The 72089-nt window shown below is 37.4% G+C and overlaps 2 protein-coding genes across 2 annotated transcripts; one reads left to right on the top strand and one right to left on the bottom strand.

Moving 5' to 3' along the window:
* Positions 1–7156: 7156 nt before the first annotated feature.
* On the bottom strand, positions 7157–52164 carry LOC143885305 (agamous-like MADS-box protein MADS3). The gene is made up of 9 exons (XM_077389412.1): positions 51883–52164; positions 51656–51783; positions 20301–20379; positions 16434–16495; positions 16209–16308; positions 10902–10943; positions 7780–7821; positions 7552–7688; positions 7157–7381 (listed from the first exon to the last, which is right to left on the bottom strand). The coding sequence occupies exons 1-9, from the start codon at positions 51934–51936 to the stop codon at positions 7297–7299; spliced, it is 729 nt and encodes a 242-aa protein (XP_077245527.1). The 5' UTR covers positions 51937–52164; the 3' UTR covers positions 7157–7296.
* A 5285-nt stretch (positions 52165–57449) lies between these two features.
* Positions 57450–58377, top strand: LOC143882948 (uncharacterized). The gene is made up of 2 exons (XM_077386325.1): positions 57450–57632; positions 57811–58377. Exons 1-2 carry the CDS (start codon positions 57450–57452, stop codon positions 58375–58377), a joined length of 750 nt encoding a protein of 249 aa, XP_077242440.1.
* Positions 58378–72089: the final 13712 nt, after the last annotated feature.

Genomic DNA, 72089 nt, shown 5'->3' on the forward strand with positions numbered 1-72089 from the left:
TGCTGCTGATCGGTTTTTTGATCTATCAACCAATATGGTTATAGAATCTCGAGATGCAGTTTTCTTTGAGAATACATTTCTTAGAGATCAGGGTTTGACCATATCAGGTGATACAGAGCTGGTTACAGAATTGCCGGTTGAGTCTGAACCAGTTACTTCTAACACTTGTCCCAATCTGATTTCTGAATCAGTTCCTGTAAGAGTTTCTACAAGAGATAGAGCACCCAAAAATTTTAGTGAGGACTTTGTGACCTAGCATTTAGAGAATGATCCACCGTCCTATAAGGAAGCGATGAGATCTAGGGACTCTTTGTTGTGGGCAGAAGCCATTGATGATAAAATGAGCTCTCTGTTGCAAAATCTAACTTGGCAGCTAGTCGATTTGCCAAAAGGGGCTAAGACTGTGGCCTGTAGGTGGATATTGAAGAAGAAACTTAATCCCGACGGATCCATAGCTCGGTATAAAGCACGTTTTAGTAGCTAAGAGCTATACTCAAGTGAGTGGGATAGACTACTTTGATATCTACTCATCGGTTTGTCTTTTGGCCACGATAAGAATTCTTCTTACTTTGGCATCAATTGAGCATTTTGTTGTGCATCAAATGGATGTAGAGACAGCTTTTCTCAATGGAGAACTGTCAAAGAAAATCTACATGAATCAACCTGAAGGGTTTATCAAGAAAGGTTTTGAGAACAAGGTTTGTAAATTAAATAAATCTTTATATGGTCTTCAACAAGCACCTAAATTGTGGCATCAGAAATTTGATAAAGCAGTAAAGAGCTTTGGGTTTCTGACGAGTCACTCGGATAAATGCCTTTATTATCGTTCTGTGTCGAATAAGGTCACAATTATTTGCGTATATGTAGATGACATATTGATTCTTAGTTCCAATCTTTCTGTAGTGAGTGACGTAAAACTAACCTTGGGTAAAGAATTCGACATGAAAGACCTGGGTGTTGTTGACATCATTCTTGGTATGAAATTAAGTTTTGACAGGCAAGGGATTTCCCTTAGCGAAGCCCATTATATTGAAAAACTACTTTCTGTATGGGGATACAGTAAGTGCAAACCGATTGAGACACTATTTGATTATACCAAGAAGCTGATCTCTAATGAAGGAGACAGTGCGATTATTCTAGACTGATTAGTAGTCTCACGTATGCTATGAGTTGCACTAGGCCAGACATAGCCTTTACAGTTGGCACGCTGAGTCGTTTCACTAGTAATCCTGGCCATGAGCACTGGGATGCCCTTATGAGGCTGATGAGATACCTTAAGGGTACTCAAGGTTATGGTCTTTGTTACAATATCCATCATCTTGTACTGGAAGGATATTCTGATGCATCATGGGGCTCAGAATTAAAAGACAGTAAGTCTACCAGTGGTTATGTGTTTACCCTGGGTGGAGCTGCTGTTGTGTGGAAGTCGAAGAGACAGACTTGCACTGCTCTGTCATCTATGGAATCAGAACTTTATGCTCTAGCTTCTGCAGGGGATGAAGCAGAGTGGATAAAAAATTTGATTATCGACATTCCACTAACTCGGTTAAGGATTAATTCCTTACGTGTGTTCTGTGATAATCAAGCTACAATTACGATTGTGATAAACTCACTCTTTAATGGTAAGAGGAGACATCTTAGGCTGAAACATGCCATGCTGAATTATCTCATTGAACACGGGATTATCACTTTGATTGATGTGCGATCGCAGGATAATATGGTTGATGTTCTCACAAAGGGACTGATCACAGATCGAATATTCAAAATTGTGGGCGAGATGGGGTTAAAGTCTGTATAGACAGGACTTAACCAACATCCATGTTATTTTGAATCTTCGAATCTTCCTTTTGGCCAAGATAGGCACTTGATATGTTTCGATGATGTTTACAGTTGCTGTGTGTCATTCCACATTTGATTGTACATTCCAAACTTGATTATACAAATTAACTCAAATATGGATAAGATGACTGTAATATTCCAAAAAGAAACATGAAATGGTTCTTTGTAAAAGAAACTATTTGGTCTTGTTCTTTATTGAAACTTGACAATTAGGAATGGTTCTTTGCAAAAGAAGCTATTTAGGTCTTGCTCTTTATTGAAACTTGACAATGATGCTTATGGAGAGTTATATTTTTAGCCATTATGGAATTGTACTCAGTTCTTTTTCAGGTAGAACTAGATACTTTCGTATTTTACACAAATGATTGGATTTATGTTTCATGAAATTCATATTTGATAATTTACAGGGATTAACGAAAATAGAGGAGCTTGCCTCAATCTGGATTTTGATGAGGATGACTTACTTGATGAGTGAATCCTTATAGAGCTGTGGGGCACTATTATATTCTTTTTAGTTGAATAAATAGTTTACTTACATGTGAAACCTCTTTGTTTGAGTTTAGATTATTTCTAAAACTCTTGGTTATTCTTAGAAGTATTCGTGTTTTCAGTTGGATTATAGATCTTCTTTGATATGGTGATATGGATGATTCAATATTTTGTTTGAACATCACATTATCTATCTATTGGATTGTGCTATATGTAGAACATAGGAGGAGATTGTTGGGTATATGATATAACCCATGAATGTTCTAATATAAGCCCAATAAGATAATGGACCGGTGTAGTGGGCCTACACGGGCTAGAGTCCATTAACTAGTCATTAACCCTAGTGTATCTCTATATATAGGGGTTGGAGGCAACAAGCTTGGTATTCTAAACTAGATACCTTGGGTGTAAAGCTTCAAGCAACTTCTTGCTTGACCTAATTCCTCTAACAGGATGCAAATCTGTAGTAGACCTCTTCTTGTGGATGGGATGTAGTGGTGGTGTAAATACTTCCTACCAAGTATAACTGTCGGCCCAGATTTTTGTTACGGGATTGACAGTAGTAGGACCGTCAAATCTGCTACAATTTCTTCAAAAAGGACTGGATCAAATCAAAGTTAGTATATTACTGAACAGATCTCCAAGGTTTAACAGGGCTGAATAGATCTTATAACGCTTTCTACAACCAATGGAATCAACATTGGCATTTGAAACAGCCACTAGATTCTAAAGAGTTTTCAAGGATGAAACTAGGAGTTTATAGGTTTCAGCTGAATAGAGAATCACAGAGATAGATCTATAGAGAGTTTTCAATTGAGACAGGTCATGATGCTTGGATCTACAACAGGATCCACATCAAAATGAAAAATCTGAAATAGATCTGAACTTAGACACTCGGTTCCAACAAAGTAATGTGTCTGAAGAAAAATATCTGTTGAAAATTCAGATATTGCATTACTCAAACCAGTTTTAAATAATGCCCATGAACTTGATGCCATAAGATCAAGAATTGGCAGCTTCAATTGGTCAATTCACCAGTTCCAGGATTTCATGGATCATGCTTCGTGTAGTTCTTACTTCCGAATTGAATTTACAGTTAGATAATCCAAGGAGACACAGGCGAGCGTCATACATCTCTCATTTTACTAAATAATTTCAACGTCTGTACTTTTCATCAAGAAGACAAACAAAAATCCCTATTTTTATAGTTCCTATGATGCACTTAGAGCTCATCGAGTTATAATCAAATTAAATTATTTAGTCAGTATTTGACATGAAATTTGGATTCTAGCAAATCTTATTTCCTTTGATTTTAATGAATTCCTTCAATGAGAAGAGCAATTTCAAAAATAAAATAAAATAAGAAATAGAAAGGAAAAGAGAAAAAAACAAATCCTAAGTGAGATACGCGTCCACTCCCAAATTTTTTTTTCAAAAGTTATATTCTAAAAACAAATAAAACCAAGTTTCTTACAAAATTCAAGGTTTTTTTTTGAAGTGATGAAATTTTATTAAAAGAATGGACGAACCTAGGTGGTCGAGATGGTCGGTACAACAACATGCAACGTTTTGAAAATCGGAATCGAATCGTAAATCGTAATAGGGGTCGAATCATATCAGATCGCAAATCGTACCGTAAATCATAAGATTCATTCTCTCTCTCTCTCTCTCTCTCTCTCTCTCTCTCTCACACACACACACACACACACATAGAATTTCTCTATTAAAGTTTCCATTTCATTATAATATATATATATATATATATATATATGAGGAAAGTGAAGCTACACCGCCGGCTTAAAATACAATGGGCCCACATTGTTTTGGTGATCCAAAGAATTCATTTGATTGGCCCTCACATAGATAGGGTGTCCACCAAAAATCAGCTCCATAGGATCATCCTAACCCTACGATTTGTGGAGGCAAAAATGCCCTCACATAGATAGGGTGATCCAAACGTTTTGAAAATCTCTCTCTCTCTCTCTCTCTCTCTCTCTCTCTCTCTCTCTCTCACACACACACACACACACACACACACACACACACACCTTCACAAATTTGTCCATTTTTGCCTCCACAGTTTGAAGGGTTGGGATGATCCTATGGAGCTGATTTTTGGTGGACACCCTATCTATGTGAGGGCCAATCAAATGAATGGTTTGGATCACTAAAACAATGTGGGCCCATTGTATTTTAAGCCGGCGGTGTAGCTTCACTTTCCTCTATATATATATATATATATATAGCAGAAGAGAAAAGGGAGAATTATTGTCCATTTAACACGTCAATACCCTTCAGCCATCTAATAACAGTTAGGGAGTCCCCCTCGACTACCAGGTTGTCTAAGGAGCTGCTCATCAATTCAAGAATAGAACTGACAGCAGCCACACCAGCTCACTTTTCAGTAGATTTTGTCTTCATTGATGATGTGGCTGCTTTGAGATGCAACAGGCTATTTGTGAAATTCCTTCTGCGATGGATGCTAGCAAATCCCTTATTTTTTTCCAATCTTCAAATGAGCCCATATATACATATTAAGGGAAGTGATAAATGCACCCCTTTTCATTACATGGGACACCCAACTGCAGTGTACGTGGCAATCAACCGTTGAATCCTTCTGACGTGAAGTACATCAGCCCCTCTGCCGTCATTGATACACTGCTGTTGGTGTCCCAAGTGATGAAAAGGGGCGCATTTATCATTTCCTCATATTAAATGCTTCTTCTATGTCTCACATATTATATGGGAGAAATGATATACTTACCCCTTTTCTTCTAGGAGAAATTATATGGTGGCCGACCGTGTGCAAACAAGGGCGGAGAGAGAAAACTCCCCACTCTTGATTCTGATCCACCAAAAAGTCAAAAAAGGGGGCTTTTGTTGAATAAAAAATCCAGCGTGGGAGGTCTCTCTCTCTCTCTCTCTCTCTCTCTCTCTCTCCTTGTTTCCACGCTGTCAACCACCATATAAAATCTCTTCTTCTAGTATAAAAAAGAGTAGTAAAAAAGGGAGCAAATACATCACTTTCCTTATATGGGCTCTGTTGTATATTTTCAGAGGACTTTCTCCCTACTTAGGCAAGGCTAGGGGTGCAACTCGGTCGGGTTGGGTCGGGTTGAGGCCAACTCGAACCCAACCTGAGCAACCATTTGGTCAACCCGAACCCGAACCTGACCTGAGTTCCAACCCGACAAGCTTCAACCCAACTCGACCCGAGGAACCCTTTTTGCCAACCCGACCCAACCCGAGATTTTTAGCTTAAAAAATTAAAAAAATTATTAAAAAAGTCAGGTTCACTCGGGTCAGATTGCCCAAGCCCTCAACCTGAACCCGACCCAAACTCAACCCGGGTTGAGAAAATCCAACCCGAACCCGACCTGAACTCCACCCAACCCAACTTTTTCCCGAGTTGAACCCGTTGGGTTCCGGTTGAGCCCGCCCAAGTTGCACCCCTAGGCAAGGCCCCTCGAATTCGCATACACAATAGCTCCATTTCTTTCAAATGGGTTCTACATCACGAGAAATGGAGCCAATGGGAATTTATAGTGTATGGGAATCTGAGATGCATCTGCTAAACTTGCTTCTCGGCTAATATTTCTCATATTTTATGAGAATTTTGCGGAAAATCCCTAAGGCACTGTTTGGATTACAAGAAATGTTTGGAAAGAAATTTTTTCAGAATTTCATGTTCTCCATGGTTTGATTTTAGGTTGCAACTTGGGTCTGGCGGATTGGGTTTTCCAAAACCGCACCCTACCCGAGAAATTATCCCAGGTCAAATCTAATTTTTTATGGGAAAACCCAAGATTCATAAATCCGACCCTACCCAAGATAGTTTCCCAGGTTGGGCCGTGTCATGTCGAGTTTTTTATTTTTTTAGCGTAGAATAGTGACTAATTTTAAAGATTGTAGAAAGCAACAAATCTTCATACCAAAAATCACCAAAGATTGGGTAGGGTTTTTCAACCTAAAACCCGACCCAACCCATGACCTATGATTTGTAAACCCACCCAGGTTATTTTCAGGTCGGGTAAAAACCGACCCAATTTGCAACCTTCGTTTGATTACAAATGAAAAAACTAAACTTGAACCACACCAGTTCAAGATTTACTGGCCATTGAATGTTTAGTGATATCCCTCTAAAAAGCCATAATCATCTTACTTTCTTCAAAAACAAAAAGCTTCCTAAAAAAATTATTTCTTTTGCAATCCAAATAGAGTCTAAGCCAGTGTTATGATCTTTCATAAAGGAAATTATGAAAAATAATATTTTTCATGGAAATATATTCCACAGAAAATGAATTTTAAGCGTCTATTAGTTTGCAATTTTCCTTGAAATAAAAATCAATTATGGAAAAAATCATGAAAATGCGTTTAACACACACTTTGGAAAAAATCTCATGAATAAAAAATCTGAAAAAATCCCTACATCTAAAACATTATAATGTTTTTATGTACATTATAATGTTTTCATGTAGAAATAAAAAATTAAATATACTTAATCTATTTAAATTTTCAATATATTAATTGTTATAGCTATACTAATATTAAAAAATATTTAAAATTTGAGAATTGATTAAACTATTTCGACGAATCCGCAAATCTCTCTTTTTCATGTTTGTCAAATTTAACACTTGATATCTCCTAAAATCACCACGCTAATCGTCCACGTTATCTCGCGACAAAGCAAGAAACACCTAGATTGGAAAACTGGGGCATTGGGGATCAATCTGAACTGCCATTATTAGCCCAATGGATGGTCTGTTCTAGTGTGACATGTAATTTTACACCAACAGTAACAGATAATTTTATGAGAGGTTTTCAACAGTATGGAAATAACAATATATATTATCAAAAGGAAGGAGCAAATCCATGGATATATTATAGAAAGTATGCAAATAACTATACATATTCTACTTTTTAAAGTTCAAATCGATCATATAATTTATGTCTATCTGTTTAAAAGGTTCAAAGGACCCAACCCTGAATGAAGTTACTCTCGCCAGCTGTGCTCTTAGGAATGGCCGCTTCCTGAGGAACAAAGTGGTGGTACCTGTTTCAAGATATTTCATATTAGAACTGCCAATGTATGCCTTTTTTTTATTTGATGATATAAGCAAAAAAAAATAAAGATATATATATATATATATATATATATACGTTCATTTAATGTTCTGCTAGGATATGCCATAAAAACAATAGAACAGAAACAAAGAACAATACCCTATTTGTAAGGTGGGTTCACAGTTCATGGCATTGGACTGAGAAGCATGCAGAGAAAATGTGTTGTTTCCAACTACTGCGCCAGGGTCCCATGACCCTTGGATGGATGTAAATGCACCTTGCCCTGCAGCTTCAAGCTGAAATACCAACATGGGTTTGGAGGGAATTTTCATCATTATTGGAAAGAAAAGATAATTGTTTCATGAATGAGTGCAAATGTTTTGAAACCTTATTTTTGAGCTGCTGGTTTATATCTCCAAGCTGACGCTCCTGCCAATTAACCCAAAAGAATGGATATTTTTTGTTAGAATCATTTAGGAGATACAGACAGAAAGGAAAAGGAAAAGAAGAAACATAAGAGAACAATATTTCGTTAAGTCAGAAATTTAGTAAAGCTGAAAACACATGAAATAAGTCACATAACCAAACATTGTACATTTTCCAAGTCCGATAAGAAGAAAGATATCCATATTTCAAAAAAAAAAAGAAAAGAAGAAGAAGGATATCCATTTCCTATGTTTGAGATGGGCTAATATTGTTCAGAACTGGGGAATTTTGCATCTTCCAAACCTTCTGCAGTCTTCTGCTACCATGTGCAAATTAAAACAAAATAGGAAGACTCAATAGTGAGTTCAAAATAATTGTACTGGTTTCAAGTTACGTTACTGAAACACAAGTGTAAGTCTAGTCAAGTGTTTGGCATTGCTACCTACAGGAATCTATATGTGCAACATTTTCATGCACAATATGAATAAACTACTATAATAAATTGACATTAGAAAATAGCCTAAAGAAAATACATAGAAAAAAACACCAATATAGTTCCAATCAAGCTCAACAATAAAGAATTTAAAGTAGCAAATAATCAATTTAGAAAAACAATTGAAAAATATGGGTAAAATATTTCAGGAAGTCATAACCTACAAGAACATTATGCAATGAAAATTAATTGATTCCCCCAAAAAAGTTTAGAAAACCGCACAAAACAAAGAACGAAAAACAGCATGAATTGTGATTCTTGAATGTATGGAAGTTGTCTCCCAAGATAAAACTAGCAAAGTGACCCTAGAGCATAAAATGTGGGCCTTTTCCATATCTATCTTGTAGTGTCTAGTCGTCTCTATGCGTGGGCAAGTGCTGGCACAGAAAAATCACAAAAAGAAGTATCCATGTAACAGAGCAAAGTTCTAATGAAAGATGCATATTCAACTAATATAAGAAATACACAAATCAATGCAGAATAGTGCTTTTGTCTTTTATGTATCGAGAGGTGAGTTTGTCTTTTATGTATTGAGAGGTGAGTGGTTTTATGAACTAATTAAGAATATAGCTTTGGTAAGTATTAATAATCATAAATAACAATCATAAACCATGTAGTTCCCATGGTAAAAATTTTACTGGACAAAAACATTGTTACCATTATTGGTTCTTTTATGATGAAATTTGTAGCCAAGGATGTTAAATTTCATTGATTACCCTCTCCTACTGTCCCAAATAGGGTTTTCAATTTTCACCAATATGTATAAAACAGTGCCTAGTCAGTTGTTGAATTGGCTGGTTCCTCTTGGGTTTAGCCTAATAGATTCGACCAAAAGCATGAAACTCATTGAGTAAACAAAAACCTCAACCTGATCAAATAACAACTCATTCGACTTGAGTGGTGAGTCCATATCTGAGTCCAAGATTTTGATTAATTTGACCTCAACTTGGTCAAATAGCTACTCCTTCGACTTTGAGTGGTGAGTCCATATCTGAGTCCTAGATTTTTTAACATTAACTTGTAGGTTAGAAAGTATCAGCATACAATCTCATATCTTTTCAGTGTATTTTGGTAACTCATGGTGATTAGTCATAAGAAATACTACAAAAGCAAGTTATAAATGAAAATACTTACTTAGAGCTAATTTGTATATTGATCTTTGGCAAATAGAATAAAATACACATAGCAGATGTTAATAGCTTAGGCCCAGAGTGCATCATGATGATGGGGGCAAAATTTTACCTCGTACATTCAACCTAGAGGGGTTAGGTAGGGTTTAACATCAAATGATAGTAGCATAGGCCCAGAGTACATCGAGAATATAAATTTCATTTCCCAATAATGGAAGAACTCTGCACTAGAAGTAAAGTCCCAAGTAACTAAATTGTTACAAGACACATGGAAATTTTACAGCCTATGTACTAGAAACTCTCTTAAAGGATGTGGGAACTCTCTTAAAGGATGTGGGCTTTACTCCTTTATAGTTCTCTGTTCCGTCAAGTACTGTCAAGTGTAGTTCCGTGTAGTCATGATCGCTCTTTGTCTTCTCTGATCTTCTCTTCTCTCTCCTTCGTGCCTATCCACTAGAAACTCTCTTAAAGGATGTGGGCGATCTCTAAAAATGCAAACTCATGTTCCATTTCTCTCAAGACAAGAGACACCAAAATAAAGGACTCTTTCTCAGCCCACGATATAGCCTTTAGTGTCTTATGCCTATTTGATGGAAGGGTTCAGATAAGGCAGGAATCTAGTGCCATTTTATAGGGCTAACAAAGTAACTAATCACTTCTCAATAGCATGAGCTGAGGCTACTAGGCTTGCACAGTGTAGGATGGCTACACCTTCATCATTTGCCAAATGGATAGTTATGTGAGTTGTATTCTGCAAAGGTTCACTGCATTGGAACCAAGTGTTACTTTTCTCCATGCATTGTAGATTGTTCCTAGGTTGAATAACTTAGTATTTCAATTGCCCATGCATTGCAGGTTGTTCCTATGTTGCATTAACTTGTCCTAAGTCTTTAATGCTTGCCTATATAAGCTAAAGGGGCTGGTTCATGTAGGGCACCTTTGATTTAGACGATATTTTATATTTGTAAGCTTTGAAGGTTGTACTTTGAAGGAATATGGAGGGGACATCCATCATATCTTCCATTCAAATTTTTAGGCAGTGTCAAATGTTTTTTTTTAATGGTTAAATGTTGTTTCATCTTTAACATTGCGATTCTTTTTATCCCCTTCACCTCTTGTTTGATATTTTTAACCCAAGTTCTAGTTATAAGTGTCAAACTTGCATCACTATATCAGTTCATTTGAATATTAAACAATCAATTCACAATCTTTGGTTTTAAAGTTTCCATATGTATGGAAAGACAATGCCAACATGTAAATTCCACATAAGTTGTTTTTAGTCATTTCATAGACATTTAAAAAACCACCTACGATCCTCATTGCCACAAGTTGTTGACGACATAAAAGAGGCGTTGAATTGATATATGACAACATAAATGTCATAAATGGGATGCACTTGCATGTTAAAATTGGTAATGCAATGCCAAATGTTAGATTCAGTTTCCAACTAAAATACATACCTTTTTGCGGAGTTCTTCCATCTGCTCTATCATTATTTGTGTCTGCATTAAGAACAATATATACAAATTATCATCTTCCCTACATTTTTCAAGTATTTGAGAATATGCAGAACAATATATACACATTATCATCTAGCCTACATTTTTCAAGTATTGGAGAAATCTTTTATGCATTGCTGTTCATAGAAATGGTATTGTCCTTCAAGAAAATGCTACATTGCATGTGAAAAGGATGAAAAAAAATTAGATCTGAATGATAATTACAAATGCATAAAGCCCCTTTCAGTCGGCAGTTTCAGGCCGCATGGTGATCTCCACATTCGAACACATGTACTTATGCAATTAGGGCTCCTCTATAACCAAAACCATATCGTAAATATTAGATTCATGCAAACATAAAATGTTCACATTTGCGGGATGCTTTCATTCATTTTTCTAGACACGAAAAGTGATACTTGTCAGATTATGCAAATACCTCATCAAATTTGAGACTTATTGATGGAGGACTGAACAGGGAAAGAGAAATTGAGGAAAGAGGAGAAGAGAAGAAGAGGAGAAGAATAGAGGACGAATAGGAGAAGAAAGAAATCTGAGGGAGAAGCTCTCAATTCAATTAATCATCCAAAAGTTAATAGACCCTAATACATTGAGGCCTGTATATAGGCAATGGGATAGAAATAAAATTCAATGGAAAATAAAAGCCCGAAAACTAAAAATATGGAAATAAAATCCTAGAAACTAAATAACATGGAAAACTAAAACATGTAAATAAATATTAATGGGCAAATATGCTTCTTATTGGGCCTACTATCCGCATCACTTATTCACTTAGTTAAAAGCTTTTTAGAAGTATGGAGTGGCAATATAGAACGACCAAAGCAAAGAGAAACTGTAATACACATATAAGGATCATGTGTTATGAATGTATATACGTATATCTGTCTCTCTCTCTATATATGTGTGTGTGTGTGTGTGTGTGTCTATATCCTCATTAGTAGGAAATTTGTTGCATCTATAATTTTTCTTTACATACATGTAAGCACAACCACATATATTTCTAGGGATCATAGGCCGTAGCAACTAGCAAGAAACCCTTAGTTTGAATCATTATGAAATGAGCTTAATCTCTGCCACATCATATGAAAAAATATTGATTACATCTTCCAAACGTAAACAATAAAATTCGTTCTATTGAATTAAAAAACTCACCAATTAAGCATTTAAGACGTGTTGCTCCAACTTAAGTAGAAAAAACCAATCAGCTGGTAAAATAACTATGGTATTTCTTCAAAGTCCATGCTAATGAATCTTGTTTAACCTTTTGAACGCTCTTCCGTGAAGATGTTAAAAGGCTTAAAGCTGTTCATGTGTTTTTGTGAATAAAGATCCTATCAAAATGTCCAGGTGAATCTAAGGGCACATAACATTCAATTGGTGTGATAGAAAAGTTTAAAAAACAAGCCTTTCATCTAAACTATCCACACAATTCCTTTCTGTTTATATTCATAGGCTTTTGACCTTAACTTTACTGCATCAATGTTATCTTCTAATTGGTTACTCAACAATCACTGCAATGCAAACACAAAAACTTCTTTAAATGCATAGCCTTTATTCAATTTTTTATACTATTTATAGATGCACAATGACATTATTCGGCATATTAACTAATAGCACTGTTAAGACATGCCCAGGGCAAATGTATTATTAAACTTAAAGCAGCTATAGAACTTATATTTCAAATATTCAATATGATATGCAATTGATTCTCAAAACTCTATCAATATAGAGTAACATAAAACTTCATATACAAATATAGCATATGAAATACAATATTACATGTTTTATATAAACATTTGCAAGAATATGATAGGAATACATAAAATTAGGAGGAAGAGAAGCACGTAATCAATATTTGAGATTCTAACATGTCAAGGTCAGTGTGACGTTGATATAGAATCTCGGGAATCTGACATAAACACATCTACAATTTTTTTGCATGTAAAACACGATTGACAATAACTTTCCCACATAATGCCATCATTGGGATCACAAGAACATGCATTCTAAGAAACAAATCTCACAACGAGGTTGCAGCAATTTGTAGGCTACTTATTCATGAAATTTTAATTACCAGATAATGAGCTTCTTCAAAAACCCTAGATTTTTCCCTCTTAAAAACCACCAGAATTCTCTTCAAGGAATTCAAATCATTTCAATGGTCTTTTTCATAGCTTGCAAATTGCAATCCAAATACAAGATAAGGATGTGAAGGCCATGAACATGTGGAAATGTTCTAAATAAATTTAGACGGTTTGAAGGGTGAAACCTGAAAGGGTTAAGATTGCCAACAGCACAGGATTTCCGGGTAATGGCCCATCCATAGTGGGTCAAATAGCTGAATGTTTTGGATCATCAAACAAGAGCCCCCTACTTCTATGTTATGCCCACAAATATATTTTCATGTGAGGTTACCATATAATAGCTCGAGGAAGGTTTCCAAAAAAACTCATAAAAGGCAAGGAATACTATTAGGATAGGTTTTCTAATGACATTGCCCAGCATTCACAAACAGTCCCTCTGTCCTCCCTTTCTTGGCCCTCCTTAATCCTACACTACCTTGCTGCGTATCTTGCTGTCTAGATAGTATCCTGCTGACTTTCTATCCACTCACACCACTTTGCCGGAGATTCATATTTCTAATTGGTTATTTTACTGCCTGAGTTGCACCCACTCTTATTCCATCCATATTTTAGCCTCCGGATCTACATGGTTGTGAAGTCGACTTCACTTGACCGTGTCTGCTTTAACTTCACGCTAGACTCGTGTCCTGTAGTGTAGCAAGACTAACAAGTCGTCGAGTGAATTTATGAACGAGCAACTATTATAAGCATTTCTCTCTTTTTTTATGCTGATATCTTGAACTGTCCGGAGCATTCTGGCTTCTCCATGTCTCTTGGGTCTATGACACGAAAGATCTTCGATGATGTGCTTCCTTATCAGGTGAGATCTTAACCGTACTACTTACAACCTCTCTAGACTTGATTTTGATCCATCGAGACCCTTTGGCCAGCTAATTTCCCCACATGTTTTATTCTTGAGACCAATTACCCAAGATCGGTGGTTATATGCACCCTGTACTTTACATTTAATTTGCTTTTCGTTTGTAGACAGACCATTGATATTTGCTGCCCATATCTATGAATTGTTTTCTTTTGGTGTAAATCATAGTTGCCAGAGTGGGAAACAGATTCGGGAAGTGAAACGGGAAGCGAAACAGGAAACCCAAGAAAAAAAATAGAGGGGAAACGAGAAATGCGAAATCAATAAAAATTGTACGAGAAACGTCTTAGGAAGCACATTAAAAACTTTTCCGAAACGATAGAGAAACGTTAATGAAAACGCATGTGAAACAAAAGCAAAACATGAAATATATGGTTTTGTAGACTTAAATTTTGTTAAGTTCAAATTTCTATTTGGATATTTCTTACTTTTAGTTTTTATTACTGTATACGCTGTTGTTTACCTTTTTAATATCTATTCCACAATTTTTTATGTGTTTTTTTAAAAATGATTTTCGAAAGTTTTACACATTTCCCACACGTTTCACACACATTTTCTACTGGTTTTCCATACGCTTCTCACGTGTTTCATATCTGTTTCTTATATGTTTCTCATGCATTTCGGAAACGAGTTCCCCACCTTTTAGGGGAAATGATTTCCCTACCTTTCCGAAACACATTTTAGGAGAAACAAGTTTCCCGCTGCCCAAGGAGTTTCCGGCTACTATGTGTGAGTTGTTATTGCAAAAGCATGTTTGAGATAGATTTTTAAGTTTATTGATAAATTATCTCCAACTTTAAATTAAAGTAAACTTTCTAACGAGACTTGATTAAAGTTTTATGAACACCTGATCAGAAATTGGGATTGCTTGTGCTATTTCATGTGAAGATTAACCCATTAAGCTCCAAAACGTTCTCCGAAATAATCTGTGAACCCTGGGTTTGCACTAGTAGTGTTGTACACGATGAGTAGAAAAAAGATCCAAACCTTCTACAAGGAACAAAAGAAGATGATCTTAGTTCCTTCCAAAGGGGAACACCATGTGTCAGCACCTGATGAGAAGACCGCTAGCTTATCTAGGCAAGACTTTTGAGTAAGAAGTAAACATTGTATTTGCCTTCGCAGCTAATTTAGCAACAGCTGAGCTGAGCCAGAGACACACGAGTTGCCTGAACATGCAAAGGCGGTAGTGGAAGAGTTTGTTGATGTGTTTCCAGAAGATCTCCCACCTGGGTTGCCTCCCATGAGAGATATCTAATTGTCGAAGGCAATTTTACAAAACAAGGACGAATACCATATGTCTCCAAAAGAACATGAGGAGCTTATTAGGCATGCTGAGGAGTCAATCAAGTGCGCCTTTATTAGAGACAGCATTAGCTCTTGTGCGGTTCCAGGCCCTCTTAGTGCCTGAGAAGGACGGATCTTAGAGGATGAATGTCGATAGTCAAGCCATCGGCCGAATCAACATCAAAAATTAGTTCCCTATTCCAATGCACATAGCAAGTTTGATAGGTACTTTTGACAAGAACGAGGCACAACATTGTACAGTTCCTCTTTAAGAAAACAACACTGGTAGAATAATTGGAAAAGGTTAAGGTCCAACTTTACTTGTGACTAAGAAGTTAAAACAATATGTAAGGGCCCTAATATTAATTGTAAGATAATTTTGGGCAAGGAAAATCAAGTCGAGAAAATTCTTATGAAGCGCAAAGTTTATTTAGAAAGTAGAGGATTATGTTCCAGCATATTGAAGAAAAATTCAATCACTTTCATTTTCTTGAGAAATGGACACTCAGCTTGTTTAATACTAGAATCAGAATTGAGAGAAATTTGTACAAGGGCCCAAATGAAAATGTAACTCTTGTACTTCATAATTTTAGGGCTTCCTGGCCCAAACGTCCTATTTTATTGGAATACTACTTGAAAATATCGAAGTGAGATGACATAATAAATCCAGAGGAAGTGCTACATTCACATCCACAAGTATAGGAAAATATCAGAATGTACACCCTATGTTGTATGATGAGAAGCATTTCCAATCCTTGCATAAAGTGACGACATTAGAAAAAATATATTCTCAACCAAGAAAAAAGACGTGAAGAATTTAACCAAGTTTATGCAAAAAAAGAAAAAAGGGAAAAGAGCCTAGCTGAAAGCTATACACTCTTACCATTAATCAATAAGTCAAAACTCTAAAGTACAGAAAATAATGAAAATACCACCCTTCAAAAAAAAAAATGAAAATACCTTTCTTTGACTTGCTTGAGAGAGAGCTATTTCAAGTTGTTTTTCAAGTTGTTGCAGCTCTTTCAAACTTAACGGTCCAAGATCTTCTCCAAGCAGATGCCTTGACATAAATTACAAATTATTATTTTCCATAATACTGGTAGTAAATAGCAACAATTCCTGCAAAGGAGTACAACTAACTACAGCCAAGATAGATTGTAATGTCCATAAATTTCGGAGTATAACCTTTGTGATCGTTGTAAGGATTCATATTTTGCCTTTAACTTGGACACCTCCTGGTACCAGCCCTGCATTTCCAAATCAAATAGAGAACAAATAAAAAGGATCTTCAGAATTTTACACCACAATATTTAGGTTTAATTCTCTAGCACCTGTTCAACCATCAATAAGATTAATCAACAAATAATATAGAAGTCAAGACAAGAATAACACACACACACACACACACACACACACACACAAATAGTATATACACACAAATAATATATGCATAGACACATACACACACACACATAGAGAGAGAGAGAGAGGAATGATCCAATGCTTCTAACCATTCTTCCTAGCTATAGTATGCACACTGAGTTCACGTTCACTGATAGAAACTGCTTGCATCGTGTGGCTCGCCTTAGATTGTCCATTGTCAGAAAATCAACCATTTTAACTTTTCTCTCGTTTTTTCGATGACTGAATCTGGATCATTGAGAGCTTCTATTTTTAACTGTAGTTCTTTTTTACAGATCTAGATCAAATAATAGGCATCATCTGATCATAACAAGTTTTTGGTATTAACATGACGTCTATCACATGAATGGTTTATATAAATTGTGGTCGGCCACATATGAACTCCAGAAACCAAGAAGCATGATAATACAATGCATCCAGGATGCATGTGTTGTTTTTTTAATCAAACCTAGAATATGCTGGTGTACATTTAGTAAGGAATTTGCTGGGCAATTTCCAGGAAAGCCATTTTGTGGCTCACTTTTGCAGGAGAGAATAGCCACCTCGGATGAATGAAGAACATAAAATCTGCTAAAAAGTGAGCATGTGTGGCTATGCGTGTCATCTTTCCTATATAACCTAAACCTCCACAAATCATAACCCTAACCTTAATCATAACCAATAAAATGAATGGGTTGGATCAATCAAACAAGTATGGGACTGGTGGTTTCTGAGCTCTAGCTCAGGCTGAGCACGAGCTCAGAAACCTTTCCTAATATATATATATATATGAGAAAAGTGTAGCTACACATACATGTAGCTAACTTAGCTACACCGACGGCTTAAAATACAGTGGGCCCACATTGTTTGGGTGACCTAAACCATTCATTTGATAGGCCCTCACATTGATAGCGTGTGCCCAAAAAATCAGCTCCATTGGATGATCCCAACCCTTCAAACTGTGGAGGAAAAAATGGACAGATTTGTGAAGGTTTTTACACGTCCAATTTTTGCCTCCACAAATCGTAGGGTTGGGATGATCCTATGGAGCTGATTTTTTGGGCACACCCTATCTATGTGAGGGCCCATCAAATGAATGGTTTGCATCACCCAAACAATGTGGGGCCCACTGTATTTTAAGCCGTCGGTGTAGCTAAGTTAGCTACACGTATGTGTAGCTACACTTTTCTCATATATATATATATATATATATATATATATATATATATATAGTGATAGGAGGACACTCCTCCATGACTAATGTGTTGAATGGCCAAGTCCTATGCGCATTCTGTTCGGTCACTTTAATGAGCAGCTGGGTGAACCAGTTGCCCATTAAGCAACAGGACACGCACACAACTCTCCTGTTGCGTGTATCATATTGCTTGCAACAGGACATGCACACGCGCACAAACCTCATATTGCCTGTATCCTATTGCTTGCAACAGGGGACACAGTGTGTCCTGTTGAAATTCAGCTAAAGTCTCATTTTGGCCAACTTGAGTACCAATTTCTGGAAACAACTGACAGGATTCCTAAATAGTTTGCTGGCTCTTGAACACTAATTACTAGACACAAATAGCAACAAACAGAACTACGAAAAATTTAGCTATAAAACATTTGTGTGAACAAAAAGTATGTTATTCTTAGAGATAAATAAAGCCAGAGAGATTTCTAAAACTTTTTAAGTAACTCGAAAAAGAATGATATTATTATTGAAAAAATAGAGGAACTTTTAAAAATATTGAATCTTTAAGGAATTGTATTTATGGATGAACAAAACTTTAAGAAAAAAACTAACCTAACTTCAAGAGGGTCAAAATTTATGGCTTCAAACTTTAAATAGTATTCATCACTTTTTTTTAGGATCGTGCAGTTGCAAATTAAAGCAACTGGACATGTGGAGCAATGACGGTTGGCCATTCATGATGAGAGTCATGGAGGAGTATCTTCTTATAATTTTTTGCATACATAAATATATGTTCACAACAAATTTTATGCATTAGAAACTTACCTATAAAAATATTGAGATCAAATTTTCTTCTATCAAGACTAGGTTTTACTTTAATGAAAATAGTGGGAGACTACACTTCAAGATCTAATGGCCGTTAAATACATTTCTTGAAGAAAGAAATATATTTGATTATTCATGAATAGATAAATTAACTAAAACAACTATGTGTCTTGATGCTTCTTTTGAGTCCTTAGAGTGGGACTGTAGATACGTGTCTCATAAATCCTTAAGGAGTGAGTTTTTTAGAATTTTCTTGGATTTCGATATCTTGGGCAAACAACTTTGAATTGTATAGATCAACCAAACTTTAGGAAAACAGAGGGATTTTCAAAAATACCATTCACAAGGAGAAATATTATTGTTCGAAAACAGAGGGAGGGCTTTTCAGGAAGATATAAATATTCAAGGGACTGTATATATGGATCAACTAAACTTTAGGAATAAAACCCCAAACGTCAAGAGTGGCAAAAGATGAAGGCTTGATTGCGTTCTATACTATAATCAAATAATGTTCTTAGTTTTCCTATCTGTTTTACATTATTTAAACAAACTGAAAGCAAGATTGAGTTCTATACTAGAATCATCTTGTAATCAGCTCATTCATATAATTATTATATCCATATGCAAGTATATACCAACTATAATGTTGTGGGCAAGAGTTGAGCGCAACTTCCACATACCATTCCTGTTTTTACGAAGAACACATTTGGAATATTCAATGAGATCTCTAAAATTTCCCATTTTCCTCAAAATAATAACTTTCTTTTTACTTTGACCTAGAGTTTATAAATGATAATGCTTGAATTTATCTCATATATTTGCAAATGGTAAAGCATAACATTACTGATAAACATATCGAATGTAGTCATGAAAAGTACTCCATCTTCAGTGCACAAGACAAAAATAACCCAACAAAGTTAAGGTGACATTGTTTCTCCCTAGGTCTTTTAAATGGTTTGATTTTTCAACAAAAACTTCCGTGTTCCATGATGAAGGGCTAAAACTTGCTCAAATGTACATTTGTGTATTTGATAAATTTAACTGTCAGATTCATCTGGATTCAATGAGTGTATTTGATAAATTTAACTGTCGAATTCATCTAGATTCAATAAGTATGATCAACTGTGTTCTACTTCGAAATTTAATGAAATTGCCAGCGTCTTTCTCTCTCATAATGTTATGTTTATTGCAATGAGACCACATCCTGAATTTCAAATTGCTTTCTATGCTGGTCGGTCCTCTGCGATAGTAGGTCATTATGTTCCCATGTCTTACCTTAGGGCGAGAATTATGGAGTTTATGTGAGACAACATCTGAAATTCTCAGATTCATTAGGCCATTAAGCAAGGCCGGGTGACTCGAGTTATCAGTACGTTGCCCAGCTTAAGGGGCATGTATATTCAACCTCACTACAATACTTACTAAAAATCCAACTACCTTCTACTTCCAAATTTAGTAGTGGTCCAGAGTGAATTGGAAGTTTGATTCATTTAAAGTTGAAACAAAAACAATCAAAACAGGATATTGTACCATTTTAATTCATCACATGGAGAAATCAAACACTACATGGAAGGGCTCTTTCTTCTTGTAAACTATAAATGAAACCTACATAAAAAGTAAATACGCAAAAAACAAACCTGAGTCTCACGATCACAGATATTAGTGTCTTGAGGATTGTAACAACATCGTTGGTAGCGCTCAAGGGTTTTGTTAATACTGAAAAAGAAAACAAATCATTATTGAAATGCTAAACTAATGATAAGATGGCATATTGAAACAGAGAAATCCTCTTAGTACTCATTAAAATGAAGCATCTAGAAAGCCCATATAACAAAGAATAAAAGATAATAATCCTTTAGAGATGTTGTTTATCAGTCTCAAATATGTATGAGAACTATGAACCTGCAATAAACACACCATACTCTGCAATAACAACCAATCAGAAAAAAATATCATGTATCTACTATTGATTTTTTTTAATAGGTAAGGATGAAGTTTGAACCCATGACACACACGCTTGATGATATCGGCGTATCGCCACTGGAGCCAAGAGCTCGACTTTAACTACTCAATTGTTAATAAGAAGATATGAGAACTTCCTTGAGAATTAGATTAATATTTCCTTGCTCATTTTTTATGCGTGAAACATTGGTTTATTTCAAAAAAAAAATAAAAATAAAAATATATATATATATATATATATCAATTAGTGTCATACACGTGATCCGCTCATGGGCATAAAAAACAAATGATGGAATCTGACTCATGCTTTCATTAGCACAATAGAGTGAAGAACCATGACAATAAATAGAAAGATTAGATAAGAACAGTGTGGACAAACTATCTCAGCAACAGCTTAAGCCATGGCACGATTCTGCACCTCAACACTTGATCAAGAAATAATTTCCTACTTACTTTTCTAGAAGAGGTGAGAATCCCCTAGAAACACATAAGGCCTAGCATTAAGAATGTTGATCATAAGAATATTCTATGGACCCACATCTATAAAAGCCTCCAATTGAAGTGGTGATGAAGAAGCATAACCAGAAAATCTTTCCACCTTTATAACAAAAAATTAGATGAACCGTGGTTAAGTGAACAATCCATGCCCTATCAAAAACTAAATATATGTATAAAGTAGTAGAGGAATGATAGAATGAAGGGCCCCCTTGCAAAAATCAACTCCAAGGGTACCCCTATTGGTTGATTTTTGCAAAGTTAACACGTTTTCCACATTTTTAGACGCATTTCCACATTTTTAGGCGCATTCCACTTTGTTCAGCGCTACACGCAAAACTCAACCAATAGGGGGGCCCTTGGAGCTGATTTTTGCAAGGGCAGCCTTCATTCCAATCATTCCTCAAAGTAGTAATTGCTTGAGTAAGAGAACTTAAGATTTCTGAAGTAATGCAGAAGTTGTGAATAATAATATATTGGAACACAGGCTCTCTCTTGATAGGGCAAAGCTTAACAATAAGCTCAAAGGAGTAGGGAAAGCCTTAACTATCTGGTTATCTTTTTCATCTTTCCTGAAACCATCATTTTATCAAATGGCATTTTCCCTCCGTTCTTTAATCATCATCATCCTCTTTGTTACCTCATCTATCCCAACCAGTTACTATTAAGCTTTCTCACGATAATGTCTCCTTTGGAAAGGGACATTTTACCTACACAGGGTACCATTTATTGTCTTGAGGGCTTGGTGATACCCCCTAGTGATCTTGTGAAGGTAGAGAGGGAATGATGATTGTATCAGAGAAGATCCTGCTCTAGTTCGGAACGAAATCCAAAACATTATTCTTGGTATGCCAAGCATCAATTGATTATAGCATGGAATAGCTCTACTTCTCTCCCAATATACTTGCTCAGTCTTCGATTTGATTTTTGTTCATGACTTGTGCAAGGTCATCAAGAATTCTAGACAGAGCAACATGAAGCTCATACTATCCAACTGCGTATTGAGATATGGAACACTACATATTGAGATGCAGAATAGCCAAAAAGAGAAATCATATCAACAATATCAGTAACAACCACATTATCAAGGTGCACGTTTAGGCACCTATCCAGCGAGATCAGCACAAGGTAGGTCACAACATGCCCAAGGAGGCCTTGCATAGCCCTGGTATTTTCCTCAAGCCCCATACACTCCTCCATTTCATGCTACCCCCTAGCTTAAAGACTATATGCCTGGTGGATTTCTTGAAGTCATAATCGTACAACAACAGTGTTAGAAATGAGCTAGATTTAGAAGAGAGGAAGAAGAAGAGTGAAGGATTGAGAGTTTCCACTAGGGAACTCTACATATATACGATGTATATCCCAAATACGGCAAGTGAGTACAAAGACTACAATACCCTCTATACTAGAGGTAATGACTAACTACCCTACAACATGCTATTCAACAAATAGATTGCTACTATCGAGATGATTCCCATCATTCGAAAGCCTCCCCTACCGCATTGGCACATCACATAGGTGACCTTTCAGTCACTACCATGGTTTGAAATTTTGGTTTCGGTTTTGGCCTCAGCTGAAACCGTCGGTGGAAATTTCGGCTTTGGTAGAAATTGCGGTGTATATCTTATAATTTCGGCCAAAATTTTAAAATTTTGGTTTCGGTTTCAAATTTCGGTCCCTGCCAAAATCTGGAATTTCGGACTGAAATTTCAGATTTTGGCCGAAATTTAAAACCATGGTCACAACACCTAATGAAGCTTCATGGGTTAGAGATATGGGTGCAACCCAATATATTACTTAGGTAACATGACCTCCATTCACCCTTACTCAGGTTCTATTAATATTATGGATGATGGGTCTTCCCTTTTGATCACCCATATTAGCTCTACCTTTGTTTCCCCTTCTTTTGGTTGTTCTAGTGTTCAAGATTTATATGTTGTTATTTTGTTTTCATCTACCTTGTATTCTTGTGAATAATATGTGAAAGGGGAAGTTCCTTGCTATAGGCACATAACTCATGGCAACTTATATTTTTTCATGGAGCGATCAAATTCATTGCCTTCACATTCTCCTTCCAATGCAGTCTTTTCAACATGTTTGTCTTCTGAATGGGTGCCAACTTGAGAGACATTGTGATCACCCTTTTCTTCTAGTAACAATATTAAGACAGCATTTCTATCCGAGCTTATTCATTCTAATGTTTGGGGCCCTACCCCTGTTTCTCCTTGTTTCGACTCTCATTTCCATATTATATTTTAAAGATTCTTCTCGTTTTAAGTGTATTTATTTTCAGAGACAGTCAGATCTTGTTCTCTATATTTCTTGATTTCTACACTTGTTATGGAGATTAAAGTTCATGAATCCATGGCTAGGATGTGATGGAGGTAAGGAATTGATTTATAAACAATCTCTATTATCGATTTACAGATTTTTGAATTTGTTGTGGCCTTCATAAGTATCGTTGCATTGCAAAGGCAGCCGTATCCATGTCATTTCACTTTAGGGCTACTGAGAACATATGATGTGAGGCATTCCACACAGAAATCCAGGTTAATACACGCTCCCATTGACTACTATTGGTTACGCTTGTCCCACTCGGGTACTAAATAATGTGGAGTGAGATTATTTTTCACTTAGACTGTGAGATGTGCATGTTAAGTGCCTGTTACTTCATATACTCGTTCAGAAATTCTCTCCTAATAAACACTTGCGTGTGTGGACTTAAGAAAGGTTATATATTGTCTAAAGCAAGCTTCTAAAGCATTGTTTGAAAGGTTAAATCAACATCTTCATGACAGAGAGTACAAGAGAAGTGTTTTGCGGCAGTTCATTGTTTTATAAAGATACTAGATAAGGCATAGTTCTCATACTAGTAGTTTATGCTGATGATATCATAATCACGGAAGGAGTTAATGTAGAAATTGATACGCTCAATGCATAGTAGAAAAATTGATTAAAGACCTGGAGTGATGGATGGAGAAGGGAAGAAGAGAAGGGGGAGTGTCGTGGGGAGAGAGACAGGACATGTCACTAATAAGAGAGAATGCCACTAATAAGTGAGAAACAGGGAAAATTCAATTTTTTTTTTTTGTTGTTTTATAGGTGAGGGAAAATACAATTTTACCCATGTAGACATGCATAAATACTGTAAACTCATATATCTGAATGCTCCCCCTCAAGTTAGTGCAAAGATACCACTCATGTCTTACTTTCCACTGATATGAGATAGTTTGTAGTAACTGCTTTTGTGAGGATATCTGCCAACTATGCTCGGGTAGAAATATATGAGATACATATTAGTCACTAATTGAGCTTCTCTTGTATTAAGTTACGAACAACTTAAGATACCATTTTTTAAAAGGCTATCTCAATCCCAAGAAAGTAATGCAACTTTCCTAAATTTTTTATCTAAAATTCAGATCATAGATGACTTTTCAACCAGTGAATTTCCTCGCAGTCATCACCAGCAACAACAATATCATCAACATACATGATCAGTGCAATTGTACCTCAATTTGTCAGGGTAATGAACAGGGCAAGATCAACTTGGGATTCTGAATATTCATCTTTGTTTACCACATTAACCTCTCAAATCATCATGCCCGTGGGGACTTTTTGAGACCATAATGTACTTGCTTTAATCCAGATACCTTTCCTTGTGCACTTGGAAACTGAAAACCAGGTGGTGACTGCATATAGGCCTCTTTTGCTAGATCCCCATGAAGGAAGGCATTTGTGACGTCTAGTTGGTGAAGAGACCAATCGAGGTTAATTGTGACAGAAAATAATACTCCGATAGAATTCATTTTGGGAACCGAGGCAAATGTCTCTCGGTAATCAACACCATGGGTCTGTGTAGATCCTTTGGCCACAAAACAACCTTTGAACTTATCGATAATCCATCATGCTTATATTTTACAGTATACACCCACTTACATCCCACTGGTGTCTGTCCTCTATTAAGGTCCACTAATTCCCCAGTTCCATTTTTTCCTTGAGCCTCATATCCTCGTACATAGCATCCCTCTATTTAGAATGAGATAGAGCATCCACAACACTAAAAGACACATACAAAAGACAAAATATATAGAAAGGAGCAGAAAGGAGACATAAACTGATATGAAATAAAATTAGCTATAGGATAATAGTATACAAGCACGCTTTCCTTCGCAGATAGCAATAGGAAGAACAGGGTCAGTAGAATATACATCAACTGATAAAAAATTAGTAGGATCAAGAGTTGAAGGAGAAAATCTAAGATCAATCATACTTGTATCCAAAGATAGATTCCCAAGAGGTAACCGGTCCTCTTTTGACTTTCTCATTGTATAAACCTGCAAATCCTTAAGCACATTTTTTCGAATGAGAGAGATTTAAATTAAGGAAAGAAAAGAGGAGAACCACATGACCGAGATGGTCAGTTCAAAGAAAACAAGAGTAGAAAAGAAAAACAAAATACGCTAAAGAAACAAGGCCCCTAAAGGAGGAAGAAAATAAAAAATCTCCAAGCGATCTCTCCAGACCCCTGCTAACCTATAAGCTCACTATTGGCCGGTCTCTTAAGATGATGAAAAGTATATCTGCCACTCAGTCTAGTATCTCATCGATCCTACGTACAAATCTTTAAGGATGTGGGTGACTCACATCCATCCACCAAATAACATTGAGGGAATCTCCCTCAACAATGAAACTGCCCATATCTCTGTTATCTGTGATCCTGATGCCCTGTAAGACCACCCTCATTTAAGCTTTCATTGGAGTCTGTGATCCTGATGGGGCCTGAGAAATCTCAACATATCCTTCTCGTTCCTAAGAACTTTGCCAACATCGTCCTGTCCTGGATTGCCCAAACTAGATCCATCAGATTTAAACTTCAAGTGTCCAGGCCTAGAAGGGTCCCACCTAGGTGTATGGACCTCAACCCGAACACCCTGCTAGAGCAGATATCTCTCCAACCACACCAAAGGTCGTAACTAGAGATAAGTCTGAAGCAAGGAAGGATCTTTGCCGAGGAGCACACCTCAGTAAGCTCATTATCATGCAAATTAGTATCATCCCTTCTGTCCCTTTATGTTCCTTCTGTTAAGTGAAGAGGGCAGCACAGAAGTATAAAAAGGGTTGATAACTCTTCATTAGCACTAGAACAATATGGTCTATGTAATATAATCAATATCCAAGGCAAAGTTTCATAGAACAATAAAAATAAGTATGGGGCCTATAACACCATATGTCTTGACCAGCTGAATGATGGCAATGACTGGTTGGTTTAGACTTCTAAGATCTAGTGTTTAAGGATGATGACATCAACTACGAAGACATCGATGCTGATTTGGTGGCCTTGCAAGTTAAGAGCACACAAAGGCCATTAAGTATAATGTATAGGACATAAGAAATGTGCAGGACAATGAGGAAGAAGAGGCGAATTTTAAAGAGAGGAGGTTGGGGTCTATGTTGAGTAAGGAGATGATGAAAAAAATCACAACCGTGATATATAAGATTGGACAAATAAGCAGACATTGATACGAATTTAGCAGATTTCCATTATATATATATATATATATATATATATATATATATATATATATATATATATATATATATATATATATATATGAGGAAAATGATTGTACGCTCGAGTGTACCTAACCTTAGGTACGCTCGAGTGCCAAATCACATGGGTCCCACATTTTTTTGGTCATCTAAACCATTCATTTGCAACGCCCCATCATAGATAGGGTGTGTACCAAAAATCAGCACCATTGAATCATCCTAACCCCTCCAAAACTGGAAGGCAAAATGGGCAGATTTGTGGACAAACAGTGTCTGTCCATTTTGACCTCCACAAATGGATGGGTTAGGATGATTCTATGGAGCTGATTTTTGGTATGCACCCTATCTATGATGGGGCCTTGCAAATGAATGGTTTAGATGACCAAAAACAATTGTGGGAACCATGTGATTTGGCACTCGAGCGTACCTAAGGTTAGGTACACTCGAGCATACAATCCTTTTCCTCTATATATATATATATATATATATATATATATATATATATATATATAGAGAGAGAGAGAGAGAGAGAGATGGGTGGTGGGGGGGGGGGGGGGGGGGGGGGGAAGTGTTCCTGAGCTCGAGCTCAGTTAAGCTTATCTGCGCTCGAGCTAAAAAACATATGTGGCCCCAAATTTTTGGGAGCATCCAAAGCATTCATTTGGAAGGCCCTTCCATGGATAGAGTGTGTACCAAAAATCAGATCAATAGGATCATCCTAACCCAATCAAAGGTGGAGGGGAAAATGGACAGACACTGTGTGTCCATGTTTCTGCCCATTTTTTCCCTCCACAAATGGCAGGGTTAGGATGATCCTATAGGGCTGATTTTTTGGTACACACCCTATCCATGGAATGCCCTTCCAAATGAATGCTTTGGATCACGCCAAAAATGTGGGGCCACACGTGTTATTAAGCTCAAGCTCAGATAAGCTTATCTGAGCTTGAGCTCAAGAACGCTTTTCTCATATTGCAACTTTGCATTTAACAAAAGCCCCTCTTTTATGGATTATATAGATGGTATTTAAATTATGTTGATTTTAGATAGATGTTAACTTGATATAATAAATGGTAGGTCTAATAAAGTATGAAGTTATGAGTTCCTTTAGTTTTTGCTATCTTATCTTTCTTTCTATATGTTGTTCTAATTTTAAACTATTCAACTTCCTAAATTTTTAGCACAACTTTTCCACAATGCAACACCGAAGCATTCCATTCCAGAAGAAAAATCTATTCTCAAACTGAATATATGACTGTTGTGCTTGCTACATTTGGTTTAACTTGGCTCAAGTCATTTGGAGCATGTTCACACACCAATGGGCCCTATAGTGATCAAGGCTTTCCACAAAAGTTATCACCAAACTACATAGGTTGCACCATCAGCTTTACCTCAAGCCCTTGTCACAGTCGTAGTTTTGAAAGATGGGTTAAGCAATCCCTAAACATTGTACCCCAAAGTTGCAATGGTATGGAGTCTTGGCAGAAACACCTCCAAATTTGGAGGATTTCGAAAAGCGCTAGAGACCCACATCTCAGTAGCGATTTTTATAGCAAAGTACCATCAAAAGAAGAACAAGCAATACAACAGAACCATGGATCCAAGAAGAACTTCGAGTTGAAGACAAATGGAATTAGAGTAAACCATAATAGGTGTGAGTAGACAAGAAAGCAACCGCAAAGAAAATTCCCTTTCTTTCTCTTTCACTTTCTTTTATATATGAAAATTCACAGCAGTTTGATGCCTATGCTAGTATTGTCTTGAATTTGAATTTTTGAAGCACCAGATATCCCTCTTAAGTTCAAGAAGCATATAAGCCCAAAAATCAATCCCACAGAAACAGAGAAAATCTGACATCAAAATTACAAATCCTATCTTAACATAGAGAAACTTATGAACTATAATCCGATCAGCCAGGTAGAGAATGGTTTTTATAAGTGAAGGATTGTCTTACTTGAATACAGTTGCCTAACCCTTATCTTCTCCACTTGAAAAACCATCATCTCTCTTTCACATTTTTTTCTTCTCCCCAATTCGCTAGAAACCCTTTTTATCTCCAAATCATTTTTTTTCCTCTGGAGAGACCCACGACTGCCCCAGTAGTTTCCGGAATCCCAACTTTCATGGGAAAATTTTCGGAATGAAATTTGTGAAATTACGGGGAGATGGTCATTGAAGTTCGTTGCATAAACGTATGGCGCTGTACATTCCGAAAGACTTTTTTACCCTCAAGTGCATAGAAACCGTATGAATGATATCTTTTCTTCTTCACCACCACCGAAGAGAAATTGTGGGTTGTCCATATGAATGCGCGGAAAAAATGGAAAGAGAAAGGAATGACGAGGCAGCAAAAAATAGGAATGTGTTGAGAAAATCCGTCGGGCAAATCTGATCCAATCGTTCAAATCGAATGGCTATCGGAGCTCGGCAAAATGGGAGGCTATGGAATTTGATGACGGCAATGGTGGATCTGGTGGTGGTGGACAAGGGAGTTACGGTGTTGGCGCTGTATTATGGTCCTTAATGGACCTGCCTAGGTATGGGACTAGGTACCAGCCTGGTATGGGACAGGTTTAATGAGTCTAGCCTAACATGTTTCATGAGCTTTTGGCATATTGGTTACCTACCTAACACGGTGGACCGTACCCTTTGGGCCATCAAGCAAAAGAACAACTCCCCTCTCCGCTACTATATAAGTAGCCAACTCCTGCCTCCCTTCCTGCGGAAGAAGGGTCCTCTCAAAACAAATAACAAAGGAAAAAGTGCTTCCAAGAGGTTTCGGTTCCCTTTTGAATTCATCCTGTTTGCTCAACATATTGAGCAAGGGTGGACACTTCGTGATATTGTGCCAATTCCAGTTTTGAACTACTACGCCGCCAAAGGAAATGCAACACGATAGAAGAGTTCGCTCCGCCGCGTAAGATCCTCGAACCTACCACGGCCACCATCTGCGGCCTATTTTCGTTCTCTTCTCTGCCCAGGAAAGTGGATCAAAGAATCTTGGGTCGAGTTTCACCAGACCAGCACTAACACGACCCGAAAACAACCTGGGTTGGGTTTAGAAATCATGGGTCTTGGGTTGGGTCAGGTCTTGGGTTGAAAAGTCCGATCTAACCTCGGGCCCGGTCAGGTTTAAAGGGAAAAAAACCCCTGAAACCCAATCAGACTCCTATGGGCATATCATAATATTCTTAAAAATTTCTTAAATAACATAACAAAATATTTTCCAAAATATTGATATAATTGTTTTCACTAAAGTGATCAAGTTTGTTCCATGAAAAATAGTATACTTCTTAAAGTTATGCAATTTATGACTTAGCATTAAGTCAGTTAAATTTTGTGTGTGAAGATTTGTTTTCTTCTACAACCTTGAAAATTAGTCACTCTCCTCAGCCAAACATTGCAAATCCGGCCCGACTCGAGAAACTATCTCAGCTAGGATCAGGTTTATGAATATCGGGTTTTCCAATAAAAAAACCTCACCCAACTCGATCCGAGATAATTTCTTGAGTAGAGTAGGGCTCTGGAAAACTCAGGTTTTCTCATAATTAAAAAACCTCACCCAAGCCAACCCGAGTTAATTTCTAGCATAGGGTTGGGCACCGAAAACCCGACCCACCGGAGTTGAAACCTAGGTAGCGGTCGGTTTGGCGGTGGTGTACGTGTTAGGTGTTGGGGGGGTCGGGGAGGGGGTATCGCAGCGGAAAAAGATAGGGTGGAAGAGGAGGCAACTGTCTAAGAAGCGAAAGAGGAGAGATTGTAATAAAAAAAAGGGAATCCATGCTAAGTGTAGATAGCTGGATGAGATCTCTATTGACTTGGAACAAGAAGTTTTCCTCATGTTGGTCCCTATGATCAATGATTTCAACCACCAAACATGTGAGCCACTTGTGTAATCTGCCATGCCTATCCAATAAGAAGCACTTAATTGTAACCATAAAAGGTCCAAGAGGGTGACTACAAGGCAAACTATATATATATATATATATATATATATATATATATATATATATATATATATATATATTTGATAGGTTAGGCATTCATGATGATGAATTAGATGAGGTAACAAGAAATAACTATAGAGAAGTCTTGATCATTCTACATAAAATAAACACATCGTGTGTTTTGGATACAACTAAGTGGTTGTAAAACAATATCTTTCATCAAAGATGCATGTGGTTTTACAAGATAGAGAAGATCGACTCCAACCTGATTATCAATGAGGGAAATTGGGAGAATGTGGTTTTACAAGATATAATCGAAAATTTAAATATCTCACCGAAAAAGTCCAATCTCCTGTAAGATTGTACGGTTCATAAATGAAGATAAGGTAATAGTCAACAAATGCTTATTGAAAAATCAGATAAGGATACCCTATGCTGTGAATCTCTGATGTTATTCTAATCATTGCTTTCCATCTTTTATTCAATAAACCTTAGTGATATGACCAAGAGGCTATTTACAAGGGCAAAAAAAAGAGGCTATTTACATTAACATTAGGTTAAAAACATACGTAAACTTTTGGAATGGGGACACATGGGCAATTCTTGTTGAATTATAAATGATTAAACAAACACGAGCTCCAACAGCTTAAGCTTTTGGAGTAATTGCTTGCTTCACATGGTTTTATGGCAAAGGTCTTGAGTTCAAAACTCAAACTCCTTGCTATTAAAAATTCACATGTAATGACCAACCCAGAAGAGGGGCCACATGTGCCACGTGTGGGCCAACCCTAAAATAGAGGGGCCACGCGTGAGAGGGGTTGTGTTGAAGTATAAATGATTAAACAACACCAACTCCAACGGCTTAAGATTTTGGAGTAATTGGTTGTTTCACAATTTCAGGCCTTCAAAATCAGACTGTACCTAGGCCCATTAAGGTGAAGGATAACAACTTTCTATCTATTGTCGAATTTATGGCTACGCTAAAAGATAAGGGGAAGATTTACACTGGTTGTGAAGAAGCAGAGCAATGAGTTTGGTTCAACCAACAGTTAATCAACTTCGAATAGTTGGAGCCTTTTTAATAATAATAGAAGATATTTCACATGGTCAGGAGAAGGATGAGAATTTTTCTACAAAGTCACACAGTAAAGCTTGGAGCAAAATTAAGGTTGATAACTTCCTAGCTATGCTTAATCGATGTAATCTAGTATGATTCACAACATTCTTTAAGTTTTTTCAAAGATGGTTGCTTATCGTGAAATGTCAAAGGAATGAGGAATTCAATAATGGTAATCTTATATGGATGAATCTTTACAGCAAGAGGATTTTTAAGGAAAAAGATAGAAAATTATAGACTCTGCAGATGTACTAGTTCGAGTGTTAGGGAAGATCAATGACAAACATATGTCAAATCAAGCTACAAGTTGACATGGAGGGTTCAATTGCCTTCAAATTGGCAGATTTATTTTATAGGCTTATCATGGTGGGTAGGATGATGAGAATCTAGTCTCGAGGAGGAGTCTTTTCCAACCAGGACGCAAACAATGCCCATGAGAAACCAAATCGTAGCCCATATCATAGTCCTCACAAATCACACCCAAAATCTTTTTCGAGGATATATCTTGTTTTAGGACTTAGAATTTATGCCGTTTTATTGTTTATTATTTATGTTAACAAGTTACTTGGTGTTGGGTTTTATAAGTTTTAGTATCAATAGTGAATGGTGTAGATTAGATGTTCAAAAGATTTAGCTGATTTAATAGCTAGGTGAAGTTTACTACTTTCTATGACATAAGTCGTTGTAAGAGGACTCTAGTAAGCTTTGTCGAATTGAGGGGCTTGGACTCTAATAAAGTTTTGAATTATTTTAGAGATTTTCTTCGGGAAGAGATATTTATGCCCCGTTTGATCACCAGGGACACCCAGAGCCAATGTATGTGGCAATCAAACCCACTGGATTCTTCTGACGTCAGGTACATTAGTTCCCCTTTAGTCATCGATACACTGGTGCTGGGTGTCCCTAGTGATCAAAAGGGGCGCAAATATCACTTCCCTTTGTTTTCTTAATGCTATGTTTTTTAGTGATCTTGACAAGTTCAGACGTAAAGACTTTCCGCAATTTTATTACCACGTTGAAGGGATCAACTGCGCCGCTGACTCTCAATTTCTTCTTCTCCATCTCAATTTTACATTCTAATAAAATTAAGAGAAAATAATTATGAATTTTAAATTTTACTTCTCCAAAGAAAAGACCTGGCACACTATAGAGCTTTTGAAGAGCTCTCCATTGCTCTCTCGTCTCATAACTCTATTTTTATTTCTATTTGTCACTTTGGTAAAAACAGAAAATAAGGGAGATTTGTTGTGAATTTTTTTCTTTTAGAAAACCCCAAATGAAGCTGAAACGGTAAGGACTGGTTTAATTTACTTGAAAATCTTAGTAAACATTACCAAGATCTTCTTTACTTGAAAAACTTAGTAATGTTTACTAAGATTACTAAGATTTTTTTTAATTGAAAATCATAGATTTACCATGATTTTTTTTACTTGAAAATCATAACTTTACTATGATTTTTTTACTTGAAAATCTTAGTAACCATTACTAAGAAAATCATAGTATAATCTTAGTAAACATTACTAAGATTAGTAATCTTAGTAAATATTACTAAGTTTTTTGTAAAGAAAAACTTAGTTTTACTAAGACTTTCTTTGGGAAATGATTTCAGCACAAACATGTTTGATACATGTGTGCAACTACCTTGTCTTTGAACATTTAAAGAGCTATCAAAAGATTATTATGATTTCCAAAAAACACTTACAAGCCAATTAAATACTAAACGACAAGCTAGTAGTGCGCATGCATCGAAACATGGTTGTGCTAAAATCATTTCCCTTTTCTTTATTTGAAAATCATTTTACTTGATACATACACGCACCTAGCTTGTCTTTTGGCATTTAAAGAGCTGTAAAAAGATTCTTACGATTCCCAAAAGGCACTTACAAGCCAATTAAATACTAAATGACAAGCTAGGAGCATGTTTTGATACATGCGCGGTCCTAGCTTGTCGTTTAGTATTTGATTGGCTTGTAAGTGCCTTTTGGGAATCGTAAGAATCTTTTTACAGCTCTTTAAATGCTAAAAGACAAGCTAGGACCGTGAGTGTATCAAAACATGTTTCTACTGAAAATCTTAGTAAAACTAACATTTTCAAGTAAGTTAGGACTGTTTCAGCTAGGGTTTTTTCCGGAAGAAAATAAATTCATATCAAATCCCTTTTTTTCTGTACTTGAGGCAGAATTGGGAATTAGAAATAAAAGTAGAGTTAGGAGACAAAAGCGCAATAGAGAGCTATTCGGAAGCTCTCTAGTGTGTTGGGTTTTTTTGTAGAAAATAAAATTGAATGTTCTTAATTGTTTTTTCTTAATTTTGTAGGAATTTGTAAAATCGAGATGTAGAAGAAGAAATTGAGAGTCAACAGGAGATGGATCCGGTCAACGTTGTAACAAAATTGCAGAAAGTCTTTATGGTCGAACTCGTCAAGATCACTTAAAAATACAGCATTAACAAGAAAATCTCCAAAATAATTCAAAACATTTCAAAAAATTTCATGTAAAGAAAAAATGAGATATATATAGGAGAGTGATAAATCGACTCCCATGTATCTTAAATCGACTCCCCATGTGTCTTTCTCTCTCCTCTGGGTTAGAGAGAGAAACAGGAGAGAGAAAGACAAATGGGGAGTCAATTTAAGATATTTGGGACTCGATTTATCACTGCCCTATATGTGTGTGTGTGTGTGTGTGTGTGTGTGTGTGTGTGTGTGTGTGTGTGTGTGTGCTTTATTGTTAAGATTTTCTTTACTTGAAAACATTACTAATATTTCTTTACTTGAAAATATTAGCTTTTGAAAATCTTAGATAACATTACTAAGATTTTCTTCACTTGAAAATCTTAGCAAATATAACTAAGATTTTCTAGTCATATTTACTAAAATTACTAATCTTAGTAATGCTTACTATGATTACTAAGATTTTCTTTAGTTGAAACTCTTAGCTTTACTATGATTTTATTTACTTGAAAATATTAGTAATGTTTACTAAGATTTTCTTTGCTTGAAATCTTAGTAAACATTACCAAGATTGACTAAGATTTTAAGATTTTGTTTACTGTAATGTTTACTAATATTACTAAGATTTTCTTTTCTTGAAAATTTAGCTTTACTAAGATTTTCTTTAGTTAAAAATCTTAGTAAACATTACTAAGATCTTTTAAGGAAAATCTTAGTAGTGTTACTGAGTTTTTCTTTATTTGAAAATCTTAGTAAAGCTAAGACTTACTAGAAATCTTAGTACACTTTACTAATATTTTCAAAACGAGAGAGAGAGAGAGAGAGAGAGAGAGAGAGAGAGAGAGAGAGAGAGAATCCTAGTAATGTTTGAAATTGTTTTAAAGAGCTTCTTTGTAAAGCATTTTTTTTTTTACTTGTTTTGACAAGTTTTGCAGGAATGACTTCTTGTAATTGTATCATCAGATTCACGGGATCAATGATTACTCTCAATTTCTTCTTATCCATCTCAATTTTACAAATTCCTACAAACAGTTAAGAATATTAACTTACCAACTTCTCCAATAGCTTAAGCTGTTGGAGAAAGGTGTTATTTAACTTTTATACTCTAACACACCGCTGTACTTGGCCCACTTGGCAAACACGTGGCACATGTTGCTATCCGGGAGGTTTGAACTCAAGACCTTTGGCTTTGATACCATGTTAACTTACCAACTTCTCCAAAAGCTTAAGCTGTTGGAGAAAGGCTTTATTTATCTTTTATACTTTAACAAAGAATTTCAAATTCTCTGAATAATTCATACTTCAAAAAAAAAAAATCCTCACATGTTCTTGTTGTGCCGAGAACGAATGGTGAACTCCATGTACCAAGCTCAAGCGTCTATGGCCATTTGTTGGCGGACCATCCATCGGACTGTCCTAGTAGGTCCTACTTACATTTTACACAGTTAAAATTCTTAGAAGAGGGCTAGAAGAGGGCGAGTGCAAATGTGACCAATAGCTGTGAATGTGAGCAGCAACTGCGGCAACACAGTAGGCTATAGACTTAGGGCAATGGTTAGAGAAGGAAGAAAACAAGGTCACTCGAGACTTAAGAGAGATGAATAAAAAGATACTACGAATAAAAATCGTTCTAAAAAGTGCATATGACTTATTTTTACTAAAATTCCCCTCAAATAATACTTTAAGTTATAAAAAATTAGAGGGTATTTTCATAAAACAGTATAATAAAATCGGATTTAGAAGTGTCCCACGAGCTTTTGTCGATTGTATGAACCTTATCAGTAATTTCAGATCCTATGATAGGGTCCTGAACCATGGATCTTGATAATGTGCCTAGATCTTGTCCGTTTAAGTTCAGATTTGGATGTCCATCAGACCGTCTGGGTCCATTGAGACCCCTACCTGCATGTCTATAAAAGACCAAAAAGTGGCCATTTCAAATAGGGTTTTGCTAACAGGTGCCCTAAGGGCACCTGTTAAGGTGCATTGGGAAAGAGATTTTACACTTATTTTTATGAAGAAATATCAAAACAGGTGCAAAAGTATTAAAGTATGTGTAAAATGATTGGAAAATCTCTTTTCCAATGCACCTTAACGGGTGCCCTTAGGGCACTTGTTAGCAAAACCCTTTCAAATATATACGAATTTCAAATGAAGATTAATCGACTTTGAAATTTCCAAAGCAACTTTCTCTCTCTTGAAGTCTTTGAAAATTTGTTTTTGCCCTCTTTTGAAGTTTTCTCTATAGTTTACTATTACAGATACTAGTGTCTCACATTCTGGAAAATTCAAGGGTGGTTCGTGTTTGTTACTGTTTGTGAAATACTTCAATAAACATAAGTGGATGTTCATCGGGCTTTATTTATTGCACAAACATAAGTGGATCTTCATCGAACTTCATTGTATCTTGGGGGCGAATTCGTGGTTACCCTATGCACACCAATTGGTGTGGGCAAATACCTACCTAACAAAAGCTACATCTGTAATGTGCCAGCATCTCATCTCCTTTTCTATCCATCTCTACTGTCAAGTTTTCCAACATACCATCCATTTTAAGAGCTAGAGATGTAGAGATGGCTTTCTCTATACTGTAGAACTAATACATGTTGTCTAAGAGCACTATAACCTTGGTTTTTGTTTTTTTTTTTTTTTGTTTTTGAAAATGGTAGCCAATTTATTGAAAAAAAGAGGACTGAGATGGTCGAAGTACAATGGATAAGAAACAAAAGCTAAATGTGGAGTCTACAATAACTGGAAATACAATCAAGGCAGGAGAGAATCAAGCGGAGCCAATGATTCCTTAGCAGACACCCACTCTAGCTAAACCATTCACCGCCAAGTTGGCAGATTGCCGTACATGATGGAATACCATAAAAGATCTCACCCAATCAAACATCTCATTGAACAACCTGTCAAATCTCCATAGATGTTTCTCTACCTGCTGCCTAGACAGTGGTCGGCCTTGTAAAGATCACTAAGCAGCCTAAGCTTATATTCCCTCACAATGTTTTTCTCTAAAAAATTGGTTTACCGAACTTAGAAAACTTAGCTTTCCAAGGAAACTTATTTTAAGGAAAATAATTTCGTTGTTAGCACCTATAAACTAGAGAACAGGTAGGCTTTGAACATCCACTTTATCGTATACATCATAACCGGGTTGGTGTGTTGTTTTCTTCTCATGTATTTAGTGCAGAAACTCCACCTTTTTAAACAGTGAATCTTACATAGCCTGCTAGATTTTAGCCAGTAGACAAAACCCTTTTATCAACAAACAAAGTGTCATCATTGGTCTCCCTGTTCGAGAAGCTTTATTTCCAAGAGGAAAAGTGTCTTGATTCCTTGAAGCTGATAGTTGTACTTGTTTTCTGCATGATTTTATTGGTAAGAGTACAATGTTTCCTACTCCGTTTCCAAAGCTGGACACAGCTCTGATTTCAGAATGACAACGTTGTTGCTGTGTACTAAATGCATTTAACTCATTGGCAAGGCACTATCCTGACGTCATAAAAGCGCCATACAAACTCTTTTTCTATTCTGGGTTTTCTCACTTTGTTCTGTAGCCCCATCATGAACAGTAGAAGGTCTAAACGTTGCACCCATTAGTGCATCTTAACTGTCAGACAAAAAGAATACTGTGATGGAGGCTAACTAGACTGTAAGGATCTTTCTTTTTTTACTTGAATTTTTAGTTTTTTCATCACCAGATAGGCAGTCTAGATCGAGTTGGGATTCTTGGACGTTGGGTGGAGATTGCATGAAGGAAAACTAATATCCTCTGCACCCCATCAAAGCATAATCTGTGAAAGATTAAGGATTCATTCATATTGATAATACGAGTCGTTTTCTTTGACCCGGTAAAGGATGCGGCCCCGAAAGAACGGAGGAACCAAGGGGAGGACTAGCCATCTTGCTTTGAGAAATATAGAAAGGGGAAATACAAATCCCTAAGTATCAGAGTTGGTTTGTATGAACTACCTAATTAGAAAAGCCAAAGTTAATAACGTGGAGGGAAGATGAAGATAGGAGATTTAGGACCGTACTTGCTGTCTTCTTTCAAAGGCAAGCAAGGGTATTTTGGTATCAAAGAAGATTGTTGGGGTTGATTGGTAATATATAAAAAATTGCTACTCCATCTTTTCTAACTACTCGTAGTTTCTCTATTTAACGTAAGGGTTATGTAAGTCAAAAGGTGGCTATCTTGAGAGAGAGAGAGAGAGGGGCGGGGGAGAAGGGGGTGGTGGTGGTTTGTGTTTATGGATGTTCTATGTATTTACACTCTATTAAAATCCTAAACAAGAAATGGAAATTTTCAAATAGTAAATATTTTTATTATTGATTGAAGTGACAACAGAAAGAGGTTGTTTTGGGTGTTCAAAGGTTAAAAAATGCGATCGAAACATCTAGCCGGAATGCTAGTTGAAGCATCAAAGTAAATCTCATCCCCTTCAACGGTGATTGAACTATTCAAATCCCTACGACGGTGATTGAAGGACCCTTTTCTTCCTTATTTTATCTACTTTGTCCCCACTGCTTGACAAGAAGGAACCTCCGGATTTTCAGACTACATCAAAAGGTAGTGAAAGTATCTCTCTTGAAAGGTTTGGAGATTGATGAAAATAGAAGAAACAACAAAACATTATTTAAAAGAGATCACAAACTGAGCATTCTACACTATGGCAAGAGATGTACTTTGATTACAAACGTAGACTGAAGATTAAATGTCCCTAGGGTGAGTTCTCACTCTAAGAGAACCAAAGAAGAAGAAATGGATAAAATATGGGTCATTCAAGCATGACTAAATCTCCTCTATGTAGAATGGCAGGAAGCTTATAAGTTCAAAAGATCCCTTTATATGCTTAACATTTTGTAATGGTAAAGATGACATTAAAGCTTGTTTAATATCATGGTCAGAGCAATAATTAACGACACATAGTTCGATAGATGATTTGGGAAACACAAATCACTTAACTAGTGACATGAAAAAAAATATGAAGTTTGAGAGTATGAAATGAAGTGGTTTTCTCTTTAACTAATACTAGTCATATTAGAAGAAATAACACTTAAGTCAATATGATGAATACCGAAGATTACTTGTAACGTCTCACATCATTAATGGCAAACTACCATTCTAGATAGTGATTCAAACCTGTGAATTGTGAGGGTTCGCATCATTCTCTAACCTATGAAATCTTTTTCAGTTCTATATTCTTATGATATTTTATATGGTATCAGAGCTCAGAGAACAAGTATTTAGGAAGTGATTCTCCACTCTCATGAACATGGTGATCAAGGACTCAAGCAAAACATTAACCTTCTCTTCTTCTATAAGCTTTCTTTGTTTTATCTTTCATTATCTGCAATTGGAGCCTTGCACCAAAGTTTCTTGCCTTCTCCTCTATCGGAGTCATTGAGATCCCATACATCCCAGAACCAAAATCATAATTTCACTTCTCAAAAATTATAATTACTTCTTCCAACATTCGAACACCCATATCCCCATTCTCATCTTCTTTCTCTCATAAACTCTAGTTAATAGCACTCCTAAACCCTACTCATAGACCTATTAGAAACCCTAGATCTTAAGACCCTTCTAATTTGAAGCCCTAAATCTTGAAAACCTTCCTAGTTTCACTCCCAAAACTCTAGTTTTGTTCCGTTTTTAGAACTCCATAACTTGAAACTCTAGATCTTAAAACTCTACTTTTTTGAAATTTTGCCTTTAAAACCCTTCTCATTAAAGACTTTACGGCCATTCCAAATCCTTAGAGCACCCTAAATCTTGAAACCCTAACTCTTTTAAGCCTTATTTTTATTTAAACCCTAGTTTATCTCATATACTCTATTTTCAATGTGAAAACAACCCTAGTCCCCACACTAATGTGTGAACATCTGCTTCCGCGAGAGGTGCGAACATCCGTTCGACTCTCGTGTCTCTTTGCTGGAGTACTTTGAAACTTTGGGGCAATCCTCCTAATAGTGAGGCCTAATGGGTGGACCACTTTTGTTCCTCCACACCACATAGTATGAAGGCCATATTTTGAGGGGATTTGGTTAGAGTCTCCACCAAGGCCTTTGGTCCTATAACCCATTTATGACTCTTCAGCATGTTTGCATCCCCTTTGAGTTTGGTAAGTGCCATACTATGGCTACAGAAGGTGTTAGCCACCATTCTCTCCCGATGAAACATGTCTGTAAGGTAAGAGATGTTGTCAACCCGGAGGGTGGGAGTCTTTCGATAATTTTAAGTCAAAGGGGCTAACGGTGTGGAGAGATATTTTAAAAATGTCCCCCCTATTCAACCTGAATATTAGATTTAGGGTTTATGGAGGGGATAGAGTTAAGTTGTAGAGTGATTTATGGTGTGGTGATAGCCCGCTCAGGTTGTTGTTCCCGGAAATTTTTCGGGTTGCGGTGAATAAAGAAGCTATGGTGAGTGAGTGTATGATTAGTAGGGATGGTGTTTGGGAATGGTGCCCGGCTTATAGAAGAAGGTTCTTTGCTTGGGAGTTAGATTCTGCGGCTAGACTTACGAGGCTTTTGGATAATGGCTACATTAAAAGAAAGGGGATGGATAAGAGAATATGGACTGCAGATTCTTCTGGGTTTTTTTCTGTCAGATCTTTCTATACGAGCCTGATGCCCTGCCCGACTCCCTCTTTTTCAGCAAAGGTGTGGAAATTTCATTGTCTGCCGCGGGTTAGTATCTTTGGTTGGGCCGCATGTCGCGACAAGATTCAAACCATTAACTTTCTGAGAAACCGAGGTATGTGGCTTGTTGATCATTGTCCCTTATGTCTTGCGGATGGGGAATCTGCGGATCATCTATTTATGCATTGTTCGTTCACCCGGTCTATATGGGGTCGCATATTTCTGAGATTTGGGATCAGCTGGATTTTCCCTAGATCTATTGAATTGTTGTTGCAACAATGGAGCTTTGTGCCTTGGAAGAAAAAAGGGAAAGTTTTGTGGGAAGTATGCTTGCTTGCCACTTGGTGGGTGGTATGGGAGGAGAGAAATGTGCAGGTGTTTGAGGGAATGTCCAAGGCTCCTCATTATCTTTATATGCGGATAATTGCTTTGGTTATTAATTGGACGAGATGCCATCAATCTTTCCGGTTTGTCTCAGCGTTTGATCTTTGGGAAGGCTGGGGGGGGGGGTGTGCTTGAGTAGTGAGTGGGCTAATAAAGTTGTGCAGAGATGGGAACCACCACCTCAAGGAGTGTTAAAAATAAACTTCGATGGTGCTTGCTTTGGGAATCCTGGTCCAGCCGGGGTGGGAGGTTTATGTCGTGATGATGCCGGCAAGGTTCTTTGGTCTTTTTGGGGCTCTTTAGGTGTGACTGACGCTATGGAGGCGGAAGTCCAAGCGGCTTTCAATGGCTTAAAAAAGGTGAGTAGGGACCGTCCGATGAGTGTAATTGTTGAAGGGGATTCGTTTAATGTTATCCGGTGGCTGAGGAGTGGGATGGCTCCACCTTGGAGGTTTTTGGATCTTTTTGACGAAATGGAAGATATATTGGCAGAATCAGATATTGAGTTGATTCATGTTAGAAGGTCTGCTAACGAGAAGGCGGACGCTTTGGCTAGAAGAGGGGTGGTATGCATCTCGATGAATTGGTCTGATCAATTTCCTATTTGATGGCCTAGTCATTTTGTAATTAGTTTTTATTTTTTAGTTTTTGTTCTGTATCTTTGGGTATTCCCTTTCGGGTGTCCCTTCTGTTTCTTTTATAATATATGCCATTTAAAAAAAAAATAAACTGAAAGTGAAAGACTGGGCTATTATTAAAGAAGGGGACTGAGTGGGTCCACACTACTGGCAAATTATTTATACTAGACCATCTTAAGAAAAAGCATCGATCTTTAGGGTCCAATAAGGCCCAAAGCCCCATGGCTTTCTCCTAATATGCCATAGTTGGCCCTAATGAAATGCCACTTGGGTGTCCGGGGCCATCACTCAACTCCTCAAAGTCTTCTTGCGCGTTCTAAAGCTTTTCAATCCTTTCAGGGGGTCAAAACCACCTTTTTATGGTTTTCAGCCTTTTCTGGGACTTCTAGCGAAGGATGAAGTCAGAAGTTCATACATTTTTCCTCCCTTAGAGCACTGAGTCTTGGGCCCTCTTGTAGGCTTGTAAACCAAGGGTTTTTCGCTGGTTTAGGGAATGTGGGACTAAACACAATGAGAAAAAGCTAGCTCAGGAGTTTATCTGTAGGATTGGATATTTGCAACTGCAACCTATGGTTTGCGAGCTGAAGAGTTTATCTGTAGGATTGGATATTTGCAACTACAACCTATGGTTTGCGACTGCAAGTGAAACCCTAATTTGGATATTGCTGTTGAGATAGCAAGTTGTCTTAGTGCCTATTTTTATCTTGGAACTGAAGGTTTTTTTATAATTTGATATATCCAGAAGTGGGCGATGGTTTTTTTTTTGCTCGTTAAATTGGGGTTAGGCAGACCCCGACCAGAATATATTAAACAGAAAAAGAATTACAATCTAGGGTAGAGGGTCCCAGAGGAATCCTCTAAGGCAATTACAAAGAGGTCATATGGAATACAAGATAGGGAATGGGATCCCCTTTACAAATGCAATTGCTTTTAGATAGGAAATCAGCAGCCCTGTTACCTTCTCTCCAAATGTGGCTGATTTTCCAAGAATTTAAGGAGATTAGATCTCGATGGAGCTTTTCAAGGGCAGGGATTTTTCTCCATGGGCAAGGCCATTGCTTTCTAATAATCTGAACTGCATTGAGAGAATCTGATTCTATCCATAAATTTTCCACCTGTCTGTTTCTGGCTAGCTGAACACCCCTGATGATTGCTTCTAATTCGGCCTCTTGAATGGGGACTGAGTCATAGGCAACAGAGAAGAGAGAAATGATCTGGCCTTTGCTCTCTCTGAAGATACCTCCCAAAGAAACCATATCAGAACTGATCGAAGCATCTGTGCTTATCTTTAACTCAGTTTGAGAAGGTAGCACCCACTGGCAAAATCTAGATTCCGATTGAGAATGAAAGAGGGGGAGATTCCAAATCTGGGCTATACGACTGTTTACTTCATTCAAATCTTCATTCAGTTTAAGGAAGAGAATACGGCTCCTTGCAACACGGCAGATTCTATCTAAGATAATGCTCTTGTGAGTTTTTATCTTATCATGAAGTCTGCAATTTCTTTCTAACTAGATGTAGTAAACAGAAGCAGCGAAGAGGATTCTTGAAAGTGGGCGATGGTTGGATGATTGGAATTGGGAGTTTTGGGTATTTAATAGTATGATGAAGTGTGTAGTAGTTTGGCTATTATGGGTGGTGGTGGATTCTCTTGGTTTTTTTCCCACAAATACATTCGGTTTGCATGGTTGAATGGGGGTGCGTACACAATGCCAATTCATTCTTTCAAAATTTAAAATCCCCATTCTTTACCCCATTTGAAACCCTAAACCCCAAATTATCTTCCTCAAAAACTCCAAACCAAAGTTACTTCCATTCGAATTCCCATATGCACCAATTTCTTTCATTCTTAAACCCCAAACTCTACAACACTAATCCTAATCTTTTGAAATCTCATAGCCCTAACCCTCAATTTTAGAAAACTATGAATCCACTTTCCCACCAATCGATCACTACAAACCCTAGTTTCATCATTATTCGTTCATTCAAAACACTACTCTTGCCAACATTTCTATTCAAACCTTAATTATTTTTTTACATTCCTCAGCTCAGGTCCTTCTATCAACCAATCTTTCTTTTGAAAAAAGTCTCATTTACAAAAAGAATCCTGCACATGAAAAATAATAGTGCAGATATTAATTAACTCATTATTGCATGACTAAGTTCCACACTTATTCTCAAAGTACTTGGCATCTCTTCTTCTCGTGGATCTTGTACTAAACTACATGATCCATTTTCTTGTAGCATGCTACCATAACTTTTAAGGACCAGCCTATCACCCTAGCTCAAGATCCATTGCTCGTTCCTCCATTCCACCGCAGTACTCTATCGATTTTCTGATTAGTGGGCATAAGAACCGTAACAGCTATCCACAAGGAAAAAAGAGATACGAAAAACAGATTAATAATATATATATATATATATATATATATATATATATATATATATATATATATATATATATATATATATATATATATATACAGAGAGAGAGAGAGTGTGGTATCCATGTGGACTCACCTCTCAATTTCATAGTAAGGAGAAACCCCATGAAGGGGTGTGACTAATTAATAGGGGGTGCTTCCCCATTTAATTTAACTAAGTGACGCCGAAACCTAAGAGGGAGAAATACTATCCATTCAAACAAAGGAGGAGAAATACAAAACAAATGAACGAGATAACCAGGAGAGAGAGAGGGAGAGAGAGAGAGGGAGAGAGAGAGAGAGAGAGAGAGAGAGAGAGAGAGAGAGAGAGAGGGAGGGAGAGAGAGAGAGAGAGAGAGAGAGGGGGGGGGGGGGGGGGGGGTTCTATTGATTCCCCATCTTATTTTTTTATGAAAGAGGATGGGATCCCCTCATGATCGATTAAAAAAAATCTCTCCCGCTCTTTTGTAAGGAGATATAAGAAAAAGTAGGAGAGTATCTGTTAAAGAGGTTAGGGGTTGTTTTTGTGTCAAACTAGGATTTCTATTTTAGGAAGTGAGTTGAAGTCACTCAGTCCTATACTAAATTGGATATTTATAGTTAGTATAAATGGGGTTCTAATTGGAGTTTGATGTGAGATATGGTTGGATTGAAGAACTTCTAATCATTATTTCTCTGAAGGAAGAGAAAGCCTCTATAAAAAGGGATGAATGGAATGAAAGTTCAATTATTCTTTGACAAAAAAGAAAAGAGTAAAAGGGAAAGGAACAAATATAGAGAGAGAAAATCTCCTTGAAATCGATTTTCTTATAAAGGGGGTTCCCCTTGCGCCTACTTATAGGGGAGGAAATTCCTCCTATAATGGAAAATCCCCACTCTTCTCAATAGCCATAAAGAAAAGAAATCCTCTCTAGCCCCTTGAATTTCAAGAAAAAGAAAGAGAAATAAAAAAGAAGGAAAAGAAAAGAAGAAAGTAACCCCTCTCTTCCATCTCTCGCATTCTCTCATTTTTGGAAGATTCATCTTCTTCTTAGGGATCTTGATCTTGGTTTTATAAAAAAGATTTTACAGGAATTTATTAGAGGTAAGGGAATTTCTAGTCTAAAAATAGTTTTATATTAATATAGTTTAGAAAAGCGATTCTATTACTAAATTTTGTTCACAAGTGAAATTGTTATATATCAAATAATGTTGAAAATTATTTTATGTGAAAACCATCCTAAATTTTTTCTGAAAAAATTATTTTGAAAAAGGAATTTTGCTATTGATTCTCAATTGATATTCAAATAGCTTTAAAAGCGAACTTGTGATTGAATCTTTTTTGATAAATGTGATTGTTTTAAGTCAATTATTCGGATCAAGTATGGAAAATAGCTATGATTTGTGGACACGGACACGAGTGTTGCCTGTCGACACAGACACGAAGTGTCGGACACGGCGAACTCCCAAAATTTAGAAAGGGGGACACGCCTAAAATAGAAAGAACATATAATCATGATTTGTGGACACGGATTTGTATGCCGAGTTTCGACACGGATATAAGGTATCTGACGTGGCAACCCCAAAAAATCTAGAAATAGTGTCACACTCATACACATACATACATATAAAGTTACTGACACTTCTAGAAGTACACTTAAAAGTGTCTCAAGGAGTGTCGACACTTGTGGACACAGGTGTCGTGTCGGCAATAAATTCAAAGTGTCGGCCAAATCATAGGAAAATAGTTATTTGACACGTATCAATGGAAATTACTTTGATTTCAATGCTCGAAGTACTGACTGTAGATGATGAATGTATTACTCATTATGATTCTTATACTCCGGAATCATTAAACTCTGGATATATTTTGTTCTCTATTTATTTTAGACTCTTGGTCTGAGGCGTTAAATGTGGGTAGCATGGTCATGGCTTTTGTTCCATGTGGTATGTCTGTGATCCTTGATATAGTAGACATATGTGACTTCCTTAAATCATTACCTACCAAGCGCTTTCTCAAAAATCACTATCTACTAAATTTTATGATACATGTTTCAACCATCATTTCGCTGAAAGTTTGGGATCAATCATTGATGACCAGGTTTGGGCTATTTGAAATCCATGATAAATTCTACTTGATGAATTATTCTGACTGAAAATTAAACCCTCGTAGAGTTCATAGATCTACATTGGTTATGGATTGGATGTTTTTTTGTCTGTGAAGTAAGAAACTCTAGTCATGATAGAGTATTGTCAATAGATGTATATCACTAAGCAACAATGATAGAGCCTCATGTCTTGATGGTTATCCCTTCTAATATTTATGCCATTGATGTCCAGAAAAACTTTGGGCTCACTTACCTTGTTGCCTAGAGTTTTAGTGTCATTACATGTTCTTCCATACCCCTGCCTAACCTAATATTCTATTTCGATTTTCTCTTAAGAGATTTACTAAATCTAATACAAAACAAATAAATGTCAATAAATACTCAGACGGAAAATCATGAATTTTTTCGTATCAGAAAGTAAATGTACTCAGTCTAAAGTCAGTCTCATTCCGGAGTTAAGCAAGTAAACAGTTGTCACATATATGACAAGCGAAATCATAAAGCATATTTATCTTGCTCGAAGGCGAATCAGTAAGAAAAAGAGGCTTTTGAAGAGGAAACTACGGCTTATGGATTTTTTAACAAAAGCAAACAAGAATGTAGATAGATCAAACTACATGTTTGGCTTTCTCTATGCTTAGTTCTTAGCCTATCATTAATGGCCATTGTAGTTGTAATCTTAACTTTCTTTCCATTATTTAAAGATTCAGGGAAAAGGGGTCCGAGAGAGGTAGGGACATGATGATCTTTCGGTTACAAAAGAAGGCAAGAGAAATGGAGATTCAATAATAAAATTTATGGGCTTGGAATACTGATCACCTTTGAGACATGAACTGCTGAAAATTGAAGAAGCACATGCAAATAAGGACCAGACAACCATCATCCATTAGTGGAAGATCTCTATAAAAAATGATGGAAGATAAAAGACTACCACTAATCAAATTTTAAGTAAGTTACAAGTAAATAATAATAAATACCATTTTATGGGAATTGCTAGCGTCCATTGCAAAAGGCACTTCGCATGTGGTCTATTGCATGTCAGACCAGCCACACAGGCTCACTTTTCAGCAGCTTTTGTAGTCGTTCACGAGGTGGCTGGTCTGACATGCAACAGATCATCTGCGAAATGCCTTTTTGTGATGGACCCTAGCAAATCCCTTTTATTCAATATACAGTAAAACCACATATTATATTAAAAAAAAATTGGTTCTCTGCTCAGCAATGCTTTGCTTGTAAAAATCAGTCTTATATCCTAAATTTAAAAAATTAAAAAATAAAAATAAAATAAATTTGTATAAAATCTGACAAAGATTATATTATGTTAGACTGCAGAAAAAGATTCTATGGGCCCTACGAAATTGAGGAAATAATCGGAAAGGTGGCTTATAAGTTGAAACTCCAAGAGTGTAGCAAAATCCATCCTGTTTTTCATATTTCATTGCTCAAACCATTTCATGGCCCTCTTCCACAATCAGTTTGTACTCTTCCTATCCGAAGTTTTAATAATTGCCCAATTATCTCTACTTTAGCTATTGTTGGAGCTAGAACTGTTCTCAAAGGAGATATTCCAGTCAAGCAAGTGCTTATTCAATGGAACGGACTACTTCCAGAGGACACTTCGTGGGAGAATTTGAACGATTTACAATTGGAGTATCCCCATTTAAACCTTGAGGACAAGGTTAATTTTGATGGGGTAGGCAATGATAGCACATCAGAGCTACAAGAAACCAAAGAATCCGATCCAAACATTGCAACTGAGGAAGAAGGTAATTAGGCAATTGAAGAAGGACAGCTAGAGTTTAGGAATCATAACAGGGAAGGCAGAGTCAAGCGTAAACCAAGCTGGATGGCAGATTATATAAATGATTAGTCAGTAATAAGATAGTTTCCAATTAATAAGTGTTAATCCAAATTAGTTCAAATACAGTAGTAGCTTCGTATGTAGAAAATTAGTATAATACAAGTTTGTTATTAGGTCTGACAGATATGATGGACAATTCGGATATGCTCCTTATAAGGAGAATGTGGTCAGGAAAAGGGGATAAACGAATGAAATATTCTCTTTCTTCTTCTTATTCTTCTTCTTCTTCTTCTTCTTCTTCTTCTTACTCTTATTCTCTGTTCTTTTGGAATTCTTCAGATCTGTAATATCAGATCAATCGACCCTTATCACAAAACAAATGAACGAGATAACTAAGAGAGAGAGAGAGAGAGAGAGAGAGAGAGAGAGAGAGAGAGAGAGAGAGAGAGAGAGAGAGGATTCCTATGGATTCCCCATCTTATTATTTTATGAAAGAGGATGGGATCCCCTCATTATCGATTAAAAAAATCTCTCCCGCTCTTTGGTAAGGAGAAATAAGAAAAAGTAGAGAGTAATTGTTAAAGAGGTTAGGGGTTGTTTTTGTGTCAAACTAGGATTTCTATTGTAGGAAGTGAGTTGAAGTCCCTCAGTCCTATACTAAATTGGATATTGATAGTTAGTAGAAATGGGGTTCTACTTGGAGTTTGATGTGAGATATGGTTGGATTGAAGAACTTCTAATCATTATTTCTCTGAAGGAAGAGAAAGCCTCTATAAAAAGGGATGAATGGAATGAAAGTTCAATCATTCTTTGACAAAAAAGAAAAGAGTAAAAGGGAAAGGAACAAATATAGAGAGAGAAAATCTCCTTGAAATCGATTTTCTTATAAAGGGGGTTCCCCTTGTGCCTATTTATAGGGGAGGAAATTCCTCCTATAATGGAAAATCCCCTCTCTTCTCAATAGCCATAAAGAAAAGAAAATCCTCTCTAGCCCCTTGAATTTCAAGAAAAAGAAAGAGAAATAAAAAAGCAGGAAAAGAAAAGAAGAAAGTAACCCCTCTCTTCCATCTCTCGCATTCCCTCATTTTTGGAAGATTCATCTTCTTCTTAGGTATCTTGATCTTGGTTTTGTTAAAAAGATTTTACAGGAATTTATTAGAGGTTAGGGAATTTCTACCTTCTCTAGTCTATTTCAACAGATTATTTTCTAAAAAAAGTTTTAGAAAATAAGGAACTCCCAAAAATTGAAGAAGCACATGCAAATAAGGACTAGACAACCATCATCTATTAGTGGAAGATCTCTATAAAAAATGATGGAAGATAAAAGACTACCACTAATCAAATTTTAAGTAAGTTACAAGTAAATAATAATAAATACCATTTTATGGGAATTGCTAGCGTCCATTGCAAAAGGCACTTTGCAGGTGGTCTATTGCATGTTAGACCAGCCACCTCGTGAATGACTACAAAAGCTACTGACTGCGAAATGCCTTTTGCGATGGACCCTAGCAAATCCCTTTTATTCAATATACAGTAAAACTACATATTATATTTAAAAAAAATTGGTTCTCTGCTCAGCAATGCTTTGCTTGTAAAAATCAGTCTTATATTCTAAAATTATAAAAAAAAAAGAAAAAAAAAAAAACTTCTGTATAAAATCTGGCAATAAAAGTGTATTAATATAGAAAGGGTTTTTGAAAAAGGGACTATATTATGTTAGACTGCAGAAAAAGATTCAGATGAGAGCATTTTTTTCTAAAACAAGAAGGGCACAAGACTTTTAATCCAAGAATATCTTATTCTATAAGGTAAAGATCACTTATTCACTCATGAAACCCATCTTTCTTTTTTCTTGTATTGCAAGTCTTATCAAAATATCTGAAAGTACAAATAACAGCATATGTATGCTCTTCATATTTCAGTGCAAGTACTACTACTAATAATAAAAGTAAGAAATACAACGAAAATGGCAAGCGTATCTTCCAATAAATTCATAAATACAACACAGACGAGTTTTAAGAAGTAAATGTCCGATGGGTTTTCACGGAAAAGGGGAGTTTGTTTGTTTTTTTTTTTTTGGAGTACTGAGAATGTGAAAAGAAGGGAAGCGGGAACAACATGGGACATGATTTAACAAGTTTGGGATCTACCCATAAAATCCTTTGGATCGTTGAGAGATTTTCATTCGACATAGAACAAATCGAAACTCAGACCTTTACCTAATTCTTTTATGACACGTACAGAGAGAGAGAGAGAGAGAGAGAGAGATTTTTTATGTTTTTTTTATGAGAGAGATTTATGGAATCTCCCAAAAATCTGTACTCTTTCTCTTTTCTTTTCTTTTTTTTCTCAGAAAGACCTGGAACTGGAAGAGAAACCCTAGATTTTGCACCCAAGTGGAAATAAAGAAGAGAGAGAGAGAGAGAGACCCTAGATTCGTCCTCACTTTCCCATTTTTGTCTTTTTATTTTTCTGGGCTTCTCAAATTTCCTCAGAAAAAAACCAGTAATAAAAAAACCCTAGATCTTGCACGAAAGTAGAGAGAGAGAGAGAGAGATCTATGCAATCTCCCAAAAAACTGTACTCTTTTGTTTCTTCTCCTCTCTTTCCTCTTTCTTTTTTTTCTGGGCTTCTCAAATTTCCTCAGAAAAAAAAACATGAAGAAAAACCCTAGATTTTGCACTGAAGTAGAGAGAGAGAGAGAGAGAGAGAGAGAGAGAGAGAGAGAGAGAGAGATTTGCCAATTCATTTCGTCTTTATGAGAGCTACGATTTCGGTTTCATTGAATATTTACTTACCAGATCCATCCGGTCTCCCAAACAACTATACTCTTTCACCTCCCAGAAAAAAAAAACAAAGAAAAACCCTAGATCTTGAAAGACCATGAACAAAATCCCTAGATCTTGCACCCAAGTAAAAAGAACAGAGAGAGAGAGAGAGATTTATTCAATCTCCCAAACAACCACACACTCTCTTTTCTTTTCATTCTCTCTTCCCATTTTGTCTTTAATTTTCTGGGCTTCTCTAATTTCTTGAGAAAGACCATGAACAAAACCCTAGACTTTTCACCAAAGTAGAAAGATAGAAGAGAGAGAAAAAGGTGGTGAACTGTGTTGAAAGCTTGGGATTGGGAGAGAGGTTGTACATATTTGTGAAATAGAAAATACAAACCCACCTAATTTTCTGTGTAAAACACACACAGAAATCAAAAAAAGGAAAGACGAGATATCTGTAACTGCACTAAAAAGAAACAAGCAGATATCAACACCTTTCACCAATCTACTCAAAAAAAAAAAAAAAAAAAAAAAACCAAGCATTAAATAACAAACAAAATACACCATAGACAAGAACTTGAAATGAAATAATAAAGACACAAACAAGAATAAAACAGAAAGGAGAAATTGAAATGAAATAATAAAGACACAAACAAGAATAAAACAGAAAGGAGAAATATATATGAAGAGATTAGAGTGACAGAGAGTTTGTACCCAGCACTCCCAAATTCATAGAGCTTTCCACTGGTGGAAAAAATGATGAGACCGACCTCGGCATCGCACAAAATCGAAAGCTCATAAGCCTTCTTAAGCAAACCATTCCTTCTCTTTGAGAAGGTAACCTGTATAGAGTATGAAAATCAAGATGGTTAAAACGAAAGCATTGAGAATCAAGATGGTAAAAAAGAAAACATTGAAAATCAAATACTAAATTCTTTAACCTGACGGTTGATCTTGTTCTCAATCCTCTTCAGTTCAACTCTACCTCTTCCCATTTTGTTCTTTCAGAGAGAGAGTTTTTTAAATCTTGGGTTTGTTATAAGATTTGTTTATAAAGGGTTAGATAGCTTAAGACTACTTTCTGATCTCTGAAAATTCCTTGTTCTAAAAACAGCAAGATGTCTAGAATAAGATGTAGACGAGAAGTTCCCTTCTCTTGACTTAGCCTAAATAATACACTGCTTTTTTTCACTCTCTATTACCTACTTACCCCCCCCCAACCTCCTTCAATAAAATAACATTCACCTGAAAAGCAAAAGGGAATGCAAACCCATTTCTATTCTTTTCGTTTTTATTTCTATTTAAGAGAGGGAAAGAGATGTGTTTTCATTTTCACTTCTCTTTCTTGTTCTTAATTTCTCTCTCTTTCTTTCCCTTTCAAGCCCCACTGGAAGCACTGTTGATGAGTTAATGTATGGTGGTAACTGTCAGGCTACGTGTCGATCGTTGTACACGTCCTTTTCTTGTCAAATGATCCATCCATCACAAACATAGACTGACTCTCTCTCTCTCTCTCCAATTACTACTAACTGAGCTATCTATTACAATAACAAACTAAATGGCTCGTCTATGGGATTAACTAACTTTTTGTCGTATAAATATTGATTAGGGCTATCCATAGACTATTCTCTAATAAGGAATATATTTACACACAATAATTCACTTTCAATGATAACTAAATAACAGACTTCATCAACTACGAAATGGTCTATTCTTCATCAATGACTAGGTTGTACTTCTTTGTCTTTTGAAGTAGAGGTGCAACTCGGGTCCTAGTTCCAGCCCGATGGTTCAACCCGATGAGACTTGAGGAACCCTTTTTTCCAACCCGAACCCAACTCAAGTTCAACCCGACCCCAACCCGAGTTTTTAAGCTTACTAACAAAATGATATATAATTATTGTCAGGTTTCACCCCGGTCGGGTTGCCCAAGCCCTCAACCTAAACCCAACCCGAAGGATCCCCAACCCGACCCGACTTTTCTGGGGGTTGAACTGGACCCGAGTTGCACCCCTATTTTGAAGTGTCCATTGGTGACACCTCACATTATCATAACCCGAATATTCTAAAAAATATTTAATAAATATAATGAAGATATTGGCACCCACAAATAAACAATATCTTATTTGTGTAATATGGGGCTTGATCATATATTTCGAGTCCTCCTAAAATTACAAGAGTTGGACTGTGTACTACCTTAAGATCGAAGGGCTGTTTGGATGCATGTGAACTTTTCCGTGTATAAAACCTTTATTTTATAACAAATTGAGTTTGTTAATCATCAAAATATTTCAATGGGAGTACTTGTTGAACCCTTGGGCTAACATTTTCCAAAATAAAAAAATTCCCTATTTTCTAGGAAAATTGCAAACCGACAAGATACTGGAATTCCCTTTTCCATAGAATATTATTTTTCAAGAATTTATTCTCTGTAGATTCAAATGGCCCCTAATTGATCAGCTTAGCTTTATTTGGTATCTATTGAGTCTAAGGTCCAAGCGTGATGAGGGAAGCTAAGTGTATTATTGTTCTACCATCTTAGTTTCAAATTGAATACTAATCAGTTGAGTGGTGGTTTGGTTGCGGGATAATCTAACCCTGAATAAGACCTTTTCTCGGATTGCCTATTGTTATGGACAGCTTGTCCCAAATTTGTTTATCTATTTTTTGTCGATTTTGTTTTCAATCTTGGAATAATTTTTGTTCGTTGTTTTCTCCATGTTATCCTATCAAGGAATAAGTTAATCATCTAGAAGGACATGGGAAAGTTACTAATGGGTGCCCGTCCACACGGATGCCCAATTGGGTCTGCTTGACTCACTGCAACCCGGAGGAACACTACCTCATAGAAAGTGACCAAAATACCCATATCTAAGATAAAATGGAAAATGACCAAATACCTATCGTAAGATTAAATGACCAAACTACCTTCTTATAAAAAATAACTAAAGTATCCTTATCTCATAAAAAAATTATAAAAATAGCCCTAAGCCCTATGAGGCATGGTTGAATAAAAGATGATGGTGTTTTTTCCCATTTTCCCCAAAAATAGGTGTATTTTGATAATATTATATAAAATATGGTTATTTTCGTTATTTTTAATAAGATATGGGGTTTCTCTCATTTTCTATGAGATATGGGTATTTTGGGTATTTTGATGAGGTCGGTGGCCACTTTTTCATTCGAGAAGGGCATTTAGGCCATTTGCTATGACTTAAGGGTATTTTTCTAATTTAATGAGATATGAGTATATAAGAGTGTTCTAAGGCTTTTAAAAAATTTATATTATTTATTATTTTCCTATTTTGTTCACAAACTTATTATGAATACACAAGCTTTACATAAGGGTATTTTGGCCATTTTTCCATGAGATATGGGTATTTTAGTTATTTTCTATATCCTTTTAAAGTGTAAAAGATTAAGGGCCTGTTCAGTTGCCCAGTTTTTGCAGAAAGAAAACGGATATTAACCCCAAATCCACGGAAAATAGCTTAAAATCACCGTTTTGTTGCACGGAGACGGAAAGCGCGAATGTGACGTGGTTTCCGACTTATCCGACGTGGGTTATCCGTTTCCGTCATTTGAAATCCGAGTGTGTTAGTCGGATTTGAGCCTCGGAAAAATAGAGGAAAAAGAGGAGAGCGCTGTTTTAAGAAAACCCACGGAGAAAACCTCCCAACTTCGTCTTCCTCCACGGAGAAAACCTCCCAACTTCGTCTTCTTCGTCGCAACTCCTCAAAAATCAACAGGTAAGTCGCCTCCCTCTATCCTCTTTCCCTCTCTTTCTATTTTTTTTAATGTTTTTTGGTCGTATAAATGTGTCTTTTCTTCTATCTTGGAAACCCTCATTTTTTTCATTTTTTTGTTGGAAACCTTAGTTTTATGGTTTGATCTGTGTTGTAAACCATATATTTGACCTTTTTTTTTTGTTCGACAGCCTTTTTTTTGCTGGAAACCCTCTTTCTTGCCATTTGTTTTTCATATTTGTGTTGGAAACCCTCGTTTTTGGGTTCGATCTATGATCTAAACCCTTTTTTTGGCATTTTCTTTGTTGGAAACCCTCTTTATTGCCATTTCTTTTACTGATGTTGGATCTATGTTTGAAACCCTCTTTTTGAAGCCCTTATTCTGTGTTCCAATAGTGTAGGAAACCTTCTTTTTTTATTTTCTCGATTTCAGTTCATTGGCTTGGATTTAAGGGTTTGGATTTAGGCATTTGAGTTTATTGGATCTGATTTATTGTCTGTGAGCAAAATGTTTGTGATGCAATAAACCGAGATTCTCATACTTCTTGATTGTTTGTCTGTGATGCCCAATAGTGTTGTTTAATCTCTGGTTTGCTTTCCTTCGTTTTGCAGGTGGTCACCCTCTCATTTCATTTTCATTTCCAAGAACTATTCCATCCTTTTCAAGGTAATCAACACTCCCAGTTATTTTATTTTTCCTATTTAGGTAGATGTGCTTATATTGTTTGGATGTGCTTGGATGGATGGATGGTTTATGGAGGGGTTGTTTATGGATGGATGGGTTATGGATGGATGGTTTATGGAGGGGTTGTTCATGGATGAATGGGTTATTGATGGATGGTTTATGAAGTTGTTGTTTAAGGATGGATGGTTTGTGGAGGGATAGTATATGCATGGTTGGATGGTTTATGGAGGGAGTGTGTATGGGTGGATTGATGGTTTATGGATGGAAGTGTTTATTCTGATTGTGTTGTTTGTGATTATGTTGATTGTTTTTTTTTATTTTGTTTAAGATGGTTTATTTGTGATTGTGTTGTACTTTTCATTGAGTTATTGAGTTCTTCTTTAGAGTAAGATACCCCGTCATCCTACAAGGAGGAGGAAGAAAGAGTTGATGCGAAGAGATGAGTTGAAGCGTAGGAATGAGCTAGTTGGGCAAGCAGTCGCACTACTAATGACTGGTGCTGCTGCTATGTTAGTACTTTGGAAAGAGTACTACGAAAAGTATCTTCTCAGAGCTCCCTATGAAAGCAATTACTTAACGCGTCGTACGTTCATTTCTTTTGTCATCGATTCAGATGAACATTGTCATAACTTGCTACGGATGAACGTCAGCTGCTTTCGTCAATTTGTTGAAATATTTAAACGGGCGGGAACCCTACAAGATACAATCCATCGTAAGGTGGAGGAGCAAGTTGCCATCTTCTTGCATATTGTGGCACATAATCAGAGGGTTAGGACTATTAGAGCTTGTGCTAGACGTTCAGGGGCAACTGTTTTGACGTATTTCAACAAAGTACTAAAGGCAATTTTGGGTATGCAAGATTTCTTCATCAAACCACCGACAGGTGAGACACCATCGCAGATTGAGGGGAATCTAAGGTGGATGCCATATTTCAAGGATTGCATCGGTGCAATAGACGGGACATACATACGTGCTAAAGTACGTATTGAAGACAAACCTGCCTACTTTTGTCGTAAGCATTTTATAGCTCAAAATGTTTTGGCGGCCTGTGACTTTGACTTAAAATTCACGTATATCCTAGCCGGATGGGAGGGTTCGGCTTCCGACTCGAGAGTGTTAGCGGATGCATTAACAAGGGCTGAGAAGATTCCACTTATTCCAGGTACATTGTATATGACAACATTCTGGTAAACAAGTTCCCACTTATTACTAGTTGCTGATATAGAATCTTTTTTTATTTGTAGGAAAGTTTTACCTCGCCGATGGCGGGTACCCTCTCTTGCGACATTTCACTACCCCGCATCGTAAGACCGCATACCACCTAAGTGAGTGAAGTGGGCGGCGTCCATGGACTAGTAATGAGTTGTTCAATCACAGACACTCGTCCTGTCGAAATGTCATTGAGCGCACATTTGGCATCTTGAAGAAGCGTTTCAATATTCTTAATGAAGAACCAATGTACAATATCGAGAAGCAGATTGACATCTTCTTAGCATGTTGTTGCATCCATAATCATATTCGGCGTTTCATGCCTAATGATTCAATACTAGAAGATGTGGACAACTTTCTAGCTAGACAACTCTTGCTACAAACTGTGGAAGACGAGATCCTCCTCAATCAAGGGATGATGACAAAAGAGCAGGAGAGGAAATTAGAAACACGCTTACCACACAGATGTGGAATGATTTCAGTAGACGTCATTGACGTTAGGGGATTATAGTTTCACTCCATATATGGTTGGAGTAAATTTGTTATATTTTCATGGTTATATGACTCTTTTACTGTTTCGAGTAACTTTATTATGTTCTGATGGTTGTATGTGTGTTTATTCAAGTAACTCTGTTGTTATTAGTGTGATGGATTAAAATTTTGAAGGAAGATAGTAGCTAGTTGTTTTGGATGATGTATGCTGTATCTTTTGATGGTTGTATGTATATTTATTCAAGTTGTTATACATCTCAGGTTGTTATATGGATGTATGACTCCTAACGAACATATATGTGTATATTGAATCAGAATTACAACTACGCCACAAACCTCGCAGAAGAGGGGGAAGAATGTCATTTGGAATGACCAAATGGACAAGGTGCTCGTAGATACCCTTCTAGTTCAAATCGCAAAGGGGTACAAAATCCCAAATGGTTTTAAGGATCATGCTTATGTAGCTGCGGCCACTGCAATGAATGCCTTTTTCAACCTCCAACTCAATAAGGAGCACATAAAAAACTGCATCAAGACTATGAAAGAAACATACAAGAGTGTTTGCATCATCCTCAGTAGAAGCGGTTTTGGTTGGGACAATGACACCAAATGGTCACCTGCGAGAAAGAGATCTACAATGACTACGTCGCTGTAAGAAACACTTCCTCTCAAGATACAATCTTCTTATAGTAATATCATATCCAATATCTTCTTATTTTTTATGCTCCTTCTCACAGGCTCATCCAAAACATAAGAAACACTTCACTACCCATCATGTTTTGCATGACAATATGTGCAAAATCTTTGGAGATGAGTTCGCGAAAGGGGCCGGGGCTAGGACGCGTGAGAATCCAAGCATAGCAAGTTCACAGCCAGTCAGTCTTGATGACATTGGGGATGACTTTGCAGATAACCATACCCCCATGTCTCACCACCCACCATCTTCAGAAGCAGATCCTACTAATGGTGGTAGTGAGACATCTCCCTTAAGACGGGATGGTACCAGACGACAGAGGACTCGCCAGGGTGGGGCATATTTGGATAGTATGTCGCGTCTCTCAATAAGCATGGACAAGGTTGCCAGTGCCCTCACAGGTAATCGTGCCCCTGCTTACCTTGCACAGCTTCGCGAAGCTGTTAGAGGGGTTGGGGGTTTTTCGCAGGATATCTTGTTGAGGACCACAGAGTACCTCACAATAAATCCATCTCAGGCGCATCTTTTCATCATGTACGAGGAGGATGAGAGGAGGTCATACATCCGAAGGAAGATGGCTCGTTTCATCAGGCAACAGATGGATGATTGAGGGTGGTTATGGTGGTAGTTACTGTTATATGAACAATGCTTTTATGACACTTTTTGGGTGATGGTTATGGTGGTAGTTACTGTTATATGAACTTTCTTATTGGTTCCATTATATTGCTTTTAAAATCTGCTTCTTAAGTTTTTTTGAGTATTTTTTTCTATTAGCGGACTATTTGATAGGCTTAGGGGCATAACTTGCTTTCCGTTTCCTTTCTGTTTCCTGGTGCCAAAAGATGTAGCAGTGTAGGGTCTTCCACATTGGAAATTTTGATTTTTTGTGTTTCTTGAATCCTTTGAAGCCTGACCTGTAATATCCCTGTAAATAGGAGAAGAGGAACACATTTTTTGTCTTCTAATGTACTGCATGTGAGTTGGTCTATGGGCAATTGAAGTTTACTTGTTTACTTTTTCCTTCCATGCAAACAAGATGTTGTATATGCTTTTGGGGAGGTTTTTAAATTCCTGTTGGGTACCATTGGATCACCTTTGCAGCTTAGGAAGGACTTGACTGTGTCCAGCCAAGGTAAAACGAAGTCGACTATGTCCAGCCAATGGCTCACTCGTGGATTTTTGAACAGTGCATGTATTTACGTGATTTGGTTCACTAATCTGGTTGTCTACCATGAATATTGTTCATTGCCCCTGATCTCGCCATGATCTAAAGATCCCATCCCCTTTATCAAAACGTGTCTTTTAGGATTCAGTCAACAGAAGCTTAACATTTATGTTTATTAGAATTGACCTTATTGATTAGCCAATCGCCAAGCATTGGGCTAACACCATGTGATGGCCCCATGATGATCCCCATACCAACAATGATCCCATCAACCACATAATTTCAATGTGGAACCCAAGGCCGACAGTTGGTGCTTCCCACACGATGACCCACGATATCAATACTTCTAGTTCCCCACCTTCTCAAGTTTCTCCCTCTCCGGCCCTTCTCACAACTGACCCCACAAATATTCCATGGAATATTTTTTCAACGTTTCCAAACATGGCCTTTTTGTTCCCAATAAGTACCTTGATTTCTTAATTATTAATGTTTGCTTGCCCATATTTTTACCTGAAAAAATACAAATTAACTCCGTATTCATAGAAAATGATATTTCCACCACTTCTTTTAACATTTCCACCTAAAATGGAATCCTATGTGGTAAAGAACATATTCTGTGACGTTTCTTTTCCGTTTCCCTTGTAACTGAATGCACATTCCTGTTGTTTCTTTACTGTTTCTTTTCCGTTTCCTGGCAACTGAATGTGCACTCTTACTGCTTTCTTAGCAGTTTCTTTTCCTTTCCATTTCCTTCTGCCACGTCATTTCCTTTTCCTTTCCGTTTCCTGCACGCAACTGAACAGGCCCTAAATAACACCTTATCCAACTGCTTAAGCTTTTGGAGTAATTGGCTGTTTCACATAGTATCAGAGCAAATTGCCTAGGTCCAAAACTCCTTTATACTAAAATCCACATCTAATGACCATCCCAAAAGTGGGGCCCGTGTGCCACGTGTAGGACAACTTTAAAAAGGGGGGCCACATGTGAAATGAAGTGTTAAAGTATAAAAGATTAAATAAAGCCCTTCTCACTTAAGCTTTTGCAGTAATTGTTGTTTCACATTTTCACGCCGGAACAAATAGCAGAAACGGAAGCCCTAATATCAATTGATGTAGGGTAGGCGTAGCGGACCTAAGAGATGACCTAAAAGTTCCTAAAAGAGCTTAATGGGTGTGTAGTGAAATTAATGGAGGTTCTAACGAATTAGAAGTGGTAATGGGAAGCAAGGTGGTTCTTGCGTGTTTTGTTTGTTTTAGGTTTAATTGGGAGGTTACAGAAAGGTCCTTTGGGTTTCAAGAATCGGCCGGTGGTGAGGTAGGTTAAAGATTGGGTGAAAGGTAATTGAGTGATCTAAGGAAATATGGATTTTGATTACAAGGTTCCTGAATTGTTGGGGGTTGCAAAGAATCAAGCAATAGATGTTGGGTTCTTGGGTAAACAATGTGGTCAAGAGAAGGTGGTTTTAAAGAGATCAAGAATCAGGAAAATGGTATGGTCAAATGAAAACAGTTAGGAAGAAGGTCTCGGTTGAGTGAATGGACAATTGAAATTGGAAGGGAAAAGAGGTTGTTAGGTGTTTTGTCTAAGGAATTAAGGTGGAAGAAGGGGAGGTTTGGGGATATGGTGGCAAGAACTAAGGGCCCGTTTGGATACCTCAGATTTTGTATTTGGATTTGGAATTGAGTTTTCAGTACAAAATAAATAGATCTGCTAGCTCATGTTGAGGGAGACAGAGAGGGAAGGGGGTAATTCCGACTGCAGGGAGAGGTTAAGGAGCCAAGAGGGTGAAGGAAACTGCCAGATCTGTGGATTTCCAATTTCTTATTTCCATAGCTTATTCGGAAATCTGATTCTTTTCACTGTGAGTCGCTAAATTGGAAATTAAAGGATTTGATCGGGATCCAAATGTCAACGCAAAAAGGGCTGCAAATGTCAGAATTCCAAATCAAAATCTTCTCGGCATCCAACGGGCCCTAAAGGTTTAGGCTGTTCTGTTGGTCTGAAGGGGGAGAGTTCAAGGTGAGGGTTCTGGAGGCCTTTTGGCTCTGTTCACTCGCTTTCTCGGGAGACCAAATCCCGGGAAAATGGGTATTTTTTCCAGGGAAAGATAAAATAGTGCTATTTTGTTGCATTCCAGGGAGAATGATATTACACACGTGGAATATTTGCAGCAAATTAAAAAATGATGTGGAAAGTCTACTTTCCTTGCCTTGCAGGATTTCATTTCCAACCCAAAACACACAGAAATCGTTTCCTTTCCCACACGAGCTCGTCTTCATCTCTCGTTTTCCAAGCCTGGAAGGCCCTAGCGCCGTGAAAAAACCTCGTCGTCATCGGCGAAGAAGCTCCCTCCGGCGAGACACCGCAGGTACTCCTCTCTCTCTACCTCTCCCCTCTCTCTACCTCTCCTACCTTTCCTTCTCTTCTATGTTTCAATTTTATTTTATTTTTGGAAAAACAAGGTAGATTTGGATTTTTGGGTTTCCAGACCGAGATCCCGCTGGTTTTTTGGGTTTTGAAACCAAGATTTTTGGTTTTTGGGTTTGGAAACCTAGATTTTGGGTTTTTGAGTTTCAAAACCTAGATTTTGGCTTGGGTTGTTTGGGTTTCCAGACCTAGATCCGTATGAATACCTTTGCTAGATTTTTGGGCATGGGTTTTTGCTGGTCCCCTTGAAAAACTTCAATCTGATGAATACCTTGGCTTGATTTTTGGGCGTGGATTTTTGGGTTTCCAAATTTCAATCGGATCGATTTTGTGTTTTTGGGGTCGGAATGATGAAGTGGGTTTCTTCAGAACTTGAATTTGATGAACCCAATGCATTTACATTGTTGGATTTTAAGTTTTTTTTGGGGTTCGAAGGAGATGTTAATGTGAAAATGTATTTGGGTTTTGATCGATCTCTGATAGTTCTGGCTCTGTGTTTCTGGTCACAAACAGGGCTTGTTCTTCGACAAGGTTTCCTCAGCCGTGCAACCTACAGAGACATTGGGTACTGAAGAGGAGATGTAAGCTTTGTTGCTTCACATGCTATATGTTTTTCTTAGGCTTGGCTGTAACAGGAGAGTAATTTGCATGCTTGATTATTGAATATAATTTTACTCACATATTTCTTCTATTTTTTTGGCAAACTCTTCAGGACATAGCGGCGTTTCTGTTCTCCCTCCCTGTCTCACTTCTACCAATACTGTGGTTCTTGAGGTATATTCTTCCCCTATAAGCCCCATTCCATGTCGTGTTTGGGGCTTCTTGTGTTTGTTGCTTGGGATTGCTTTGTATGTGGTGCATATGTTTGAATGGGTGGTTCTGGGTGTTTTGGTGGTGGTTGAGAGCTTGAGTGTTTTGGTAGTTGGGAGCTTGCATATGTTTGAATGGGTGATTCAGGGTGTTTTGGTAGTTGGGAACTTGGGTGTTTTGTCTGAAAAGAGAGTTTTTGGGTGTTGGAGATATACAAATTTTTGTTGTAGGGCTACCATCATGCCGCGAGAAGCAGCAAATAGGAGGATGATTATTATTCGAGCTGTAGCGGTAGTTATGGTTGCGGTGACTACAATGTTACTTAGGATTAGATGAAACCAAGCACAGAATAGGACAAGAGCCCCTTACGAATCAGGGTACCTAACCCATAGGGATTATGTTACACGTATCACACAGGCAGAGAACCACTGTGTCACTCTGCTTCGTATGGATGTTCGCTGCTTCTGTACTTTTGTGGCCATTTTCAGAAACATGGCCCTACTCGAAGACACAATCCACTGTTGTGTCAAGGAACAAGAGGCGATTTTTCTACTCATACTTGCACACGACGATAGGAATCGCAGTATCAGGGCATACATTAAGCGGTCAGGGGCGACGGTTTTGACATTTTTTGACAAGGTTTTGGATGCCGTGCTAAGCGTAAGGAAAGTGTTCATCTTACCTCCTTCAAGGGAGACACAACGGCAAATCGCTGAAAATCCGAACTGGATGCCATACTTTCAGGTACCAAGCATTGCTTCTGTATTTGTTAATAACTGATTAGGGCCTTAGCTTCATATGTTGACCTTTAATGTTTACAATGTAGGATTGTATTGGTGCAATCGACGAAACTCACGTACATGCAAGAGTAAATGAAGATATCCAAGGCAGATTTTGGTGTCGTAAGGGATACCCATCCCAGAATGTGCTCGCTGGATGTGACTTCGACATGAAGTTCACTTACGTGTTAGCTGGGTGGGAGGGGTCGGCATCAGACTCACGGGTCTTGGGATCCGCTTTATCAAAGGAGAATCCCATTCTGTGTCTGATAGGTGGTTAATAAGACTTTATTTTTTAGACCTTACCTTTACTTTTTGGTCTGAATATTAAAACTTATACGTAGCCCTTCTTGCGAGTGTAGGAAAATACTATCTTGCCAATACTGGGTACCCATGCCCGACGCATTTTATAACTCCATTCTGCAGCCCTAGTTACCACCTGAACGACATCAGGGAGCGCAGACCTCAATCTCCTGAGGAGTTATACAATAAAGGCATTTAGCGGTTAGAAATGTAATCGAGCGAACTTTTGGGGTCTTGAAGAAGAGATTCACCATAATAAATGCCCCACCCATGTATCCTTTCAAACGGCAGGTGGACATTGTGTTAGCCTGTTGCTGTGTCTACAACCACATCAGGAGGGAGATGCCTAACGACATATTGATGTGGTTGACGGTGAGTTGGCGGTAGCCCCTCCGAAGGACATTCATCAACCTGGTCCTTTGCCAGCTACTCCTAGGGCCGAGGATGTAACGCCCCGGATTTTTGGAAATACCAACTCGGTGCGTAGAAGAATATTACATCATCTTTCTCAAAAACTTTCATTATTCCCAAGATCTCAAATACAACAACTACGTTTAAAGGGTTTACAGAAATTAGGTCTAACTTATTACATCTTAATTCAAGACATAGTTGATACATATTTAAAACATATTTGTCCTTTAGAACAGTTCTGGATTCAACTCTAGCATTCCTCATCTTTCATCTATACTTCACTTGGGGGTTGGAACAATAAAACAAGGAAAAAAAAAGGGGTGAGCTCAAATAGCCCAGTAGGGTATAAACAACAAGTGATGTAGAATTGTCAAACTCATAAGAACATGATATTTTGTAGATAGGACATCTCACATTATAAACATGGAAAGAAAGAATAAGCACAACATACTTTCCAAACGTATAGAGAAAACTTACAGAACTTGATATCAAGAATTATATATAGAATTATATATATAGACTTCATTAAGCATAGATGCTTTCATTCATAGCCATATCTCGGCCCATTCATAGCCATACCTCAGCTCATAATCCTCTAGATTTACACTCTCTAGAGTCGTCTTTACCCACGTGCACATGGAGGACTATAACGCGTCCACCCGTCATCATATCATAACTCAGTCCATATTCAGAATTAGGGTATCTCAAGATAAACATATCTCACGGAAACAAGTTTCGAGGATACAAAATAGAATTATAGCTTTATCAGTAAAATCATTCATCTGAAAGGAATGGGGTCTGAAAGAAAGGATCCCCCTTGGATTCTCATCAGTTGTGGATCTTAGAAGGATAGAAACTCTTATAGCAATTGCGTATAAAGAGAATCAAAGAATATGAAATATTCACATCCAGTATATCAAAAGAGAATCAATGGAGAAAACTCTTACATATAGCAAAAGAGAATCAATGGAAGAAAACCCTTACATATAGCAAAAGAGAATCAATGGAAGAAAACCCTTACATATAGCAAAAGAGAATCAATGAAAGAAAACCCTTATATATAGCAAGAGAATCAATGGAAGAAAACCCTTACATATAGCAAAAGAGAATCAATGGAAGAAAATCCTTACATATAGCAAAAGAGAATCAATGGAAGAAAAACCTTACATATAGCAAAAGAGAATCAATGAAAGAAAACCCTTACATATAGTTTTCTGGTCACAGGTTTGTTTGAGCTTACACCTTGGAGTGGATAACCTGTAAATATATTCTAATTTTATCAAATTCATGTTTTAAGGCAGTGTCCTTTCTGTCCAGGTAATGTCCATCTATGTCCAAAATAATGTTCACTGTGTTCAGTGCTCTTTCTATTAAATTTTTAAGATCATGGGGCCCAGCATGCACTATTCATATGGACCCCACATGTTACTATTCATGTGGACCCCACAGGTTAGTTCACCATTCTTTGATTTAGTTTATTTCCTAGCTACTATGCTCAGCAGTTCGCCTTTCTTTGATTAAAGTTTACTTTACGTTTACTATGCTAGCATTTCACCGTTCAAATAAGATGGGCTACTATGCTCAGCAGTTCGTCTTTCTTTGATTAAAGTTTACTTTACGGTTACTATGCTAGCATTTCACCGTTCAAATAAGATGATAAAACTTGCATAATCTATAGCGAGTTATCGCCTCTTATGCATGCTTTATCCTAATATTTACATAGGTGGTAGAACCAACGATATTACCCATAATAAATACTTTAACTATCTATATGAAAGACTTACCTTGGTAGTGATGAAGTGGATTTCCTTTTCCTTCTCCTCTCTCTCTTTTTCCCTCTCTCTCTTACTCTTTCTTCTCTCTCGTTCTCTTTTCTCTCTCTCTTTTTTTTATTTTTCTTCTTCTTCTTTTCCTCTATTTATAGGTATTTTTTTCAACTACAGTCTTAAATTCACAACTACTCTCTTAAATGCTTTCACAAAAATATAGGAATAGTCAAGGTATAAATAAATGAATAGTAAAGGCTGCTTGAATAGTAACAGGATGATTAATATTATTTAATTATTATTTTCGTCGGTGAAGTGCAACTACTCATTAATGATAGTGGTTGTGGAGTGACCCGCTTAACCAATGAGTTAATGAAAGTGGTTGCGGTGTGTCCTTCTGGTAGTGGTTCCCACTAGTGATGGGTCCCGCTGGCGTTGGGTCCTGCTTGTTGTGGGTCCCACTGGTGGTAGGACCCGCTTGTGTGGGGCCCGCTGATGTGGGACCCACTGTTGGTGGGACCCGCTTGTGTGGGGCCCGCTGATGTGGGACCCACTGTTGGTGGGACCCGCTTGTGAATAGTACTCGGTGGGTCCTACTGTGAATAGTAATTTTGAATAGTTTATCTCAATAGTGAACTTGCATAGTATTTCTGCATAGTAATCTTACGTAGTATTTCTGCATAGTGACTATTGTGAATAGTAATTATGAATAGTGACTATTGGTAATTTTTAATATGTGTAAGTATCTACTCATTTTTAGTTGACATCTGGGGCGGTGGTTTAGTGGTAGGAAGCCGTTCAATCCTCGCTCAGCGTTGGGTTCGAATCGCGTACGCCCCATTATGCCAGATGTCCTCATGCCCGATTAACTCGGGGGAAAATGAGTAATGGCCGATGATTACCCACCTATGAGGCCATTTTTATTTATTTGTATATATATATATATATATATATATATATATATATATATATTTTACCGGTTATTACAAAGGATGTGAGAGTGGGAGGATTAATTCGTACCGGCATTATGGACATTTGTGGCGTGATTTTCAGGAATGCCATGGTCATAATTAGGATGATATGTTGTTTCAGACGATGTTTTATTATCTGTTTTTGGGTGTGTTTTATTAGACTTTTACTTGTGTTAGACTTTTGCTAGCTACTTGTTTGATAGTATGATGTTTCATAATTAAACAACGTGACATGTAAGATGGCATCTACTTCAGGGGTTGACAAGGGAAAGAAAAAAATCATTGGGGAGATGATGATGATAGATATCTTGTAGCAGCCCTAGCTAATCAAGTTGCCCAGGGCAAGAAGATCTCTAATGGGTTTAAAGAAGTTGGCATCCACGCGGTGGCATAGGAGCTTACTGTTAGGTTTGAAAGGGAAATCACAAAAAGACCGTGTCAGGAATAGAATAAAGACCTTGAAAACCACCTACAAGGCTGTTCACACTATCCTCTCTCGCAGCGGGATAGGCTGGGATACACAACTATGCAAAATAAGTGTTGAGGAGGAAGTAAAGAATGAATACCTAAAGGTAATCTCCAATTCACTTTTTGTCTAATCAGTTTCCTCTGATTACTTACAATTGTCTAATCAGTTTCCTGTTATTACTTACAATGTTTGGATTTTTTTTAATAGACTAATCTCGGACATCTTCGGTTCTTTAACAACCGTTATCCGCTTTACGAGGAATGGAAGTATGTCTTTGGGGTGGATCATGCTACAGGGGAGTTTATTAACGATAGCCTTGGCCCTTCCCAGGATGATCTGGGTACTTTTCGACGGAGCGGGCTATTGGGGCTCGACGATATGGGTGACAGTTTCCCCCCTGTATCTCCTCCTTCAGGTCCTTCACGTAGCAGATCACGCCATTCTTCTCCTGTGAGAGACACTTCTAGTATGGGGTTCAACGACTCATCCCCTTTGAAAGAGCCTACTCCGGTAGCAGCGGAAAGAGAAGAAGGCGGGTTGGTGATGCGAAGCTTTCAGCAGATATGGATTAGTTGTCCGACGGTATCAGGATGATGGCTGAGGCCATCACATCGACTTCTGAGGTACACGTCCTGGGATTGCTTAAAAACTCGGTGATGAGCATGGAGAGTTTTTGCTACAGGGATCAGGTTAGGGCCTATAACTACCTCCATATCCATCATAAGGAAGCTGAGGTCTTCCTTTCCCTAGAGGAGGAGGGACATTATGAGATATTGATCGGCATTTTGGAGAAGTAGTTTAATCGTCACTTGTTTTGGTTCTTAAACTATTTTTGGCTTTTTTTATGGTGGGTTGACTATTATCAGACTTTTTATGGATCATTTGGTTATGGTTGTGGTGGGTGACTTTTTGGCTTTGTTTATGGTTGGTTGACTATTAGACTTTTGATGTTATGGTTATGTTTATGGTAGGTTGACTATTAGACTTATGTTGGTGGGTATGTGGGGTTTGGATATGGTTATGCTGGTAGTTACTATTTGTGGTTATAAGGAGAAACTTATGTAATGTTCGGTTTGTTATTAGTTATGTTAGTGGTGATTAGTAGTACTTGGATTGTATTTTCTTTGCTTGCAGGGTAACGGCAAAAATAAAATTTTATGTGGTATTCAAGGGAAGACAGGTAGGCACATATGACAATTGGCAAGACTGTCATGATCAAGTGAACAAGTTTAGTGGAGCTTGTTACCGGTCGTACGGTATTAGGGATGAGGCAGAGGTTGCCCTTCGAGCATTTATACGAGGCATTCGTGAGCCCAGAGAAGATAGGAAAGCAGAGACCAGCCATACTCCTGTGGATTCCCAAGCCTCCACAAGTTCTCAAGTGGACTACTTCCTCTTGTAGTTAGTTTTTTTTGTGGGCTTTGTTGCTTTGTTTTTAATTTTTTAAGCCTCTAACCATGACATATAGTGTAATGTGGTTTAAAATGACTTTTTATGTTTATGTTTCCCGCCACTGTTTAATTGACAAGTGAACGAGCGTGGGAAACCTTTTCCTGCACCTTTCTCAGGATTTCCTGCGCACGTGAACATGCACAGGAAACCTTTTCCTGCACAATTTTCCTGGATTCCTTTTCCTTTTACCACGTCAGATTCCCAAGAAACCTTTTCGTTTCCTTTCACGGGAAAACAAGTGAACAGAGCCTTTGGGTGAGAGTTGGGTAGGGAAATTGGGTCTCGGATGAGGCATGCCCCTAGATAAATAAGAAAAGTTCACAAAATCTATTTAACTCTTTGAGCTCAAATTCCCTAATACACTCCTTAATCAAAGCATCTCTATGCTATGTAAAGTTGGAAAGAAATGAAAAACAAATTGGGAATGTGGGGGAAAGAAAGGAAAAAGAAATGTCGAGTAGGGATGTGTTGGTCATTTTGTAAAAGGTGGGTTTCTATTAGTGCCCATTGGCTTTGCTTTTGTAAGAAGTTTTAAGAAAACGTGATAGGGTGTACTTCGCACTCTCCGTCTTTGACGGCGTCTCATGGCACGCCCGTTTCCCAACTTCCATCGCTTTCCGTGTTCATGCATGGAACCTTTACCACTAGGGCTGACGTCACAAACCCTAACAATGAGATAGCTTTTGAAATGGTTGACATTACGTATAGCAAGTGAGTTGTGTCATATCATCTAAGCGGGAAAATGATATAAAGTTCTCTTGTTGATTTGTAATGTGGCAGGGCCCACCTCAATACGGCTGATGATGTTATTCTTGTATGAGAAAGTACAGAATGTGGGCTGATGTTTGGGGGAATTGCGGATTATGGGCACCTTTTACAACAAGAACGAAACACGGGCTAATCTTCAAAATCAGGTGGTCAAAAGACCCTGATACCCTTCTGACATTGATAGAGTCCTCCTTTTTCATTACAGCCTATTAAATTGGCCCACTTCACGAGGATTCTTTTGGTTCGTTTGAATGTGTATTTGAACTGAAAGAACCTTGGCTTCGTTTCTATCTTGGCCGTCGGAAATAACTAGAGACGGATGGATGCTTGAAACGTGTTGGAAAACTTAAACTTTTTGGAACGCTGACGTTATTGAATACTTTAGTGAGCAGCGTTATATTTTTCTCATTTCTCTTTTGGCTTAGAACGGTAACATTATTGAATACGTCTCTTTTGGCTTAGAATATTTTCCCTTCTCTTTTGGTCCTCATTATTTACGCCGGCTTAGCCCATTATTTAACGCCTGCTTACCCATTAATTATGCCACCGTACCTATTATTTCCACCGGCGTACACTCTATTTCTACTTACACCCTATTTCCTCTGGCGTACCCCATTATTTCCGCTGGCGTACCCTTTATTTCTCTTTTGGCTTAGAATCTTTTCCCTTCTCTTTTGGTCCTCATTATTTACGCCGGCGATCTCATTATTTACTCTTTCTGCCGGCGTACCCATTATTTTTCTTTTGGCTTATAATCTTTTCCCTTATCTTTTGGTCCTCATTATTTACGCTGGCTTACGCCATTATTTACACTTTTTGCCGGCGTACCCCATTATTTCCGCCTGCGTACCAATTATTTTTCTTTTGGTTTAGAATCTTTTCCCTTCTCTTTTGGTCATCATTATTTACGCCGGCTTATGCCATTATTTACGCTTTCCGCTGGCGTACACCCTATTTCTTTTTTGGCTTAGAATCTTTTCCCTTATCTTTTGGTCATCATTATTTACGCCGGTTTATGCCATTATTTACGCTTACCGCTGGCGTACCCCTGGAATTCCGCCGGCGTACACCTTATTTCCGCTTACACCCTATTTCCGTCAGCGTACCCCTTAATATTCCGGCGGCGTACTTCTGAATCTGGCAGTGTTCTCAGCCAAAAGAGACGTGATAAATAATAAAATATTCAATAACGTCACCGTTCTAAGCCAAAAGAGGCGTATTCAATAACGTTACCGTTATAACCCAAAAGAGAAGTGAGGACCAAAAGAGAAGTAAAAAGATTCTAAGCTAAAAGAGACGTATTCAATAACGTTACCGTTCTAAGTCAAAAGAGAAGTGAGAAAAGATAATGATTGACTTTAGGTTGTCAGCGTTCCAAAAAGTTTTTCAACACGTGTCAAGCATCCATCCATCTCTAATTATTTCTGACGGCCAAGATAGAAATGAACCCAAGGTTCTTTCGATTCAAATACGCATTTAAACGAACCAAAAGAAGCCTCGTGAAGCGTGCTAATTTAAGAGGCAGTAATGAAAAAGGACGACTTGTCCATGTCAGAAGGGTATCAGGGTCTTCTGACCACCTGATTTTGAAGATTAGCCCGTGTTTCATTCTTGTTTTAAAAGGTGCCCGTAATCCGTAATTTCCCCAAACATTAACTTGCATTCCGTACTTTTCTCTTCTTGTATTGCTACAATGCCAACTGGTCAAGATGCGTCTCATTATTCTAAATATTAGCCCCTTTTACCTATCTGGGCCATCCCCTTGTCGCATAAAAACTAAAAAGAGTAATCATAAACATGGTTTTAAATTTTGGTTTCGGTAATATTTCAGTCCTGGCCGAAACCAAAATTTTGGCCTAAGTCCTAAAATTTCGGCCGAAATTACCGCAGCCGAAATTCTGTAAAGAGATAAAAGGGCCTTTTTTTAAAAGGGTGATGATATTTTCACCCCGTGCAGTACTTGCACACACCCTTATAATGTGATTTGACATAAAGTTGCCACTTTTCGCGTCAAATCAGGTTAAAGGGGGTGTGCACATAATGCAGGGGGGTGAAAATATCATCTCCCTTTTAAAATTTTGGCAGAAATTTCCTAAATTTCATCCATCGTGAATTCACTACGTTTTGGTTTCGAACTTGACCAAAATCTGAAATTTGGGATTTCGGCCTAAATTTAAGACAATGGTGATAAATACACTAGAGGGTGTGGCCCAGGGAAGAAAAAGGGACAGATTATAATCAACAGAAAATTTCGTTGGGTCATTGCTTTCATGTTTGGGATGATCATCATGGCCATTTATTTGATGATCTACATTGTCTGATTCTTGCCGCATGAATTTATGGGTAGTTGCTCTACTTTTTAATCACCTTCCATATTTGTGGGTCTGTGATCGATCAAATGGCTAAGATATTCCCACAACTACAACTTTCATCTTCTATAAATCTACATGTGCAACATGTAGGATAGCTGGATAGGGAGGACTTCTACTTATGAGTTCCATACAAATCCATCATTTTCAGTTTTGCAGGTTGCATTGGAAGACGGGATTTGCTAGCCTACATCGCAGAAGGCATTTTGCGGATGGCCTGTTGCATGTGAGAGCTGCCACCTCGTGAACGAAGACAAAATCTGTGCAACAGGCTATCTGTGACATGCCTCACGCTAGCAAATCCCAGTAAGGGATAAATATGTAATTAAGTAAGAGGTGATTATTAATAGGAGGGTAAGGATTAAGGATTAAGGATTAAGGATTAAGTTGAAAGTGATAGAAAATGGGAGGTACAAAACATGACATTTGATTTAAACAGACGGCTATCATAAGATCAGGCATCAGTCGGCGTGATATCTCCTCTCAGCCATTGTCGTTTTTTGCCTGCTAAAACAATCCTTCTGCCACTAACCGTACACCATCATAAAAACTTTGAATTTTTTCCATTAAACGCTTCCAAATCTTGTAATATTTTCTGATACCGTGTGAATTCTCAAAACCCAATAGGCAAA

This window comes from Tasmannia lanceolata, unplaced genomic scaffold (assembly GCF_043159265.1).
Source record: "Tasmannia lanceolata isolate RefF3 unplaced genomic scaffold, GAP_Taslan_0.1 ptg000008l, whole genome shotgun sequence".
Taxonomy (NCBI): domain Eukaryota; kingdom Viridiplantae; phylum Streptophyta; class Magnoliopsida; order Canellales; family Winteraceae; genus Tasmannia; species Tasmannia lanceolata.

Bases quoted from the DNA above. Each gene is read 5' to 3' on its own strand.
- LOC143885305 (XM_077389412.1), bottom strand. From the start codon at position 51,936: ATGGGAAGAGGTAGAGTTGAACTGAAGAGGATTGAGAACAAGATCAAC. The intron at 20,380-51,655 runs GTACAAACTCTC...TTTCTTTTTCAG, and splicing joins TATGAATTTGGGAGTGCTGG to TATTAACAAAACCCTTGAGC. The intron at 16,309-16,433 runs GTTATACTCCGA...ATTTATGTCAAG, and splicing joins TCCTTACAACGATCACAAAG to GCATCTGCTTGGAGAAGATC.
- LOC143882948 (XM_077386325.1), top strand. From the start codon at position 57,450: ATGGACAAGGTGCTCGTAGATACCCTTCTAGTTCAAATCGCAAAGGGG. The intron at 57,633-57,810 runs GTTTGCATCATC...TCCTTCTCACAG, and splicing joins TGAAAGAAACATACAAGAGT to GCTCATCCAAAACATAAGAA.